Source organism: Calonectris borealis, unplaced genomic scaffold (genome assembly GCF_964195595.1).
Source record: "Calonectris borealis unplaced genomic scaffold, bCalBor7.hap1.2 HAP1_SCAFFOLD_96, whole genome shotgun sequence".
NCBI lineage: Eukaryota > Metazoa > Chordata > Aves > Procellariiformes > Procellariidae > Calonectris > Calonectris borealis.
Window position 1 is genome coordinate 34,220 of NW_027441487.1, and position 70,910 is coordinate 105,129.

The window sequence follows — 70,910 nt, forward strand, 5'->3', positions numbered from 1 at the left end:
ACACGTTTCCGCTGTCAAAGATTGTAACGCTTTCGAGTATCTTCACCATCCTCATCTTCTTTGCCAAGACTTTCTTCCGATGACACTATTAACTGCCGTACCTCAACATAACATTAAACTGTTCAAGTACTCATGGAAATCATACAAAATCCCAAACGCCCTACACAGATGACTTGCGGAAACTGGACTCCACAATCTATGAGATTGTAAAGTAGGTATGTTTATTCAGCGCTGGGCGGCACGGGGGGTAGTCCCACCAAAATCGTGCGCGCCTCAATGCGGCACTCACCATAAATATATACAGTAAAATATTACATATTCATAAAGTTTTGTAATACGCCTATACATATGCATGACCTGTCCCCGCTTTGTATTAAAATGAGTTCCAAGAAGTCATTTCCATAGGCCCCTCCCATCTGCGCTTGCGCATTGCCTCCTAGTGGTGGTCGTCGGGGGTCGTGGGGATGAAGGCTGATAGTTCCTCTTCGTCACCGCTAGTAACCTTTTGTTCTTGCGCAGGCTCAGTTGTCTTCTTACTTTTGTCCATACTGCAGGGTCAGTTTTAGCTGGCTTCTTGAGACAAGTTTTTAGTCTTTATCAGGAGCTGTCCTTGTGAGGCGCCTCAGTTAATTTACACCATAGCTAAGTCGGCCTTATCAGGCTGAGCCGGCCTTGTGAGGAACAAAGTATCAAGCCCCTACCTACTGATTCAATCTTCTAACTACTATTAATCATTCAACTACTAAAATTCCTTAATCCCTTGTCTCAGTCCCCCCTTTTCTAAAAAGTTAGTAAATTCTTTTACTCTATACTAAACCCTATACTAATTTTCTTTATATTATCCCATTCTTCTCCAGGTCCTTTATAAGATTTCTGCCTGTTTCAATTTGTTGTCGGTGCTGATAGTCATACCTCAAGTGCCTTATTTGTTTTATCATTCGCCAATTTAAAACATACAGTATTGCAGATAAAGCAATACTAATAAAAACTAGAATTAGGAGAACAACAATAGGGTGACATAAGGTATTAAGAATACCTGTAGCAGTGGGCGACCATCCAAACCCCTGCTTCGAATCCCAACCACATATTTCTCAACCTTCCTGAGTTGTTTCCCCAAAGCAACCATGTAGGAGGTCATGATTTCATCCCCGACTTGTGTGGACATCCCTTTCTGTACTCTATAGGGTCATCCGTACAAGATTTCAAAAGGGGTCAGTCCTTCCTTTGCTCTTGGCCTAGTTCGTATGCGCAAAAGAGCCAAAGGAAGAGACTGAGGCCAGGCCAAGTTAGTTTCCTATCCCAATTTCACAATCTGCTGTTTAATTAAGTGGTTCATTTTTTTCTACTTGGCCACTCGACTGAGGGCGATATGGGGTATGAAGCTGCCAATCTATGCCTAAATGGCAGCTAATTTGTTGTACTACTTTGGAGATGAAATGTGGTCCTCTGTCAGAAGATATGGTTGCTGGAACCCCAAAACATGGTATTATTTCTTGTATTAATGTTCTAGTTACCTCCCGAGCCTTGGCTGTCCTGGTAGGGAATGCCTCTGGCCAACTTGAAAAGGTGTCAGTTAATACCAATAAATATCGATACCCCCCTTTTCTTGGGAGTTCTGAAAAATCGATCTGCCATTGTTGCCCAGGCCCGTTGCCTTTTCCAATTTGGCCCATTTCTGGTTTGGGGGTATTCTTGGGATTTGTCTGGAGGCAGAGATCACACTGCTGTGTCACTTGCCTTACAGTAGTGTATAGATTCCTAGCTACGATTTCTTTGATTAGTTGTTTATATAGGGCCTCCGCTTTCTGTGCCGAGGTATTTAGGGGCAAAGGCCTTAATTCTATTATCTCCTGACGAGTGGTAATAGCGTATCCCGCGTATCTTTTACCACTCAGGACATAGCTGCTTCCATCTGTGAACCAGTTTTCTCCGTCTTCTATGGGGCTGTCTTTCAAATCTGGTCGGCTTGCGTATGTTGCTTCAATGGTTTCTAAGCAGTCATGATGCACTGGTTCCCCTGTGTTTCCCTCTAGGAAGGAAGCTGGGTTGGCAATGTTAGTGACTGTTATTTCTACATCATCCTGTTCTACCAATATAGCCTGATATCTTAGAAATCTTTGTTAAGAAAGCCAATGTCCACCCTTCGCTTCCAGTACTGCAGATACTGTATGGGACACCAGCACAGTCATTTTCTGACCCAGAGTGAATTTTCGGGCTTCTTGTATGTTTAGTATTACAGCTGCGACTGCCCGCAAGCATCCAGGCCAGCCCTTCGCAGTTGTATCCAACTGTTTGGAAAAGTAGGTAACTGCTCGTCGATCGGGACCCAAATTCTGTGCTAGTATCCCCAGAGCAACCCCTTGTTTTTTGTGGGAAAAGAGGAGAAATGGCTTACTCGCATCTGGGAGCCCCAAGGCTGGAGCTGACATCAAGGTTTTCTTTAGTTTCTCAAAGGCTCGTACGGCCTCGTTGTTCCATTCAAGGTGTCCCTGGCTGGTAGTTATTAGGGCATATAATGGTTTAACAAGCAGTCCATAATTATAAATCCACAGCCGACGCCACCCAGTCATTCCCAAGAAAGTCCGTAACTCTTTCACTGTTCGAGGTCTCGGGGTTTGGCAGATTGCCTCTTTACGGGCTTGTCCCAAAGTTCTTTCCCCAGCACTGATTTCATAGCCTAAATAAATCACTTTGCGCTGTATTACTTGGGCTTTCTTCTTAGACACCCGCTACCCTTGGAGCCCCAAGAAATTTAATAGACTCACCGTCCAGGTGACACAATCGTTCTCTGTTTCGGTGGCAATCAGGATATCGTCCACGTATTGTAGCAGTTTTCCCTTTTCAGACGGGATTTCCCATGATTCCAAGTCCTTTGCAAGCTGATTGCCAAAAATGGTAGGGCTATTTTTGAATCCTTGTGGCAACACCGTCCAGGTGAGTTGAGTCTTGCGACCGGTTTTGGGGTTTTCCCATTCGAATGCAAACAATCTTTGGCTGGATTCATGGAGAGGGAGGCAAAAGAAGGCATCTTTCAAGTCTATAACAGTAAACCAGGCTAATTCAGGTGTTAGTGTAGTCAACAGAGTATATGGATTTGCCACCACAGGGTAGAGATCCTCAGTTACCTTGTTTACGGCCCGTAGATCCTGGACTACACGATACGACTCGTCAGGTTTACGAACTGGTAATATGGGTGTGTTAAAATTAGACTCACATTCTTTTAATAGTCCGAATTGTAAAAATTTTTCAATTATCGGCCGAATCCCTTCTCTATCTTCTCTCTTTAGGGGATATTGTTTAATCCTTACTGGTTGTTGGTTTCCCTTTTTAAGTTTAACTTCAATAGGTAATGCATTCTTTGCTCTTCCTGGTACATCGGTAGCCCATACCCCAGGGTATACCTGATTTAAGACTTCCTCCCTAATTTCTCCTGTTATGGAAGGACTGGTTAAGAATAAACTTAGGATTTGAATGTATTCTTGATCTTTTACTTTCAGAGAAATTTCTCCTTTTTCGAATATAATTTTTGCACCTAATTGTTCTAGCAAGTCTCTTCCCCATAGGGCCTTTGGAGAGTCGGGCATATATAGAAATCTGTGAATTCCCCATTGTTTTCCCAGTTTATATTTCAAAGGTTTACAGAAATACGCCTTTTCACTTTGGCCAGTTGCCCCCTTTACCATGATGTAATCGTTCTCCAGGGGCATCAAGCCTTGATTCAGTTTATTGGACATTCCCTTTTCCAATGACCAAATTCCTTGCACAGTGCACATTGATCCTTGCCTAACCGAGATGGTTCTCGTCTAGGCCTCCTTTCTTCCTCTTCCCTGACAGCTGCTATTATTCTCCTTCGTACCTGTTTGTATGCTTCTTCCCTGTTACTAAATACTCTCCATGCTTCATCTAGCAACACCTCCAAATTTCTACTTTCTGTAGTACGTAGCTTCTGGAGCTTGCGCCTAATGTCCCCTGTGGACTGACCCAAAAACAGAGAGACTAGTTGTTGTATTCCTACCTTGGATCCAGGATCCAGCGGTGTGTTACGGCGCATTGCATCCCTCAGTCGATCCAGGAATTCAGATGGGGACTCGGAGAGACCTTGCTTAATTGCATATAGAGCTGACCAGTTTATCGTTTTGGGTATAGCCTTTTCCATTCCTCTCGAAATCCACTCCTGATACCCCTGTAGTTTTACCATTTCTGCAGATCTGTTCGCATCCCATTTTGGATCTTGTAGAGGGAAATATTCCTTAACATCCCCTCCTGTAGTCCTATAGTATTCATCAGCCAAACTCCCTGCTGTTTTTAAAATCAATTGCTTTTCTGTTTCAGTCATATAGTCTAATAATAATTGTATGTCCTTCCAATCAGGGTTATGTTGTTTCCCAATAAACTGAAAGTGTTTAGCTACACCGATCGGATCGCTCCTATAATCTTTTGCAACCCTTTTCCATTCCCCTAAATCAGTAGTGGAAAAAGGTACCTTGATTAGCATCGTCCCGCCATCAGGCGCCACCGCCTCTCGAAGAGGTGCCTGTAAGGCTATTGGGGCAGTTTTCTTTCTGGTGCGGGAAGATACAGGGCTGTCCGGGAGGGTGGAAGTTTCGTCCGAGTCCGCATCCTGTTCCTGTGGTCGAGGGGGAGGCTTAAACAGGTCAGTTAGATCTGGTTCCGGCACCTGGTGAATTTGTTTGCTTTCAAACACCTCTGTCCAATACTGCATGCCGAGCAACACCGCTTCAGTTTACCTTTAAATTCTTTATTTTCTCGCTCAAGTGCGAGTACCATAGGGTCCTGTGGTGGTGCCATTCCACAGTCCCTTTGCCACTCCGGATGGTTTCGGAGGGTGAAAAACATATCTGCATATGAAACTTCATCCCACTTCCCTTCTCTCCTTAGAAATAGCATCAATTGTAGGAGAGTATTGTAGTCTATTGATCCATTAAGTGACCATTTAGCCTCACTTTCCAATTTATACAATGGCCACCATTGATTACAATATTTAATAAGAATTTTTCTATTTTCCGTCCCTCCGATCCCAACGATATCTCTCCAATGAGCAAGCACACAGCCCAAGGGGCTTTTCTTCAAGACTCCCTTTTGAGTGTTACCCATTTCGTATCTTCCCTTTATTGATCTTTTCTTTTAACCTTTAATAAGATGCCGGGACTGGTTTTCCTTCCCGCACTGTCTTAGTGACTTTATCGGAGGTTTTCTTATCATAGAACCCTCTAGATATACAATACTGCTTTTTCACAAAATTCTACAATGTTTTCGTACACAAAAGACAAAGGCTCGATCCTATCATTCACTTCGTTCGTCTCCGGCTGCTCTCCTTGCGGAGATTACGGAACCGCGGATCAGAACTCCACACTCGCTTCGCAGCTGTGCTGCGTCTCACTCATACAACACAGACACTCAGTCACACAATAAATTGTTGCAACAGATAATATATGGCCATGCCACGTACAACTCCTCAGACTAGTTGTACTCCCACCCAGCAGCTGCAACCGTAAATTGCAAGGAGGTCCGCTTACCCTTCTCCTGCTTCTTATATACCAGTCATTAGCAGGTCCGTCCTGGCTCCCAACACTGGGATACAGCAGAAACCTCGGATCCACTCGATCTACTCCCAAGATCGCTAGCGGCCGCTCTATCGGTCAGCGAATCCCCCCTATTACCGTGCAGGGTACCCTCCTACCATACGGGGACTATGCTGCACGCCAGACGTCTCTGCGCGATTTACCAGCAGCCCCAGCCATGCGTACGACTTACAGGCCCCTCTCCTAAAACATACCTTTCCTTTCCGCGGTCTCAGGAGGTTCTTGTCTACTCCCACGGTGAGCGGCTGGCAGCGGAGTCCCCTCCGAGGAAATGCTCGGGGCGCGCCCAGGGGCGTCCGCTCCCCAGCCGATCCTGCGGTGAAGCAGAGAGTCTCCTGCCTGGCTCGCCAAAGCTGACTTGCGGAAACCGGACTCCACAATCTATGAGATTGTAAAGTAGGTATGTTTATTCAGCGCTGGGCGGCACGGGGGGTAGTCCCACCAAAATCGTGCGCGCCTCAATGCGGCACTCACCATAAATATATACAGTAAAATATTACATATTCATAAAGTTTTGTAATACGCCTATACATATGCATGACCTGTCCCCGCTTTGTATTAAAATGAGTTCCAAGAAGTCATTTCCATAGGCCCCTCCCATCTGCGCTTGCGCATTGCCTCCTAGTGGTGGTCGTCAGGGGTCGTGGGGATGAAGGCTGATAGTTCCTCTTCGTCACCGCTAGTAACCTTTTGTTCTTGCGCAGGCTCAGTTGTCTTCTTACTTTTGTCCATACTGCAGGGTCAGTTTTAGCTGGCTTCTTGAGACAAGTTTTTAGTCTTTATCAGGAGCTGTCCTTGTGAGGCGCCTCAGTTAATTTACACCATAGCTAAGTCGGCCTTATCAGGCTGAGCCGGCCTTGTGAGGAACAAAGTATCAAGCCCCTACCTACTGATTCAATCTTCTAACTACTATTAATCATTCAACTACTAAAATTCCTTAATCCCTTGTCTCACAGATGCCTATCGGTTTTGCTATTACCATCACGTTAACGGCACAGTAGGTCCTGCCAAACCTACAACCTGCAAAACCTGAAGACAATCAGCACACAGGCACATACGTATCCATCTTGTTCTGTCCTTGCCAAAACTGCGGGTGACCTGTCATCAGCCTCTGTGACCGACAGCAGGCAGGACTCTCTCATCTGGCTTAGTGCAGACACAGCTCCTAGGAAAATGACTATTTCAGCAAGTCATGTCTTGTTATGTTGGGAAAGTGTAATGAGTTGGGCAAGAGTATGCAGCTGGCTTCTGCAGGTGCTTGTGATGTCATATGTGCTTGAGTAGTTCTAGGGCAGAAGCAAGCTCCTGGTTTCTGCATCGGCTTGCAATGTCATAGGTGGCTGAGTACCTACTCGTATGGGGGAGGAGGCGGCACTTGGCTTGTTCATGTGCTTGTGATGTCACATCACATGTGGTAGATGATATGGCAGAAGCATGCACCTGGCTTGTACAGGTGCTTTTGAGGTCATAAGTGCCTGAGAAGGTTTTAGCAGAGGAGCAGGCCCAAGTAGGTGACAGGTCAGGAGCAATCCCCTGATTTGCGCAGCTGCTTTGGGATGTCACTGGTGGCTGAGTAAGTGTCAGACCAGGAGCAGGTCCCTGGCTTGTGCAGGTGCTTGTGATGTCATAGGTGGATGAGTAGTTGATTGGGCAGGAACATGCACCTGGCTTGTTCAGGTGTTTGCGATGTCACTGGTGGCTGAGGAGGTTTCAGACGAAGAGCAGGCCTCTGCCTTGCACAGGTGCTTGTGGTATCACATGTACCTGCGTAGGTGATAGGGCTGGAGCAGGAATGTTCCTTGTGCAGTTCATGATGATGTCAGAGGTGCCGGAGTAGTTGACAGAGTAGGAGCAGGAACCTGGCTTGTACAGCTGCTTCTGATGTCACTGGTGGCTAAGTAGCTGATTGGGAATGAATGGACACCTGGCCAGTGCAGGTGCTTATGATGTCAATGGTGTCTCTGCAGCTATTAGGGCAGAAGGATGCAGCTGGCTTCTGCAGCTTTCTGTGATGTCATAGATTGCTGAGTAAGTGATAAGGCAGGAGCATGCCCTTGGCTTGTGCAGGTGCTTGTGATGTCATGTTACCAAGTAGCTGATAGGGCAGGAGAAAGTCCCTGGCTTCTGCAGCTGCTTATGTTGTCACGGATGGCTGAGAGGAGTATGCAGCTGGCTTGTGCACCTGCTTGTGATGTCACTGGGGGTTCTGTAGCAGTTACGACAGGTGCATGCAGCTGGCTTATGCAGCTGCTTATGATGTCATATGTGCCTGAGCAGGTAATAGGACTGGAGTATGCACCTGGCTTCTGCAGCTGCTCGTGATGTATCTGATGGTTGGTTGATTAGGTGATAGGACAGAAGCATGCCCCTGGTTTATTCAGGTTCCTGGAAGGTCACTGTTGACCGAGTAGCCAACAGGTGCGGAGCAGGACCTTGGCATGTGTAGGTGCTTGCGATGTCATAGGTGGCCAAGTAGGCGTTAGGCCAGGGGCAGGCCCCTGGCTTGTTCAGGTGCTTGTGAGGTCATAGGCACCAGAGTAGGTGATAAGATATGAACAGGCTCCTGGCTTGAGCAGGTGCTTGTGATGTCATAGGTGGATGAGTAGGTGATAGGGTAGAAGGATGCACCTGTCTTGCTCATGTACTTGTGATCTCACATGTGCCTGAGTAGGTGATAGGGCAGAAGCAGGCCCGTGGGTTGTGCAGGTGCTTGTGAGGTCACATGATCCCAAGGAGGGGATAGGGCAGAAGGAGTCCCCTGGCTTGTGAGGCTCCTTGTGATGTCACTGGCAGCTCTGTACTGTCAGGGCAGGAGCATGCAGCTGGCCTGTGCAGGTGTTTGTGATGTCACATATACATGAGTAGTTGATAGGGCAGTGTGGTGGTGCATTTCCCCGCCCCCCCGCCCCTTCCCGGGCCGCTCCACGATCTCAGAAACTCCCGTTAAACCTCGGCCTTGGTGTAATGAGTCAGGCGGTGAAGCGTCCCTTGACCGAAGGAACTCTTGCGTAGCTGAGGTTGGGGAATGTACCGATCGTACCAGAAACTTCTGCTGCCTGGCCCAAGCGGAGGATGACAGCGGGGGTAATTGTCATCCCCTGATACCCTTATCTGAGTTGTAGCTCAAGTGGAACGATACTACTGTTACTGAAACCTTGAGAGTTTTGACGGATGGCTGAAGTCAATCATCTTGCAACCCTATACACAAGTGAGACCCTTTGAGCTCTCCTGGACCGCAGTGGGCTGCGCCCACAGTCTCCCTCCGAGATGAACGCTCATCAGAGTTTGTAAACTCTCGAGTTTGCGATATTCGGAGGACTGTCGCTGGCTGGCACGGGACCTGGGCTGCAACACTCCTCGAGGCTCAACCCTGTGCCCATTGAGAAATGCCAAGACATTTTACATGAGTATTTCACTGAATTCGAGGGGGATTTCTAACAGGTATATCTTGTATATTTATCTATCTTTGCATCCGTGTGCGTGTGTGTTTGTACCCGCTAGCAAATATAGTCTGCTAAAATCTTATGATTTATCTTAAGATCGTGAATGAACCTCAGACTGCAGCTAAACACATGTAGTCCCTTAGACATAAACCATTGTCCGAGTCTGAGACTAAGATTGATCCAGCTGGGTCTTCTCTGAAGCTCGTGACTCAACGGGAGGGTCTCCCTTAATCTTTCTGTCCTTGGCCTCTCTATAAATCGTCCCAACTCAATTGTAACACGATACCCAGCTTTCGGCTGGGATAGAGGTAATTTTCTGGCTAATAGCCGGTGTAGTGCTGTGTTTTGGATTTAGTATGAGAATAATGTTGATAACACGCTGATGTTTTAGTTGTTGCTAAGTAGTGTTTACACTAGCCAAGGACTTCTCAGCTTCCCATGCTCGTTTCCTTTGTGCGCTTCATCTGTGGAGTAAGGGACAGAGTGAACCTTGCCATCGAACTCTGCTAAGTCACGCTGTTATCAATTTCTATTAAGATCACTTTCTGCTGATAGCTTCGACAGTGATTCCTTGAGCGGCCTCTAAACCGCTCATTCGTGACAGGCAGGAGCAGGCCCCTGGCTTCTGCAGGTGCACGTGAGGTCACTGGTGACCCATTAGGTGGTAGGGCAGAAGCAGGGCCCTGGCTTGCGAAGGTGCTTTTGAGGTAACTGTTGTCCGAGCATGCGATTGGGAATGACAGGACTCCTGGCTCGTGCAGGTGCTTGCGATGTCACCGGTGGTGAGGATGTTTCAGACCAGGCGCAGGCCCCTGGCTTGTGCAGGGGCTTGTGACGTCTCTGGTGCAATGGTAGTTTAGAGGGCAGCAGCAGGCTGCTGGCTTTTGATGGTGCTTGTGAGGTCATAGGTGGCTGAGTGTGTGAAAGGGCAGGAGCAGGCCCCTTGCTTGTGCGGGCACTTGTGAGGTAACTCGCGGCTGAGTAGCTGTTTGGGTATGAAAGGACACCGGGCTGTGCATCTGCTTCTCACGTTCCCTTTGCCTGGGCAGCTGACTGGCTATGACGAGTTACCTGGCTCGTGCAGGCGTTTGTGAGGTCATGAGTGGCTGAGTAAGTGATAGGGCTAGAGATGCTGCATGATCCTAGTAGGTGATAGGACAGGAAGAGGACCCTGGTTTGTGTAGGTGCTTGTGATGTCACTGGTGGCTCTGTGGCTGATTGGGTATGAGAAGTCACCTGGCTTATGCGGCTACTTGGGATGTCACTGGTGGCTACCTGTTAGGGCAGGCACAGGCCCCTGCAGGGTTCAAGTGCTGGTGATTTCACTGGCGGCTCTGTAACTGTTAGGGCAGGAGCATGCACTGTTGCGAAGCAGTGGAATGCACCTCACTCAAAAGAGAGGGGCAGCGATATGTTTTACTGAGGTAAAATAATAATTTGACAGAGTTCAGGAAGTTCGATGGAATTTAAGAAAGTTTATCAGTGCTCTGACAAGGTTCAGCAAGCTTGATGGCAAGGTTCACCTTACTAATTACTGCATGGAAGAAACATGCAACGGAAAATCGAGTTAGAATGATTTACGTAGAGACTGGAGATGCAAAGAGTAAAGAGGACCTGCACAAGCCAGGTTCTCACGCCTGCCCTATCAGCTACTGAGCCACCCGTGACATCATAAGCATGTGCAAGACCAGGATTCACTCAATGTCCTATCAGCATTCCCGCCACCAGTGACATAAAGACCTGAACAAGCCAGGTTCCTGCGCCTGTCCTATGAGCTTCTAAGCCACCAGTGACATAAACACCTGCACAAGGCCGTTTCCTGCCCCTGCTCTATCAGGAACTGTGCCACAGCTGACATAAACACCTACACAAGCTTAGTTCCTGCACATGCCCAATCAGGAACCGTGCCACAAATGACCTCGGAAGCACCTGCATGAGCCAGGTTCCAGCACCTGCCCTATCAGGTACTAAGCCAGGCGTGACATAAACAGCTGCACAAGCCACGTTGCCGCACTTGCCATATGAGATGCACAGTTCACCAGTGACATCAAACAGCAGCATAAGCCTGGTTCCCGCGCCTGCAATATCAGCTAATGTGCCAGGCGTGACATCACAAGCCCCTGCACAAGCCAGCTTCCGTTCAATGCCCTATGAGCATTCCTGCCACCAGTGACATCACAGGCACCTGCCCAGTCACGAACTGTGTCGTAACTGACATCACAAGCCCCTGCACAAGCCAGCTTCCGTTCAATGCCCTCTGAGCATTCCTGCCACCAGTGACATCACAGGCACCTGCCCAGTCACGAACTGTGTCGTAACTGACATCACAAGCCCCTGCACAAGCCAGCTTCCGTTCAATGCCCTATGAGCATTCCTGCCACCAGTGACATCACAGGCACCTGCCCAGTCACGAACTGTGTCGTAACTGACATCACAAGCCCCTGCACAAGCCAGCTTCCGTTCAATGCCCTCTGAGCATTCCTGCCACCAGTGACATCACAGGCACCTGCCCAGTCACGAACTGTGTCGTAACTGACATCACAAGCCCCTGCACAAGCCAGCTTCCGTTCAATGCCCTATGAGCATTCCTGCCACCAGTGACATCACAGGCACCTGCACAGGCCAGGTTCCTGCACCTGCCCAGTCAGGAACTGTGTCGTAACTGACATCACAAGCCCCTGCACATGGGCACCAGCAGCCCATCTCGTCCCTCCTCCCAGAGCCACCTCTGGCCAGGAGGAGCTCAGAGAGACCTTCGAGAGACACTGACCGCTCTGCTGGCCCACCCACCTGCCCACAGGCCCCTCCAGGAAGAGCTTTAATCCCTGTTCAGCTGTTGGGATTGCCTTGGAAAAACAATACTCAGTTGGTACCAACAGGCTGAAAAGCCAAAGCCAGAATTAAAAACACGTGTTGAACTTGCATATGTAATTCATGGGGTAGTTTTTCTCTCTACGTGTAGAGTCCATTGGTGGAAACTGGTAACTGGCGGGACTGGTAAGAGCGCAAGTGTTGCGCATCCAGGGAGCCCCTGGCACTCGGGCTGGCACCTTTTGGGCCATGAAGCCCTCTGAGGACCCAGGCAGCAGCGCCTGCGGAAAACGCAGACAGCTGCCTGCAGCTGCCTGCCTGCAGAGGGGCCGCCTTTCACCGGAACGAAACTGAGGGACAAGGAGCCCCCAGGGCCCGGCGGCCGCTCGCCCCATCCCCGCCAGCCCCACAGCCACAGTGCCACCGCAGACCAAAGCCAGGTACGGGGTTGTGCTTGGGAGGGGACCACGGCGCAGCCTCCCCGGCCCCTGCCCCAACGGGACACCGCCTAGTCAGGAGAAACGCCCGAGCCGGGACTGGAGGGAAACGAGAGGTGCCGGGGCAGGAGGGACTGGGGGGCAGGCAAAGGCTGGGGCAAACCGGGACCCCAGCTGGGCAGGGCAAAAATATCTGCTCCAAGCGGGGCGGGGGCAGGGGCAGAATGACATGCCCCATGGGGGGCCAGGGGCACAAAGAGATGCCCTGACCAGGACAGGGACAAACCAAATGCCCAGACAGGGCGGGGCAAAACTAGCCACCCCAATTTGGGCAGGGGCATAAAAGGCCACCTGAGCAAGGCCACAGTAAAGCCAGGTACCCTGTGTGGGGAAGGGGCAAAACGAGCCTCCGCAAGCAAAAGAGGGGAAAAACTCAGCCGTCCCGAGAGGGACATGAGGAAAGCAAGGCACCCGAGCAAGGCTGTGCCCAAACTGGATGCCTCAAGCAAAACATGAAAAGAGAAAAGCCTCCCCGAGTGGAGCAGGGGCAAAACTAACTGCCCTGAGCTGAGCAGGAGTACAACTAACTGCCCTGAACAGGACTGGGGAAGAGCAGATGCCGCGAGTGGGGCAAGGGCCAAACCGAGCAGTTCAAGCGTGGCAGGAGTTACAACCAGCTGCCTCGTTGGGGCAGGAGCAATACTCACTGCCCTCCGGGCGAGTCAAGGGGCTAAACCAGATGCTAAAAAGGCACCCCCAAACGCTTTTCAGAGCTCCAGGGTGAGAGAGCGGCTGGGTGGGGGCCTGGCAGCCAGCCAAGGTCCACCCAGCACGGTTGCTGAAGGTGCTTCTTTGGTAGCTCTAGTTCAGAGTCAGCCTGTGGTTGAATCTTGGGGGGCAGATAAAATTTATTGGAAATGAAGCTGTAAGCGATCAGGTGCTTTGCTACATGAGTCTCACGGACACAGTTCCTGTACCTGGGAAGAGTGGAAAAGAAACCCTCGGCAACCCGAATGTTCCAGCCAAAGCTGTGAACAGGCACGCTTACAGCCCGGGGCAGGTTTTTATTCATCCGGCTGGTGCGGCTCAGGGAAGAGGCGGGGGCTCTGCCAGCGGACGTACGGCCCTTCGCCGGCAGCGTGTGGGGAAGCCCAGCGGCTGCCGGCTGCCGGAGCTGCCCGGGCTGCGGCAGCTGCGTGGTCATGTGGCTCAAGGGGACACGTCCCCGTGCGGCCCCATGTCACAAAGGGGCAGTCATGCGGCACCCGCCCGGCGCTTGTGAGCTCACCTGGCCAGGGCTTGGTATCCTGAGGAGCGGGTCAGCGAAAGCTAGTTGGGCTGAGCTGGCCTTCGGGATAACTCGGCTCCTTCCTTTGCTACTTGCGTGCCTACTTTTTCCAACCATTTATCGTTTACTGCCCGCTTCTCTGCAACTCCCATCCTCTTTCAAAGGTGATTATGATTTGACTTTCAGGACAGATCATAGAGTAGGTAGATACGGGATAAAAGTGTCGGCTGGTCTATACGTTCCGAGCTCTAGGCTTAGCTATTACACCTTTATAGGCTGGCCAGGGCTATGGGCAGAGTTTCTACTTGCTAATTCTTAGTTCTTTGCCATATCCTAGGACAGGGAAGTAGGGGGGTGGCAGTGCAGTCTGAGGCGTTGGGCTCAGCCTAGAATGACAAGAAGCCCACCCTGACTGATGCGGTAGGAAGGGAGACAGAAAAGGAGCACGGCAAAGGCAGCCGTTAAAGCAGCGGCTGAAAGCCAGTCACTCCTGCATACAAGGTGGGCAAGCGTGGGCTGGAGAGCCAGAGGGCTCTGCTGCTAACGCTAGCCACAGGTAAGCGGCAGCTCCTCCTCAGAGAAGGTGACATGCAACGCAGTCTTTCAAAAGGGCCTTGGTAATTGCTGTCAACTGGAGTCCTGTGACAGGGTCAGTAGGGCCATCAGCCTGCAGCTCTGCAGCAGTTACAGGTACCACTGGAACACTTTGGATAGCGGATGCTGTTGTGTAGGTTGTGCTTGGGGGGGTTTTAATCGTTTTATTGAGCTACAATTATTTCTTTGCCATCAGGTGACGGGATTGGCGCTGATCGTCTCTTTCTGGAGCGCGTCCTGACATCCTTTGTCATCCCAAACTTTCCCCTCTGTTCCTGAGAGGAGCGATGGCTGCAATGGGGAATGACTCCCGTGAGTAACGGCTTCACCAGCAGGCTTGGACTTTGTGAATCCCTAAAGGCAACGGACGTGGCTGGTGCTCCATCCCTGAACGTGGATGTGCTGACAACCTAGAGTGAATTCTGGGGTGTTTCCTGAGAGCAGCCAGACTTACCCAGGCATTTTCAATTCGACACAGGAAAATGCATTTTGTCACTCCTCTGCCACTATGTGCAAGACTTTGAAAGATGACATTGCTCATAGAAAGATCTGACATCAGTAGGGTTACTTTCTGTGCTAGGGACTTGCTTGTTTTCATTAAGTTACAATCGGGAAAAGGGAAGACTTGCCCTGATAATCCAATTCAAGACTCTGGAGGGAAAGGAAGGTAGCCCGAGGCACAGAAATCAGAGTGTGGGTTTGTTGGACTTTAGCAAAGTAAGCAGGGGAACAGACTATTTTCCAAAACTGTTTCTTGCGATGGCAGTGTCAGGCTTCCCCCGATGTTTCTGTGTTGGAGGTTAGAGCTGGTTGTCCTGGGTGCTCCTGTACAGAACTCGACTTTTCAAATAGGCTTTCAGGCAACAATATCATCTCATCTCTTTTCAAATGTCATTTCCCTGCAGTCATTGCCGAGGGAATGGCTCCGCCACAAAGGATCCTCTGTCCCCCGGAGAAGATTTGCATGGAGTGGCAGCAAAGACAGAGAGCTGGAGCAGGACTCCATAACCTGGGCAATACCTGCTTCCTCAACTCCGTCCTGCAGTGCCTGACGTACACTCCCCCTCTGGCCAACTACCTGCTCTCTCGTGCGCACGGCCAGTCGTGTGAGTACTTTTATGAACTTCTCCTTGTAAATTTGTCGGGCACTTCCCAAGGATTCCCAGAATCTCGAATTTGATTTAGGAGAAAAGCATCCCGTCTTTGTCAGCCCCCCGAGTTGGTGTTCTTTGAACTCTCAAGCTAGAAGCCTCTTGTCCTACCTAGGTGTGTTCATCTTCAGAAAGGCACCGCTTTCTAGCCCCGGGTCTCGGGCCCTTTTCCTGCACGTTAAACTCTCTTTGCTTATTGCACAGAAAACTTCTGTCAGTTAAGCATCCCTCTGAAGACAGTTTTCTATGCACTAAAATGTCCCGGGCTTGTTGGCACATTGGCACCTTGGCAGAAGAGTGGAGACTGTTCTTATAACTTCAAGATCTCCGTTAGGTTTGCCATTGCTATGGTACTTTGCTAACCTGAGAAGCTTGCTTCCCTCCCTCCCTCTTCAGGTCGTCAGCAAGGCTTCTGCATGATGTGCATAATGGAAGCGCACGTTAACGAGGTCCTGCATTCTTCAGCCAGTGCCATCCAACCTAAGGCTGTCATCCGGGTCCTCAGAAGTAAGTCATTTCAGGTGCTTTTACACGTTTCTTCCCTTCTTGTCAGAGGGAACTATTAACAACTTCTGTCTTAGGAATAGGAGAACATTTCCAGCCTGGCATGCAGGAAGATGCCCACGAGTTCTTAAGCTACACTATCAATGCCATGCAGAGAGCTCGTCCGAGTGGAAGCAGCGAGTAAGCACGAGCAAATTACCTTTGCAATGTTCCTGAGCCCTCTGGACTCCTTGATGTTCTCCCATCAAGGAAACCCTATGCCCAGAGTTTTCACACAAAGCAAAACTCTTGGAGGAGATAACTCTCTGCCTTACGATTTGTTTCCAGCTTGGGCATCTCTTCTCAAGAAACTACCATCGTCCATCAAATATTTGGGGGCTTTCTGAGATCCAGAGGTACTTTTTAAAAATATTACCGTCCTTAGAATCATCTCTGGCTCCTTCTCTCTTTGCGGTAAACAAACTTCTAGTTTCTAGTATGCAGCAGTATGTCCAGTGCCTCTAAAGTCGTATGTGTTGGTTGTTGAAACGGGCAGAGTTAGTCTCCTTCCCAACCTGAGAAGCATTTCTCTTTGCCTTCCAGTAACGTGCTTGAGCTGCAAAGCCGTTTCCGACACCTACGAAGCATTCCTTGATATTCCTTTGGATATCAAGGTAAGATGGTTTGAAATTGTGGTGCACAATGTTTCAAGACCCCTGCAGGGGGCCTAGTTTATCTCCAGTAAGCTCCGTTGATTTAAAACTGTGGGCTGTTACCACGCAAGAGCTTGGTGCTGGATGGGGAGGGAACCGGGCTTCTGTGCTCCTTCGGTGGAAGTCCTGTAAACGGCCGCCCCGTGCTGGGTGTCAGCTGGCAGAGAGTAAGGATGGCATCTACAGCCCTGGTGACACTGCCATACCACCCTGCTTTGGACTACCTCAATTCGCCTCTGATTGCTGCTCGGATGGCTTTGATTGCTTTTGCCATTTTTGACCATGCGTACCACAGGCAACTCTGGTACCGCCCAGGGCTAGCTCTTTCTTGGGATAAGGCTGGCACCACACGGGTAGCTATTTCTTGGGATTTTGGGTTTCCAGGAGCTTAGCGCTCTCCTTTCTTTCTCATCCAGGCAGCCTCATCTGTCACTGAAGCTCTGGAAGACTTTTTCAAACCTGAGCAGTTGGATGGTGAAAATGGCTATAAATGTAGCAAGTAAGATTATTACTAATGACATCTTCATAGTAGATACTGGGTTACGGTATTGCATGTCCGGGAGCCCTAGTTACATTTTGACTTAATTGAGAAACACAGTCATGAGACAGCCTGGGTTTTTTCTTTTTTTTTCTTTCCCATACAACTAATCCACCCGAGTCATCCGGAACTTGGAAAATAATGCACTTGTTTCTAACACGGGTAATTTTTTTCCCTTCTGCCTGAGTATTTGGAAAGCTTTGATGAGAATTTTCTTCCTGGCATTGTCTGCCCTGGAGGTGGTCAACCTTCCTAGCTATGAAGTTGCCCGCTGACCTACCCCCATGGCCAGAAGGGAGAAGACACGTCCCATACGCAGTGGTGAGCTGAAGCGAGGAAGAGCTCTGGACAGTGATTTGGCAACAGCAGCTGCCTCGAGAAAGCAATCAACAGTTCCATTTCCAAGGCTTTTTGGATGCTTGCGTCTCTGTCCAGGAGACCTCAGTCCTCGGAGCAATAGCAGCCCCTGCCGGCTCTCTGAACAGTGTCGTTCCTAGTTCTTGTAAAGACTGTAGACTGCTGCTCTCCAAAGTGAGCCACCCTAGACCGAAGCTACCTTCCGTGAGAGCGTACGGACTTAAGGGGTCTGAAATGCAAACCTGCGCATACGATAGTTGGGCAAAACAAGCCTTTACGCAACCATACGTGGATGGGGGGTGAAGCGGGGAGAAGATTGGTGGCAACAGTTGGGTCTGTGCTTGTTTTCAAGGTGTGAACAGCTGGCCACTGCGTCCAAGAGGCTTGCGATACATCGCTCCTCCAATGTCCTGACAGTGTGCTTGAAGAGATTCGATCCTTTCTCTGGCAGAAAGATTAGCAAGGTATGCATACAAGTGCACTGCAACTTTGTCTGCTTGGAAGGAGACCTTTCCCGAAGGAGAACCCTTTTTTGGAAGTTGTTAATGTCTGCACACGATGGCTATCGAGTGCAGCTGCCTAAGAAAAATCAATGCAATAGCTCTGGTAGCTGTGCCTTGCTCTTTCCCTTGTGGCAAGAGGAGAGTTCCAATGCGAAGATAAGCACACCGCTGTGCTCGTAAAGAGCTGGTTTGGCCGAGAACAGTTTGCTGCCACTTCAATGACGAAATGGCAACGCCTTTTTTTGATGAACCGAGAAGATCTATTTCTATACCTCTAGCCTGTGTTTGGTGGCAAGGTTTCCTCAGGCTGCTTCCTAAAGACTCTCAGGATAACTTTTAGTCTTCTCGGTCTCTCTTTAGCTTGTGCAGTATCCGGAATATTTGGACCTTGGTGCATACATGTCTCAAGTTTCTGGAGAACCACTCCTCTACTCCTTGTATGCTGTCCTGGTACATGAAGGTTCCAGCTGTCAGGCAGGACACTATTACTGCTTCGTGAAGGTAAAAGTCAACTCTGCGATTTGCGTTGGCGCATGGTGTCCTTCAGTGGTGTTCTCTCTGTGTTTTTGTTTTAAAAATCCTGCAGTTCATCTAAAGATAGCGTTGCCTTTCTTTGCAGGCCGGCGATGGACGGTGGTACAAGATGAATGATGACTCTGTAGGTCTTTGTGACATCAAGACGGTTCTCCGCCAGCGTCCGTATTTACTCTTCTACGCCAGGTAATAACAAGTGTGGAAGGGTGTTCCGAATACACTCCCTCTCCTGTTACTGATCGTGGTGGTGTTGTTCTCCTGTGGTGGGTTTTGCTTTCTGTCCTAGGAGAGAATGACTGTTTGTCTAGTTAAGTTCTGTCTGTTCTGCAGTTTGCCCGCTCCTTTCTTCTCCCTCCTTGTCCGGCACTAAACTCTTGCGCTGGTGTAAGTTGCTGGCTGGCTGCTCTCTGAGACTGGCTAGCTGCGAAAAGAGGCGAAATGGAGGTCCGAGAGGGTATAAAGATGAGTTACTGCTCTGAAAGGGACAGACGTGGCTGGAAGACCGTGATCTCATTTCCAGCTTCTAGCGCTGGTTCAGGCTTCTGCGTGTCACACCAAGTGCTGCCAGACAATGAAAGGATGAGACTGAAGGCACGAGGAGGCTGCGAGAACAACCCTAGACTAAGATCACTGTTGTTTCTCCAGGCACCATGATCTGAGCCCTGGAGCAGGTGCTGAATGCCAAGAGACAAAGAGCACTTGTGGGGCAAAGCTGGACCAAGTGCAGAAGAGTCCATTTTCTGGCGTCACCGTGGGACTGAGGAATCAAGAAGGTGGAGAAAATATGCAGAGGACCCAAAGGAAGAGACAAGCACGGGACTCTGCAGGAACTCCCCCTCAGCGCTGCGGCAGGAAGAGAGCGCGCTCTGACTCTGAGCAGGGGGGGCAGCTGAACAGAAGCCAACCAGACTGTCGCCTCCCAGCCCAAGGCGCACTCGCCACGCAGAAACGCAGAAGCGCGCTCACCGTCAGCCGGCGCCTGGCAGTGGGAACCTGTGCAGCTCTTCCCACAGGGAGAGAAACAGCCCCCGTGAATGGCAGAAGCTCCAGAGGGGAAAGCGTGCACGGCTTGAGCGGCCACAGAGCAGACACGCAGCCTGGCTCGGTAGGTGAGCAGCAGCCGGGGAAATACTCGCTTGGACAACGTGCGCTCCCACCAGTGCCGGTTCACCCAGAGCCTGCAGGCTCTGGCCAGGCACCTGGAAAACAAACGTGCAGAAAGAGGAAACACGCCTGTGCAGAGGGGGATGAAAGTGCACCCAAAAGAAAGCGGTGAAAGGCAGAAGCGAGCATTCTGGTGATGCAGAATTGAAAAAGAAATGCAAGAAAGTGAAGAAGAAAAAGAAATCCAAAGAGAACTCCGGAGAGGAGGACTAAAAAGTAAGCATTTGCAGCATCACCAGCAAATGTTGCCTCACTCTTTGCCACGTGTTTCAGGTGCATGGCTTATGGACAGAAGCGTTCAGTACTTGTGACGGAGCTTGCCATCACAACCTGCAATTTACCATCAAAGGCCGCAGACAAACATTATCATAAGAATGCTAATCATCAAACTTGACGTTTGGGATCGAAACAATAAAATTGCATCATAACCAAACCCAGTCCTAAGTGGTGCTTCTGATTTCTGTAGAGAGTTTGACCATGTGAGAAAGAACAGAGGGGTTTGGGGTTTTTTTGAAATTTTTTAACTCGAGACTTCCTTCATGAAAGCACCAGTGTGATCCAGAAGGGTGGAAGCTTTCTACACCTACTGAGCATATTAAATTAGCACGCAGAGATCTCAGGGAAAAAAAATGACCGGGAACAGAGCATCTTCAGCGCTGCTCGATTAGAGGCTCGGGTCGCCTTTGTGTGATTCAGGTTGTCTTCTCCAGCTACTCAGCCACCAGTAACATGACAAGCACCTGAAAAAGCAACGGGCTAGTTCCTGCCACGAATGACATCACAGGCACCTAAGCAGGCCATGCGTCTTTTCCTATCTAGCTGCTACTCAGTCACAAGTGATATCACCTGCATCTGCACAAGTGATTTAAAAACTCCTACCCTATCCATTGCTCAGCAGCAAGTGACACCACAAGTACCTGCAGCAGAAGCCAGGTACCTGCTCCTTCCCCGTCAGCTGCTCAGCCACCAGTGTCTTCACAAGGACCTGCACCCTCACTTTCCACATGCCATCTTTGTCACCTCCATCTCTACCTTGTCTCCTGTCTCTCCGGGCTCTTCTCTCTGCCAGGCACTTTCCTCAGTCACTCCATGACCTCCCAAGGCCTTTTCCTGTTATTGTGCTTCTGTGGCAGATGTTACCTTGAAAGCACTGTCCCAGCCACGTGACCTGCACCTATTTCTCTTCTCCCTCTGCTTCGTGCTCTGGCTGTTTGATGCATTTTTTGACCTCGGAGGCCCTTGTACCCTGGCTCCCTCCTGCTCTTAAACCCTGCTCCTGCAAGAGAAGGGGCAATCAGTCAGTGTCTCCTCCACGGCATCTCACCTGCATCTCTCTGACATGCACATCTGGCGCGAACTGTCACCATCAGCCCCAGCTGTGCGTGAAGTCTTCTCCTGGCACAGGCGCAGCTCTGGGTGTGCTTGGTGTGGAACACGGCTCCTGAAGGAGAAGAGCAAAACTCAAAGTTGCTCCTGGGCAACGTCCTGCTGGGAGAGCTGATTTGAAGGCAGGTGTGCCGCAGGTCCTGAGGCTGGTCCAGGGGTGCTCCCTGTCCCCCAGCTCAGCCACAGCTCGCACATCTGGCTCCTTCCAGCAGGATTCTGGAAAGCCTGTTCCCAGCTGTGAGCGCCAGGCCAAGGGCACGGGGCAGAAACAGCCCCCACCCCCGAGGGCCCCAGCCCCCAACTGGCCTCTGCCCCCAAACTACTGAAACTTCCAAACAGGCTCTCCCTCTAACTGAATTACCTTCAGTTTTCAGAAAAGAAACTGTATGCTTCCAGATTAGGTAGCGTGAGGAAGATTTTTAGAGGGCGATTTGGGCTCCAACTCCAGAACAAAAGGATTTCCATTACACAATCTCAGCCACCTCCTTCATGATCCTCTTGTCAGTGACCCACAAAAACTGTGTTGTAGAAAACACAGTGGCTATTAAAAAGCATCCTCTCCTCCCCCCAAATCTTTGTTTCCCTTATACCCTCAGACTACCGCAGTAATTATCATACTGTAATTCTGTAATGACCAGCAACCTGAAAACCCTCCAAAGCATGGATGAGAAGCATCACTAACTACGCACCCACCTCTTAGTCCTCTTGCAGCAAGGAGCCAGTGCTCTGTGACCGAGCACTTCTGCATGGACACCTCTCTCTGACAGGAGACTGCCGGGCTGAAAACAAAACCAAGATCTTAAGTTGTCTTGGCTCCAAGGAAAGCAAAGAATTTTTGATACCGATACAAACAAGTTCAAGAGAAAGCAGGATAGTGGAAAAGGCGGAAAATGTGATGTGTCTCACCCACCTTTAATTTCAGAGGAGGTTTCAAGGGTGGTTTTTTTCCCTCGCTGCACAGCACAGGTGAGGAAGCCCACACCTGCCTTTTAAGGAGAACTGAAAAGAGTAAGACTATCAAGTCCGTGCAATTACTCTTCTTTGCAGGATACATGACTCCTTTTTTTACATCTCAGTGGAGAGCTTTAATTTACTACCACTAAGTTCTGATATGGAAACAGCAAAACGTTCTCTGTAAATTTTTGAAAAGAATAGTAGACTGTTCATATAAACTGTAAATGACTTGTTTCCACTGTCAAAGGTTATAACGCTTTTGAGTATCTTTGCCATCTTCATCTTCTTTGCCAAGACTTTCTTCTGATAACGCTATAACTACTGTACCTCAACATAACATTAAACTCTTCAAATATCCTTGCAGATTCTATGAAATCCAAAATGCCCTACATGGATGCCTACAGGTTTTGCTATTACCATCACGTTTAAGACAGCATCAATCCTACCAAACCTACAACCTGCAAAACCTGGAGACCAATTTACGCAAGACATGACGGAATTTACAAGCGGCACAGAGGAACATATGTATCTATCTTGTTCTGTCCTTGCCAGAACTGCTGGGTGACCTGTCATCAGCCTCAGTGACTAACAGCAGGCAGGACTCTCTCATCTGGCTTAGCTCAGATGCAGCTCCTAGGAAAATGGCTATTTCAGAAGTCAGGTCTTGTGATTTTGGGAAAGCGTTTCAAGGAAATGTTTTAAATACTCTAGAATGGTAAGGCTAAGCATGGTAATCTCACTCCAAGTCCTCGCTCTGCCACAGATTACATGAGCAATAACGGGCAAGTCACTGGTTTGAACTTCCCCACTGAGAAAACAATGTCAAATGCATACAGTTTATGCTAATACCTTTGGTAGTTTTTTTCATGAAAGATAGTAAAAATGCAAAAAACCAGGGTATAATTATCTAGCAGGTGCTCATCGTAATACCCCCTCGCATTAATAGCTGGACACCAGGTAAGGAGTGTATGTGCTCTGTTCACCTACCTACTCACTAAAACTAAGTAAATTTTAGTCCTTGGAAAGCACTACCTTTCTTTTTTCTTTTTTCTTTTTTTTCTTTTCATGAAAAGGGTGGTGCTGCTTTCTGAATTCAAGATGAGGTACATGGAGTACACAGACAACTCACTACGTATCTGAACTCCCAAGTCAAGCTCACAAGCAGGACGGATCATGGCACTGATCGGCTGCATACAGGCCACCTGAAAAAAACCACACACACACACAAAAGAGAAAAATTCTAGGCATGGACTGGAAGTCACTGGTTCAGGACTTCTAAGGAGGCCAGAAGATAACACAAAGCCGCAGCAGAAAAAAAGCAGTAAAGCCAAAGGCATTTCAGCCACACCAACCTCATCCCACTTCAAGCTCTCCAGCTCCTGAGTAAGATTTCAAGTGCCATGTCCACACAAACCTGAGGAACTACGTACCTTCAGCGCCACCGAGGTTCCGCTCCCCAGGCCAGCCAAGAGGGATTGAATCGCTCCACCCCATCTGTTTCTGCTCTTCCAGCAAAAGTCTCCAGCACCTGCTCACAGCTGCACTGAGAGAGGATCAGCAGCTACCCACAAGCCAGGGCAGGAGGGCGCACGTGCAGACCAATTACAAAATGAAGAGAAGAGCCAGAGGCAGAAGAGAGACTCCACAGAGAGGCCAGTCGAAAGCTCAAGAGCAGCAAAAGGCAGGATTTCTGTCACCACGTCCACGCCTTCGGGTTGAGGCAGAGGGTACACAGAACCTTCACTGCATCGATCATCAGACAAGGGACTTTGATATCAACAGCTCTCGCCAGGAGCAGCACCCCCTCTTTTGTACCCAGCGGTGTTTGATTCCAAACTGAAAAGAAAGGAAAGCTGGAATTCATGTCCGAGACTACGCCAGCTCTAAAGAAGAGTGAGATGGGAATGCCTCGTGATTGACAATGCTCTGAGGAATAACCATGAGAAAACACTTGTTCCAAAACCTTGTCCAAACCCCTGTGTTACCCTTGTTTCGGACAGGGCACAGAGGAGTGACAAGGAAGGGAGCGATGCATCTCAAACCACACACTGCCAGCAAGAGACAGCCCTTCAGGGAAACTTAAGAAGCCTCAAAGGAACATGTGGACTTGGGAGGAAACAGAGACTCTCCGTTTACCCAAGGAGAGCGGGGAAGAGCACACAGAGGGACAAGGAAGCGCCCCAGCTCATTCACGGGAAAGGGAAAACAGGTGTCCACTGCACAGGAGTGTCAAATAATAAAAATTTTAGAAACCCACAGATACCGAGAAAGACAAATGGGAAGAAATACTGAAGGGCATCAAGCCCTCATACGTAAGTTAAGAGGCATAATCAGAGAGGAGCAGAGAAAGCCACAAAAGAGGGCAGAGCAGCCAAAGTCCCACAGGCCTGTACAAATACATGGAAAGTATTTTGTAAGTCCCAGGAAAGTATGTGATGGTGATGGTACCAGGAAAGGTACAGTAGGAGAAAAAGTCAGGCTGGCACTTCACTCTGAAGCATGAAGCACTTGATCCTCTGTGCCAGAACCGCGCAGGCACTGGCCAGGTAAGCTGCTGCCTACTTGTTGCCCTGCCAATACAATATATAATTGAGGAAAGTAAAATGCAGATACAGAGGTTTTTCTCCAAGTATTTGATGCTGACGCCTTCTCGCCTCCAGCCTTCCTGCACCTCAGGAGCTCAGAAAACGACAAGAAGGGAAAGCAATGAACACTGGCGCTGCACGACTCATGGAGTGGCTTTTCCACTCAGAACAGTGGTTGCTCTTCATCATTATGAGGACTAATTGTCTGGGTTTGGGGGAGTGCCTTGGAAGCAATGCAGGGGCCCAGTTTAACAGTGTGTCATCTAGAGAGAGGGAGACAGTCTGTGGCCCAAATGCCTCGCACAACAGCCACAGTGTGAGAGACAGGGAAGCATTATCCTTGCTGTATTGCTGAGACACCAACTTCAGTAATGATGAGACACCAAAGATAAGCAACTTCCCCCAGGTCTCACTAAGCATGCACTCACGTTTTCCAATTTCCTTTCACTGAACAATACAAAAATTCTCTCTACAACAATAAATTACCCGTGCCCGGGACCATCCCTGGAATGGAGGCCAACTGGCACAATTACCCTTGTCCATTTGGTTGCATTTTGTTGTGCAAAATTTGGATGCAGAATAGCTTCATCCAAAATGCCCACTGGGAAATCCCTGGGACCACTCCCACTCGTGAGCGGTGCCAAGGAATTTGTTGAGCTTTTCAGCTGACATGGGCCAAACCTGTACCTGTAAACCTCCAAACGATTTAGCACTACAGATGATCAAGGTCCAGTTCACAGGAACACTCACCGATGCTGTTTCATTCAATACCACAGACGCTGCCAAAAGTTCTCCCTCAGAGAGCATCTCACGCTAACACACACCGGGTAGGTTTTTTCAGTACTCTCTTAGTATTGAAGAGAGAGTATTCTTTCGTTTAGAGCTGCATTTAGTGGTGAAAAGTGCCAGCCTGACAGCTCTGAAGCATGAAGCACTTGATCCTCTGTGCCAGAACCGCGCAGGCACTGGCCAGGCAAGTAAACAGAAGCAGAGGAAAGCAATGTGAATAAACCAAGCTCATCCGCTATCTCAAGGAGAGAAGAGTGGCTCATTATCTTAAGAATACGGCCTAAGGAGCATCCGGCTTCAAATCCAATGTTCAACTGGAAGTAATTTTTTCCCTTACTGTGATGAACAGGTAGAAGGTGTGTAGGGGGGTTTTGTTTGTTTTTTGGTTTTAAACTTCTTACTTTTAAATAAAAAAGGGAACAAAAGGTATTAAGCACCTACAAAGAGACAAGGTACTATCAGAAGTGCAGGATCAAGTAACAAGAAGTGACTGAAGAAATGAAGACAGAAAATGGGAAGGGTCAGCAAGTACCTAAGCACAATTCACAATTGTGAAGCGATCCTGTCAGCATAGCACTTTTTGCCATCAAAATACTCGATCAGCAACCGTTCAGTCCTTCAAACAAGAGGACATCAGAGCAATTGAAAAGGAAAAGGGAACACATATCTTGAAAGACAATGTCTGAAGAGGCAGTTAATTTGGAGGAAGGAGAGATTGGAAGAGATCTCCAGGCCCATCATAAACTTAACAAACTCCATATTAAGCAATAAGGGGTTGGCTGGTTGCTTTCTACTTTATTTCCATTAGAAGTCTGCTGCAGAACCCAAATCTTCTAAGCATTAAGAGTTTTCTTCCAGTTTTCAGCCTCAATGTACTCAGGGCCAGGTGGCACACATTTTTTCTGGTGCCCACACCTTTAAGCTTAGCAACTGTTCTCCCTAAATGGTATTTCCCTCTTCTGCATTTACAGGAGTCACCCCACTCTTCTTCCACTTGCTTTTCTAGCCTAAGCAAATCATGAACTGATGTCATCACGCACGTCCATCTCCCATGTCCCAGCAATCCCTGCAGCTCTCCTCTCCAGTTATTCCGGGGGGAGTTCATCTTTCTTGTACGTGAAGGACCAGCAGAGCAGCCACGTCAGATGAGCTGTGCTCTGTTCAGTGGCATTCACTCTTCCCTACGGTTCCTGAAAATACTTTGCCTGACACACTGCAGTGCAGCACTTTCTTATCCCACATCACACTGTTGGCTCCCAGCTGCTCTCCTGTGCTTCCCTGTAGCTACCTGTAGGTCTTTTCCCCCCTCCTCAGTTTTGGCCAGCTGAAGAACATCCAACTTAGGACTCTCAAATTCTTTCCCCTCTTCTAAATATCTTCTTGGTGGTCTCAGCTTTCTGCCCTTCAGAGAGGTAGCTTATCATAACAGGACAAAGATAGCACTGTTTTTTCCCCAAGTAAGCAAATACTTGAACTGTTTATTTAAATACAAAAATTAAGAGGAAGGAAAAAAATGACAGCTAAGTGGAAAGTGAAAGTTTAATTTGGTGCTTAAGCAACTTGAGTACTTATGCTGCAGCTGAAGCAGAGGGCTAGCACTTAGACATCTGATCATGATAAAACCAAAAATCCGTTCACTAAGGTTTCAAACTACAAAACAACTTCATCTAAGGGAAGACAAAATGTATATATACAAACACTGCCATGTGTTTATAGTGCCTTCTCAGCACAACGTTTCTCTTATGGCATCAAGAACTTACTGGTACGAAAAATTACGAATTTTAAGTGCTATTTTAAAGCAAGTTACAGTAAAATCAACAGTAGTGGGAAAAGAGTCAAGAATTAGAACTTGCAGAATGGGAGATGATTCGTGACCTTCTCAACAGCTTACAACCATCTCACCACCTGGGAATGACATACTTTGTTAGTATTGGTCTGGTTCGAAACTCAGCAGGCTGGCTTGTTCATCACTGCAATTTTTCAATCAGAGGAAAGAACGAACTGAGGAAGAACTAAGCAGAATGAAGGCCAGCAGGTACCAGTTTCAACTAACCTTCACCTGGGTGCAGAATGAAGCTTCTTTCTAAAAACAAAAATTGCATCTCTATCAGGATATTGGCGATTCTAGGAAGTGTCTTTTTTCCACCCTTTGCCTCACTAAAAAGCTTTTTGGCCCAGATGCTTTTCTCCTCATGCAGAAATGTGAAAGTATTGGGAACCTTGCACATTCGTATAGGAAAGCTGTGGCCCACTTAGCTCTGTAGCTGGAGGGCAGGTGCTGCAATGGTCACGTTCACCTGCAAACAGCAGTTGTCTTTGCCTTACGCCCTAACATCTCACAGGTGAACCGTGCCATGAGAAAAACATGCTCAGTTACAACTTCCTGGCTGGATGAGCAAGGCCACCACCAGTGGGTCTGCAGGTCAGAAGCCCAATGCTGGTGCCACACCTCAGGTTCTTGACACAATGGGAGGTCAACATGAGAAACTTAAAAGTGGCGTGCTTACTGCTGGAATGCCAAAAATAAAGGCGAGAGATGGCCTGTGTGGGACTTAAGAAAAAGAAAGGAAGATCTTACTCTCTCTCTATTACATTTTCCAAAACGAAATGTGCTATGTAAAAGGCAATCAAGACAGGATTAATAACTACCAACAAGTAAAACAGATTTCCTGGATTTCTTCTGGAATCATATAATCCCTCTCCTAAGGAAACGATCTGCCTTGAAGATGCAAGACAGTCAGTGGCATTTCTACGGTTGCTCAGCTACATTTTAGTTCATCTGTTAGCACACAGCCTGGCTTTTAAAAGAGGTTGTACTGGACGGAAGAGTCAGAGTTGAACTGAACTATCACGTGAAGTCGAGGGGAGAAGAATACAACAAAACATATTTACCACAACCTGGTATATAGTTGACAAAACAGCACGACAGACTTGCCATGCCATGCCATCTAAAAGATGCTGCTAACGTCTCTGTCAGAAGCTGTTGTTATGTTATGGGCTATTGTTATACTCATGAAACAGCCAGCCTTCATTGGCATGAGGACTGGAGTGAGACCCCTGTGAATTACTATGCTCACTGCCTCAGTCTGCAGAAAATAAACAAATAAATAGGATTTAAAAAAAAAAATCACATGTAGCACAAATGATGGCCTTCAGAAATGAATGGCTCTGTAGATAAAACAGTGGGTTAGATTAGTTTCTCATTAATTCCTAAGTTCTCTGTCCTCTGCTTTGACAGGTGTTGATTCAAGATCTCCCTGTACTCAGAAGCTCTACAGCTGGATACCCCAGCAGGAGCAGTGGGGGACAGCAGCCAGATAGACCAAGACCTCCCACTTACTCTTCCTGTTAAGTCAAGAAACCTTAAGGAGCATAAGAGTTATTCCTCTGATAGCAGAACGGGATGAAGGGGCTTGAGATTTTTAGAACTTCATTTTGATAACATTTCACTGTTCCTTCATAGCCAGAAGGAATTTAATTACAGGAATTTTCGTACCACTCAACTGGTAAAAAGTTGTACAAGCCTTTTTATCCCGTTTTATCCTTTCACGCTTGTTCCATAAAACCATTTTCCACTCTCCAGCTCGCAATCTCTCTAAGCAGAAAAGTCCTATCTGCTGCACACCTGTCATAAACCAGGTAAGGTATGACAAAGTTTCAAGTATATCAGTATTTATAAAATTAGAAACTTTAAAACGCAAAAAAGAAAAAAGACTGGTGGGGGAAAAATTATTTTCTACCTTGACTGTTAGGTACTTAGGCTGCCAGTATTTAACATTCATGTCTCTGTATTTCAAGGTCAGGATTGCAACAGTTCTGCTATTTGTGGATATCAGTGAGAGATTATCACCAGTTCAGGTGCTCCACCTACACTTATTCACAGATGTGATTTTTTTTCTTTCTTTTTTAATGTTTAAAAGGTTGAATCCACCCTTCCAAGGTATAATGGGCAAAAGAGCACATTCTAAGTGAAATTAAGTTGTGCTTCGCTTGATTTAAATACAGAAAGTTAGCTCCACTGGTACATTCATGCACAAGAACGTTAACACCTCCAGCTTCATAAACACCCATAAACTATATTTTTATAATTATAAACAGCAAATTACTAAACATAGTACAACACTCTATGAAAGGGAAAAAGAATGCATGCACTCAGCATTTTCCTTTTGGACTAGAAAATGAAAATCTCTAACAACGGATAAGCCTGAATTAAAAATCAATCCACTCTGGACCCCAAATGGGGTATGGGTTATGATATGCCACATATCTGGACTTGACTCTTGAAAGCACTACGGAACTTCAGGTTCTTATGCAGAGGCTTAACTAGAGTCTTAATTGGCAACTTAATTTGGGACATGAAAGGTATCAGCACTACAGTACCATGTGCAGTCAAGAAAACTGGTCTTGCAGTTCAATTCCAACGCCGCATTCTCAAACAAACGAGGCTGCTACATCTGAGGAACAAGGATGGAAATCTCACCTGCCATCCCGAAGTTACGCTGTGGCATTTCTTCACTTTTTGTCGCTTTCCTCGGGCTTGGTCAATCTTTTGCAGAGTCTGAAGCAAAGGCCCATAGCTTTTTCCTGTTTGTAGCAGTGGATATCTGGGTTTTCACAGGTTGGTTTGTTGTGGGGCACCACTCGTACCCTGGCTTTGCCTTCATAAATGCATCCTTCTACTAGAAAAGAAAAGGAAAATTACCAGTCATGCCAGTCATGCCATTATACTATCCACAGGGCAATAGAATGCACTGCTTGTAAGAGGATTTAATACAGTAAATAATCCTTAAATATCTTGATTTTTTAACAGTTCAATCACGAGCTTAGACTCTGACTGGCAGCACAATCTAACAAGAAGAAATACTAAGAGAAGTAGAGCTGTATTTTAAAAAGTGGGGTTTCTCTTTCCTCTCCTGAAGGTTTATCACCCAGAGCAGGCTGAAGTTCTGATCCTGCAAACTGTTCCCCGGTGCTTGTATGCTCGCTCTGGGAAACAAAGACAGCTATTCAAATTCTTTTGCAGGTATACAACCTTTGTTTACTTTCTAGTTTGAATGAAATCAAAACATACATTTAGCAACAAATGCAGCATGAATTTCAGAATTATGACTTTGCCTTGCACTCATTTTTCTCTAGTAGATCTGTATTGTAGAATATTTGAGTATATTCTTTCCCAAACCAGGCACTGAAAATAAAACACCATAAAAGGAGGATCATCTCATTTTCAGTAACTTCTGATACATCATCCCAGTGTTCCTTCCAAAGTGTACCATGCTGCATGGCTGCATAAAATAAGCTGGGACCATTTGAAACTTTCTTTGGCCTGGAGCACACAGCACGCATCTCAGCTGTTTGCTGTATTCTTGGTCTGAGGCAGCAAAACGAACGAAGCCAGGCTACACACAGCGGGGTAGGGGGAAAAGGTCTGGATCCTACACAGTTTGGGGGGTAGGGGGAAGGATTAGAGCCTACTTTATTCTCAGAATGCGACAGTGATGTTTTCCAAATACCTTGCTGACCAGACCAAAGCAACATTTTTGAATGTTAGCAGCAATAAAAAGAGTACATTTCAGTATTTTAAACGTGTTGCCATGCAAGGTGGAGAATGGACGACTCAGAGGAACATGCCACACATTCCAGCTGCAGATGTTTGCCTAACAACTGACAGGGACGTACAGCACTGGCTGCCGGGGGAGGCTAACCAGTAAGGACCAGTGCTGACCGCAGGGAGGAGGAACCCCACACCTTCCCATGCACTCGGCTGCTCTCAATGGCAGCAAATGACCAGAAGAGCTGTTTTATCCTGAAGGACATGGCAGGGCAGCTGCAGGAAGCTTCTTCCGTGATTGCACATCTTCCCACCACCCAGCTGTCATCAGTCCCAGTTACGGCACAGAGAAACACCCCTGCTTCATGCACGTGCCTGCACAGAAACACACGCAGAGGGAAAAAATCCCTTGGGTATCAAATACAGAATAGCACGGAAAACCTTGTCCTCTGACAGAGTCTTTGCAGTGTTTTCCCAGGTCAATAAACAGCGTGCCTTGTGGCAGGATCACCATCGCATGTGTATCGCCCGCTTTCATTTCCATCTTAAGCTATCAGCTGGCACTTGCGACCGCCAGACTGTAGCAAGGATAAAAACAATTCCGTTTACAAGCAGCACAGCACCGTGTGAACCCGCTGTGTGAAGTCCTGTATTTATCGAAATGGCTATAAATAATAAAAATCTGCAGGGACCGCTGACCCACATACGTGCTGTATTTTCTGAAGAGGGGCTAGGTATTAAACCTACAAACTAAGGACCGCGACACCTCGCACCGTGCCCCTTTTCTCTTTCCCTCCGTTTGGTGTGGGAGCTCATTTCACCAGTGAAGGTACACCACAAAAATAGCCTCACAGAGCGGAAGGGAGGGGAGGGGATGAGGGAAGAGGTGGAAAGGAAATACACAGAGAAGCAGCTTTGCCTTCCCTTGTTAAAGCCACAGCCCTCTCACGAATCATGTTTCCAGCCTGCAGAGTGAAAAGCACAGAATCGCCAGCAATGAAGTATGTAAGCTCTTCATGTCAGCATCGCTGCTTGGAGTAATTGAATTGTTCTGCGGAGTAATTTGACAAGCCGACAGGCTGCCCATCAAAGGAGAACCAGGATGCATGCCATTCGTGAGATGAGGCAGCAGTAAGCTTTTAATCGGTGTCCAACCAGAGCAATTCAAGTGAGGTGGTGTATTAATGGATTTTGTCCTCTGCAAAGCCAAGGAGCGAACATTAACTGCACTCCCCAGAGGGGAGGGAGCAGACTGAGGGCAGGCAACTCATCGGCGCCTTTCAGAGTTTCAACACTCAAGATAAATGAAAAAAAAACATGTAAAAAGTTAAACAGTGGCCAAGAAGCAGTTTTATAAAATGCACACAGGGACCTGATCCAAATCTCAGACAGACTTTCAATATTGATTTTCGTACTATTAGACCAAGGCCTACAATGCAGTGATAGCTTCCGCTTGCCAGATCAGGAGAAGATAATTTAAATGAGCTACACAGTAATGAGAAAACGCTAAAGACAATAGCAGAGCTTACTGTTCTCCTCCATTCGACCAACTGTGCAGTGAACCAACTTAACACAGCCAGCCTAAGGATGTCTCTGAAGTCGCTTAAAAAAACCCAAAAAGGTAAGTCCGTATCCTGGAATGTAAAGACATCGCCTTGGTTCCCACACAGAGCAGCAGAGATGGCCCAGCAGTTTCATGTCCCGACATCCCAGGTAAGAGAAAAAAAGCGCAGGATATGTTTGTGGGGTCGGTTTGATGTATCCTTTCCGTTTTGTGAAAGCCTGGGGAAGGATGCCTTATGAGGTAGCACAGGTGCCACCTTAGACAGGAGGATAAAAAAAGTGCCGCACTTCAGTGCAACTCCCTGAGTTGCTTTCATCACCAAATAAAAAAAGATTTGCTTTCTCCAGTGTGGTGGGAACAGGAGCTCACAAGTGGATTCAGGGTAGCAGATAGCACGTGCTTAACTGTAAATGTATGCTTAAATCCCACCAACTGGCTATTAAAGGTCACATGAATCCCAGAGAGCTAAAAAAGAAAAAAAAACAACCAACCAACCCAGAAAAGACTACACTCTGTTTTTCACTCCTGAAGGACACCGGATTCGCACGACAGGTTACGGTCCATACCTCACCCAGTGAACTTGCCAGACTCCAGCAGGCAGCCAGAACATTTGTCCCCTCCTACTCCGAGGCGGCTGCCAAAGCATTGGCAGAGCAAGGACCGCAAGCTCCCAGTCGGGCTGACTGTACCTGTGAAACCACTGGCCGAGCACTGGCAGGGAGAAGCGTTCGGCTCTGCCACTGAACTGGATTCATCAGGCTGCTCCCTGCAGGAAACCATCTCCACTGCCTGCATCTTGCCGATGCAAGGATGTATTCAAAAATGAAGTGCCTTCTAGCAAGGGAAACAAGGCTTGAACAATGATAATCGGGCTGGCGATTTTCCAAGGCAGCTGAATATTCCCAGTCCCTGAACAGGGCAGTAAGCCCTGTAAGAGTTAACAGAAAAACACACCACTCCTATTATTGTAGTAACTAAAAATGCTGGGGCAGCTCAGGGGGGCTCTGGGAGTCGGGGTGCCCGGGGCCTGTGCTCGGGGGGTCTGTCTCCATCTCCTTCCCCTCCTCAGCTCTCGGGTCACCCCCAGGGCTGCCCCGGCCGGCCCGGCTCCATCTGACAGGGAGCCCATCGCACCGGGCGGTTTGGAGCTCTCCCCCACCACTCCCGGGTGGCCCCAGCCCTCACCTGAGCCAAGTCGCTGAGCTGTCTTTCATCTTTTCCGTTAAACACAAACATAGCAACGCTGATTATTTCATCCAATCCTTTGCCCTGCTATCCTGGCATATATTTAGAAAAGTATTTCTTAATATCTGGGGCTGACGGGTCTACAAAGAAAGATACCATTAGAGTCCCATTTCCCTTGTTTTCACGGCTGACCCCTCCAAACATGCTCACTTGTTTAACCGATCGGTGTAATATTCAGAAGGATGTTGAGCATTTCCTTGCTGACATCATTGGACCGTAGCTGCAGTACTTTGTGCAAGACCTGCACGGGGTTGGCCACACTGGCACGAACTGGGGCTGACGGCAGCCCTTACTCCCCCACACCCCCTGGGAACAGCCACTGCAAGGCTCCCCAAGCCCCTCCAGACCCTGGGGGGCTGCCTCTCCCCACACAGCCTAGTGGGGACCTTGCATGCTCTCTCCTTGCAGAATGCTGCCTGCTTCAGCCTGGGATGCTGCTCCTTCTTCCTCATCCCCAACACCATCTTCACCGTCAGGCTCACCAAGCACTTCCACCCCATCCACAACCGGCTCACGTCAGCGGTGGGCATGGGCGGGGGGGGCTGATCATGGCAGGGGAGACATGGGCTCCTCCTTGACCCCCCGATGTTTTCTCCTTCTCCCTCCACAGCTCTGTGGGGTCAGAGGAGACCTGTCCCTTCCACATCTCCTGCATCACGGTACTCAAGCTCCAGGCCAGGGGTCTGACGGGTGCGGCGGCACGCCCTGTGCCCCAGGAGCTCCTGTCAAGCTCGTGCCCAAGCCTTGCAGGGCTCCGGATCCCTCCGACATCTCTTCCTTGGCCTCCTTTGGGGTCTGAGCATCCGTTGGGGACACTCCCGGAGCCCGGCTGAGCAGGGGTGCAGGGGAAGGCTCCCTGCAGCTCTCGCTAACCGCCAGCATACCCCTTGCACTGACAGACCCCATAGGGAAGGACACCCACCCGCTGCCCCACGACGCTTCCCATGCCCGGGACAGAGCCCCAGCATGGCCCCACCAGCGCTCCCCAGGAAGGGGCACATTAACGTCACAGAGCTTCACTTCACCGACAGCAAGACCAAGACTGACCTCTGGCCCAGACCAGAGACGGGGGAGGACAAAAACAACCCAAAAGTGTCCCAGGCCCCTCTCCACCATCATGGAAGACGGGGCAGCACACACATGTCAGCATCGCAGGGCCAGCGGTGCTGGCCCCATCCCTTCCCCTTGGACCCAAAAATCACCTCCCAAAGAAAAACATCGGTGACATGGGAAACCATGGCGGGGATGCAAAATCAGCATTGAGGACAGGACATCATCAGCAGGATGGGAAACCATTGAGATGGGAAGTTGCTGTGGTATGAAAAATCAAAGCATCGCAAGGCTAGCTGAAGCAGGTGCTGTCATAATGATCGCCATGGGGAGGGACCCCCCCAGAACACTTTGCCCCAAACAAACCCCACACTGACCGACCGCCATAGCAGGTACAGCAGCAGGCTCCCACTCCTCCTGGTGCTCCTGCCCGCTGGGTAACCCCCCAACTGGCTCTGCCTGCCAATATCTCACCCCATCACCTCTCCTCGCTTCCCCCAACAGAGAGGTTCCCTCTCTGGCTCCCGATGGCGTTGGAGGTGCCCGGCGTGAGCTCCACCCCCCTGGCCATGCCACCACTGGTCACTGCCAGCATGCTGTCTTCTGTCCCTGGGCTGCCAGTGTCCTGTAAGCCTGCCCAGGTCCACCCCGTTACCGACCAGCTGCCCCAGGCCAGCTTCTGCCATGGGGTGGCAGGGCCCCTGGGGGCCCCGGGGCAGCTGGTGCAGCTCCCCTGTGGGGTGCAGCTCCCCACCGTGCTGCAGCTCCCCCGCCAGGTGCAGCTTCCCCCGGTGGTGGAGCTCTCCCGTGGGGTGCAACTCCCCTCTGTGGTGCAGCTTCCCCGCGGGGTGCAGCTCCCCTCTGGGGTGCAGCTCCCTAGCGTGCCTGCTCCCTACGGCTGGGGACAGCAGGTGGTGATGGGGACTCTGGTGCCCCACCAGCCGATGGAGCTGGGGCCGTGGGCCATGCTCCAGGGGGAGCCCCTGTACTCCACGGGCTCCTGCCCGCTTCAAGTCCCTGCCCACCCCGGCCCCCCGCCACACCGCCGCCCCGCGGCTCAGCATTGGGTGCGGGGACCTCCTGTGCTCCACACCCTGCCCGGCTGCGCCCAGAAGCCGTCGGAGGCCTTTAAGAAGGACACAGCAGCCATTGAGGACAGTGTCCCTGCTGCCAGCCCCCACCAGCCAGCCCTGGCTCCACCCACCAGCAGAACCATGACAAAGCCCAAAGGTGAGTTTTGGGGGCTGGCAGAGCCCGCAGGTGGGCGGCCAAGCTGAGGAAAGCTTGCATCGCCCCGGGGTCGCGTTGGCTTTGTTTGTTTGCTTTTTCAGCAGCGGTGACCACCCCAGCAGCCCTGGGGAAGCCCGCAGATCTGCCCGAGCAGGGGCCAGTCACCTTTGCCGAGGCCCTTCCTGAGCAGGCAGAGGACACCACCGTGAAGCATATGGTCCACTGGCTCAACACCACGGACGGCGAGGACACCATTCCTGATGGCCCCGACAGCCCCAGCTTGACCGCCTTCCTCCACAAGCTCCCTGACCTCTCCGAGTATGTGGTGGAGGGCGGCTGCCCCAAGGAGCCAGCAGTGGTGGTGGGGCTGGGGGACAGCGAGGACACCGCCCCCGATGTCCCCGACTTGACTGCCTTCCTCAATGAGCTCCCCAACCTCTCCGAGTACGTGGCCACGGGCGGCTGCCCCAAGAAGCCAGCAGTGGCGGCAGGTCTGGGGGACAGCAAGGACACCGTCCCTGATGTCCTTGATTTCCCAACAGCCTTGCCAGCACCACTTTCCTCAATGAGCTCCACGACTTCTCGGAGCATGTGGCGGACAGTGACTGTCCCCAGGACCAAGCAGTGGTGGCACAGCTAGGGGACAGCGAGGACACCATCTTGACCGCCAATGGCCCCCACTTGACCGCCGAGGTCCTCGATGAGCTCCCTGATCTCTCCAAGTATGTGGTGGAGGGCAGCTGCCCCAAGAAGCCAGAGGTGGTGGCGGGGATGGGGGATGGCGAGGATGCCGTCCCCGATGTCCCCGATGTCCCCAACTTGACCTTAACAAGCTTGACCCTTAACAAGCTCCCCTACCTCTTGGAGTACAGGGCAGAGGGCAGCTGCAATGAGGAGCAAGTGGCAGTAGCAATGCTGGTGGACAGTGAAAACACCTTCCCCGATGACCCCAACTGCCTTGCCAGCACTGCCTCCTTCAATGAAGTCCCTGACTTCTTGGAGTACGGGGCAGAGGGCAACTGCCCCAAGGACTTCCTGGCAGCGGCAATGCTGGGGGACGCCGACACCTTCTGGGGGGTGGCGGCCTCCCCCTTGCAGGCCCCCAAGGGGAAGCAGGGTGGGGTGGCAGCAGACCTCCCCGCCTGGCTGACAGTGAGTCCCTTGGAGACTTCTGAGGAGACCTCTCTGGAGAGTTCTCCAGAGGACAGTCCTGTGGAGAGTCCCTGGAAGGATCCCCTGAAGGGTCCTCTGGAGAGCCCCCTGTGGATCCCACTGCTGAGTCCCCTGCCCAGCCCCCCGGCTGCCCCCCGGTGCCACCCACCCCACATGGCCCAACCGGTGGAGGAGGCACTGCGGAGGCAGCCCCGGGTGGGTTCAACCCGCTCGCCACTGTCGCCGGGCGTCGTCTCCTGCCGGGTGGTGCCCAGATCGGGCAAGGCGGGCGGCCAGCAGGTCAAGCGCCCCGCGCCAGCTGGCACCCCCAAGACACAAGAGACCTTCCCGTGGGACAACATGCCACCCAAGAAGAGGAAGGAGATGGTGGTGCGCCAGTTGGTAAAACATTCAAAAACCCCGCGGGAGGGGAAGCCGGATGGGGACGGTGCAGCGGCAGGCAGCAGCAGGCAGCAAGCGGGCAGCAGCAAGCGGAGGGCATCCGACAGCAACAACGTGCCCACCAAGCGAGCCAGAACCCTGAGGGACGCCGCGGGACAAAGTGCTCCACGCCCCCCTGACCGCTGTTGATAGACTGATAGAGAAGGTGTGGAGCACGGATCCCTGCGACATGCGACCTGCACCCGCCCATACCAGTCCCAGCCCTCTCCCATATCTCTGTTTCTTTCTTAATTCATTAAAGGTTTGATGTCGTTTCACAGCGCCTCTGCCTATGGTCATTCCTGCAGTGGGAGGTGGGGGGGTTAATGCAGCCCCTGCCGCATGCGTAGATCTGACACTCCACCTCTTCACCCCAGTATATGAGGAACCCCCCATGATTCCAGATGGAGATGTTTAATCAGAACCTTAATTCCCAAACTCGGGGTAAATGAACTAGAAAGAGCTCTTAAAAATCTATCTGCTACCATGGAACCCACAGACAATTGCACAGTAGATGCCACTTTAGCCTTGCAACAGGAAAATTCTTCTTTAGCTGTGATACTAGGACAAAATCATCTAGTACCTGATATGCTTACCCTGCAACAAGAGCATTGATTCATACCAAAGGTAACAAATGTCACGACGTCCGGGCCATTTCCAAACACTTACAAACATTACATCAAATCGCAGTATCTCCTGGTGGAGTTTCACTTTCTGACCTCTTTAGTTGGATACCACCCTTAGATTTGCAACAAATAGTAACAAAAACTATTATTATTGTAATATTCTTTATCCCATTACTAAGTTATTTGGATTGTGATTAAGCGTTGAGTTGCCACATATCATAGAACCAAACGATCGAACTCACCAATAGCGATTAATCTCGCATTTGTCCCCCGCTTGGGAAAGTCCTCCTCCTCCTCCACCACCTCTCCGTTCACCGCCCAGCCATTTCGCACCAGTAGAGGCAAGAGAGGCTCGCACTCTCACTCTGCAGGGCTGTTACCCCAACCACTGGATCACGCCGTTACCCACGCCATAAGGGGTGGAGTGTGGCGAGACGCTCCTGGCCTCAGGTATGGCAGGGGACAGTGGAAAGCGCTAACAGAGCGTGCTTGCGCTGCTCACACAGCTGCACGGAGCCCCTCGCACACAGAAACCTGTGACCAACCGCGTACAACTACTTGCGGATCACCAACCCTTCTGAGACACGTCCAGCTTTGCATGTAAAGGACATGCCTACATCAACTTGTCAGTCATACAACTGAACAGAGAAGGTGCAATCCCAAAAATAAGGTGCCCCAACACCAACTCGGGGTAGCTCTCAGCTGGTCCAGGGGTGCTGCCTGGAGAAGGAGATGTCCTTATGTCATGAAGGAGAACACGACAGGTCCACAATTTCCCCAACTGTTGCTCATCAGTGGGTAAGATTAATCGTTAACAGTGTTGTACCTCGCCTACACGGCAAGTGAGATTTCCCCTTCTCTCTTTCGCTCATGCTTAGATTGCTTGCGCTCTACTCAGGCTCAATGATATTGATTGTCAACTTATATTATTATAATACGTTTGAACAGACTTGGTCCGTAGACCGTTGGTGTTTTATCGTCCGATACCCAAAGAACCCTTGTCGTGTGACAGGCATCCACCTCTGATGGAAGTTTTAAGCAATAGCCCGCGTTTGCCAAAGAAAGCTGGCGAGAGAAGCACCAGGACGCACGCAAAGAGAAAGCCCGACAGAAGTGTCCTCTGCCCATCTAAAAAGCGAAGGGAAAAAAGGACTCAAAAAACAGAGCGGCCTTTTCCATCACCCCGATTTAAAGCAGAGCAAGCAGCTTTTATTTTAACAGCGTTGAAGAAATCCCTAATAAGGCCTCCTTCAGAACACTGCTTCGGGGTTCAGGAGGCTCAGGTAGACCAGATTAAATGCTCAGAGCTACCAACACAGAACAGAGAAATGAAGAAACTATTATATAAAGTAATATTTGTACAAGGAAGAAAAAAATTCACCTTTTTCATGATTATAGCAACTGTGATGTTTACTTCAGAAAAAGATGGGAATGAGGGAAAATAACCTGCCTAGGTTGAAGGTAGAGCATGACCAGTTCATGAATGACCAGGGATTATTCCGTCTAGAGAGGGCAGGAAAGACATCCCAGGACTAGGGTGATTTTTGCTTCTGATGAAACAGTATCAACGGCCTGGCAGCGTGAAGGCTACAGAAGACTACTGAGAAGACTGCAGTCCCAGGCTTTTTGTGGGACCATTACCCTGCAATGGCCTTTGCCTTGGCAAAGTGATGGCAAATCAAACATTGCCACTTGAGCCCTCGAACTACGTCGTCACGATCCCAAGACTGTATCTATCTATAGTCTATCTGTAAGACTCGGATAGATTTAGCTGAGAAAATAATGAGGCCAAATGAAATGTATCTCCAGGAGATAAAACTGTCGGCAGGAGCTGGCTCATCCTGGGACTCGGTACCACTCAGGCACACGACCTGCAGTCCAGAGGTACCCCTGAAGAGACCTCGACGGCCTGCATTAACACACCGGTACGCACTTGAGATGTAAACACTGCCAAGTCATCTCTTATTTGCATCCACACAAAGAGGAGCCAATGTAGCAAATTGAGCCTTACTTCTGCTGAAACTCTCCTTACAGACAGCTCATCTTCTGTGTTCCTAAACTGTCGTAAAGACCTGTTCTAGCGCAAAGGCTCGAACCCTGCCTACGGCGAAGAAGCCATTTAGACAAGCCCCGCTTTTCTTTCCTCACTGTTGTCTTGCTTCCCAGAAATCAATCAATACCCAAAGCTCCGTATGAAGACCGCATAAAAAAGCCAACTGCAAGTGCCTTTACTTGCCACTATTTTTGTCAGGCAGCATTCTAGGAAGAAACTAGCTTGTCCGGCTTGTTTTGCTACAGCTTCATTACCTTTAAAGATGACACTTCTTACCTCTGCTACTCCAATACAGCCTCACAGCCCAGCAAAATCATACTGCAGGTAGGAAACCTTCACCATACAAAGACAGGCACGCTACAGGCACAGTTACTCTCAAAGAACAGGCTCTTTCAACCACTCTTCCTCTTGCTTACCAAAGTTCAGATAGTGTTAGAAAACAACAGCAAAAATGCAGCACGCTCTCACGTTTTACGGAGCCCATTATCTCAGCCGTTCAACCTTAAGTCCAACTCCAGTCTGAACCCCAGAATAAGAAATGCTGTCTTAAAAATCTCCAGAAAAAAGAAGGGCTTTGAAGTGACAAGACCAGAAAATGTTCATGAAAGCCCCATCATGCAAGTACACATCTCTGATCACAGGCCAACTGCACCGTTACCTGAGGAAGCGATGTTCTCTGTGAACTGGCAGCCACCGACATCTGGAAACTAGCTCAGCGTCTCTTGTTTATTAGTGCCAAGCACGCAGGTTGGAATTGGAGCTGGGGAAGAAAACCACAGGCAGTCAGTCTGGTTTCATTCAAGTCCATTAGGAGAAGTCCAGTTCACATTTACAGGAATCACAGCAGGCCCCACCCGTCCCTGCAGTCCCCAACACACTCCCTAGGAGCAATAAGCGCAGAACAAGAAACCTTCCTTCAAAATAAGGCCCACAGCCTGCTCTTTCAACAAGATGCACAGAGCACCAGCTGAGAACCACCTCTGCTTTAACTACGCCTAGCTCCACCGTCTACATAAGGAGATCGGCTCCCAAATGATCCCTAGCCCTAAAGACACAGATCTTCCTTAGGGCAATGCTAGGTTGTCCTGGTTTTGGCTGGGAAAGAGCTAACCTCTTCCTCGTAGCTGGTATAGTGCTGTGTTTTGGATTTAGGATGAGAAGAATGTTCATAACACACCGATGTTTTAGTTGTTGCTGAGCAGTGCTTACACTAGGTCAAGGACTTTTCAGCTTCTCATACTGCCCTCCCAGTGAGGAGGCTGGAAGTGCGCAAGAAGTTGGGAGGGGACACAGCCAGCACAGCTCACCCAAACTGGCCAAAGGGATATTCCATACCATATGATGTCATGCTGAACAAAAAAATGGGGAGGTTGGCCGGGGGGGTGGGGCTGCTCCTCGGGAGCTGGCTGGGCATCGCTCAGTGGGTGGTGAGCAATTGCATTGTGCGTCACTTGTTTTGTATATTCTTTTATCATTATTATTATGATTTTCCCTTCCTTTTCTATCCTATTAAATTGTCTTTATCTCAACCCACGAGTTTTACCTTTTTTTCTGCTTCTCTCCCCCATCCCACTGCAGGGAGTGAGCAACCGGCTGTGTGGCGTTTAGCTGCCTGCCAGGTTAAACCACAACACGGGTAAATACCAGAGCACAGGGACGCCTGGTCATTCAGGTTAAGCTGATGGGGAGGAGGACTAGAAAGAGAAAAATAAGATGAGGGAAAAGACTGAGGAGCTGAGAGAGAAAGAAAGGTGCAGGGAAAAGTCCAGAGAGATAGACAAATCAAGCAAAACAGGGACAAGGAGTCTTACAGAGAGATGGAAGAAGAAAAAGTAGGGTTGGGGAGCAGCACAGAGGGACAGAGAAAGTGGGGGGAGAAGAAGAAGAAGGAAGGAGGGACAGAGAAAGGCAGGGACAGGGAACGGGACATACAGACAGAGAGAGAAAAAGAAGGACAGTGAACAGGACGGAAAAGACTAAGAAACAAAGAGAGGGTCAGATCCGGACAAAGAGACCAAGGGGAAAAATAGCAGCAATGGCCTGGAGGGTAGAGATGGAAGGAGAGGAAAGAAAGGCCGAGAAGCAGGACAGAGGAAGAGAGAAGAGAAAAAAGAGAGAGCCAGCTGGATGGGGGTACAGCAAGGCAGTGCGACAGAGAAATAAAGACAGGAAAGATGAGAGAGGAAGCAGGGCAGAGGCACAGCGGGAGGAAAAAAGGGTCCAGGAGCAGGACAGAGGTGGAGAAAGAAGCAGCAGGGAGAGAGGGATAGAGAAAAACGACAAACAGGATGAAGGATGGGGGCAAAGGGAGAAAGACAAGGAGAGGGGCAGGACGCGGATTGTCAGAGAAAGGCAGAAACAGGGAGGCAGGACAAAGTGAAAGACAGGGAAAAACAAGAGACAGGGAGCAGGACAGAGATGGAGGGGAAAAAAGCCTGGGTTGGGCAGCAGGACAGAGAGGTGGAGAAGGAAAAGACAGCGCTGGGCCGCAGGACAGAAAAGGTGGGGACAAGAAAAAAAAGGACAGAGGAAGCGTGAGAGGAAAGTAAAAGGGAGAGGGATCTGGGCAGAGATGGAGAAAGAAGCAGCAGGGATAGAGGAAGAGAGGCAGAAAGAGGGAGCAGGACAGAGAAAGAAAAATAAGGACAGGGAGCAGGAAGGAGATGGAGAAATAATCTCGGGTGGGCAGCAGGACAGAGAGGGAGTGAAAAAGGAATAGGGTCAGGGAGCAGGACAGAGGGACATAGCAAGAAACGGTGGGACAGGGAGCAGGACAGAGCGACACACAAGAATAACGACAGAGCGAGAAAGGCCGGGATTTTGAGCCTCACAGAGGGATGAAGAAAGAAAGAGAGGGATCAGGAGCCCTGTGGAGAGCTGGAGGAAGACTAAAAAAGAAAGGGGGTCAGGGAGCAGCAGTGAGGGACAGCGAGAGTAAGAGATGGACAGGAAGAAGGACAGCGACAGTGGGACACAGAATGAAAAAAAAAAAAACCAGAGACAGTGAGCAGGACCGGGGGGGGGGAGAGAGAGAGAGAAAGTGAGAGAGAGAAAGAGGAGGGAGTGGGACATACAAGCAGAGAGAGAAGAAGCAGGACAGGGAAGAGGCCAGAGAGATTGTGAAAAACAGAGAGGGATGCAGATCGGGACAAAGAGGCAGCGAACGAAAAAACAGCAATGGGCTGCAGGACTGAGGGAGAGGAAGAAAAAAAGAGGGGCAGGGAGCAGGGCAGAGGGAGAGCAAGAAAAAACAAAGGGGCGGGTAGAATGGCAAAGAAAGAGAGGGGCTTGGAAAGAGAGGCAGGAACAGGGAGCAGGATACAAGAATAGACAGAAGAAGAGAGGTACAGGGAAGCAAAAATGTTACACTAGTGAGGGAAAGGCGGGGGGGGGGCACAGGCACAGGGAGGGACCCGGACGCAGAAGAGGGGTGACACGGCCCCAGGGGCCCAGGACTCACCGCAGTTCCCGCTCTCGGTGCTTCCAGACGAACGTTACAGCTCAGACATTTCTGTCTTTGCTTCTCTCAGCTCTTACAATATGAAGCTTCCTAGACACACAGTCTCACACACACTACATGGCTGTACCGTACTTTTGGCTATCCACACAGACCCCACGGTGCATGCTGGAGATCTGGTCGGCTGAGGAATACTCAGAGGGACCCTTCCTCACTTGGAGAGGCCATCTGCCTCTTGTCTGCAGCCAGGGGCAGCTTCCAGCCAGATCCCCTTCGTGTCCTTCTTCAGCCGCTTTACCTTTTTCCGATCTCTTCAACTTCAGCCTGAGCCAGATGCAGCCAACGACATCCCTGGGGGAGGAACGGACAACCGAGCCCTCAGCGCAGCCTCTGGGAGAGGGAAAGAATCGTGATTACCGCAGCCGGCCCCAGGCTGCAGCCCCTCCTGCTGCAGGAGCTCCTGCAGGCACCGCTCCTTCCCCGCGCTGGCGCTGACAGCACCCACGTTAACGGAGGATCGAGTGTGCCCGAGGCCCAGCTCGCTGCTGCCAGGACAGGCCGTGGGGCGGCCTGGGGCTGCAGGCCAGGCCTCAGGGGAGGTGCTGGGGCCGGGGCAGCTGTAGGGGGTGAGCCGGGCCAGGGCGGCTCAGGGGGGTTCTGGGAGTCGGGGTGCCCAGTGCCTGTGCCCAGGGGGTTCTGTCTCCATCTCCTTCCCCTCCCCAGCTCTCGGATCACTCCCGGGGCTGCCCCGGCCAGGCCTGGCTCCAGCTGACCGGGAGCCCATCGCACCGGGCGGTTTGGAGCTCTCCCCCACCACCCCCGCGCGGCCCCAGCCCTCACCTCAGCCGAGACGCAGCTGGAGCAGAGGCTGCGCCTCCCGAGACCAACATGGCTGCCGGGACCCTGAGTGTGGGGAAATGACAGCTCCCGGCATGCCCTGGGAACCAACATGGCCACCTGGCAGCCCCATGCCCCAGCACTACAGCTCCCGGCATGCCCTGGGAACCAACATGGCCACCCGGCAGCCCCATGCCCCAGCACTACAGCTCCCGGCATGCCCTGGGAACCAACATGGCCCCCTGGCAGCCCCGTGCCCCAGCACTACAGCTCCCGGCACGCCCTGGGAACCAACATGGCCACCTGGCAGCCCCGTGCCCCAGCACTACAGCTCCTGGCATGCCCTGGGAACCAACATGGCCGCCTGGCAGCCCCGTGCCCCAGCACTACAGCTCCCGGCATGCCCTGGGAACCAACATGGCCCCCTGGCAGCCCCATACCCCAGCACTACAGCTCCCAGCATGCCCCGGGGCACGCATTCCTGCTGTCTGACCCTGCGGGGACACCGTCCCCCAGCCCGGCCCTGCCCCCTCACCGGCTCCATGGCCGCCTCCCTGGGGCTGCTCTGCATCCCGGAGCCCAGGTGGAGCCGGGAGGAGAGGAGGGGAGAGGGACAGAGCGGCAGAGAGGGGTGGGGCAGGGCGGTGGGGTGGCCGGAGAGGGAGGGGACACAGACAGAGCGACGGGGAGAACGGGGGGGAGCTGGGCGGGGAGTGGAGGAAGGAAAAGTACTGGTGAGGAGCCGGCAGAGGGGCAGAGCGGGAACGAGGTGGAGGGCAGGGGACGGCGGGGTGCGGGAAGAAAAACAGTGATCGGCAGCGGGGAGAGGGGCAGAGGGAGAAGAAGAAGGGCAGGGAGGAGGACAGAGGGACGGACTGGCACAGGCAGGGGAGGGAGCGGGACGGGGGGGCAGAGAGACAGAAAAGGCAGCAGGAGAGCAGAGTGACAGCGAAATGGGACAGGGAGCAGGACAGAGGACAGAGGGGAAGGGCTGAGAGGGACCAGGGCGGGGAGGGAGAAAGGGAGAGGCAGGGACAGAGAGCGGGGCACCGAGCAGGGGAAGGACGGGAAACAATGCAGAGAAACAGAGGGATGTGGATCAGGGCAAGAAGGCAGAGAAGGACAGAACAGCGATGGCCTCCGGGATGGAGACAGAGGAAGAGCAAAAGGGGATGGGGAGCAGGACGGAGGCCCAGGGAGAAGCACAGCCAGCTGAGCAGCGGATACGGGCAGGAAAGAGGGGGCAGGCTTCAGGACAGAGAGGAAAGATAAGGCCGGGAAGCAGGACACGGTGATAGAGAAGAGGGAAGGACAGGGAGCGGGAGAGAGGGGTGTGGAGAAAGAAAAAAATAGCAGCAGGCTATAGGACAAACAGGGAGGAATTAGAAAATACAGAGAAAGAAAAAACATAGTGATGGGCTAAAGCCACAGAGGCAGGAATTAAAAAATGGGGTCAGGGAGCCGGACAGAGAGTGCTGGGGAGACACCAAAAATAGCAGTAATGGGCAACTGCCCCGTTTCTTGAGCACTCCCCAGGAACTGCATTACCGGGAGCCTCAAGAAATGTGCTGCCTGCAAAAGCCCTGCCCTGGGCCCAATCCTGCACCCTAATATTGGTGATGACCACCTTTCAGAGTGGCCAGGACTGGGGAAAAAAAGCCCAGCTGTGGGGGAGGAAATCACCCAGCTCTTTGTTTGTTTGTTTGCTTGGTGGTTTTGCTTTTTAAAAAAATACCATTTAAGCTCTACATACAAGGAAAAAGGAACTAGGCGTACCAGGTTGGGCACATTTAAAGCCCGAACCCATTCAACAGGCGCACAAAGTATCGCTGGCTCCCGCTGCGCACACTCCACCACCTGCCTGCAGGTACAGGCATCCGCCCTGTTTCTTGAGCACTCCCCAGGAGCAGCACCAGCAGGCAGCTCAAAAAACGTGTTGCCTGCAAAATCTTGAGCATAGCTTAATTCTGGGCAATTTTTCCTCTTTTTAGGCCTGCTGTTTAAAGACTTACCTGTCGAGAGATGGCTCAGGACCACACCAGGGCTGGCACCACTGCTTTCTGGATCCCGTGGCAGCGATGGGCAAGGGGACAGGTTGTTGGATCCCAGGGGCAGGTACGTGTGCGGGGTGTCAGGGTCACCCCTGCCTGTTTTTTTCCCAGCGAAGCCCCAGCTGGTGCTGGCCCCGTGCTGCAGCCCCGGGGCCGAGGGTCAAGGAGCCGGACATTTCTCTGGGCGCTGCGCCCTGCCGAGCCCCGCCGCCGGCTGCCCTGGTCTTCCCCCCGTTGCCTCCAGCTCTGCTTTCTGCCAGCGCCGGGGACAGTGCAGAATGCCTTGCCTGCTCCCCGCTGCTGTCCTGGCCCGCGTCTGCGGTTCGTACGTGGTGTCCACATCACACAGCTGATTTGGGGGTGGCAGGTCTCTCTTGAAGCATCCTGGGAATGGGGGCAAAGCAAATGCAATCCCTCCCTTCTGATCTTTGTCCCCAGGGAGACGCAGTGGAGACGGACCGTGCGCTGGAGAGGGTCCTGCAGGGAGGTGACAGCCGATTGCAGAGCGGCGCTGAGACCCGCCTGACAGCAAAGGCGCCGCAGAGCAGCCCAGGTGAGCTGGTTCTCTTGGAGACCACCAGAGCAGCCTTCCTCCACCCCTGGTTTTGGTGAGAGGTGGATCAGCGCAGAGATGTTCCTCAGGCATCCAGGCCTGAGGAGGGTTTCCCAGTGTCCCCATGAGAGATCCTGCTCCTGGGAAGTGCCTCCCCATAGAGCAAAGGCCATATCCAGCCACCCGGCTCTGGGTATGGCTGCCCCGAGGGGTCTTGCAGGGAGGACGGGGTCATCTGCCTGGTGGCTCTGACACAGAAATGTTAAGCTGAAGCCCTGTGGTCATGGCTGGCTTGGTTCAAAGTCTCCGAGTGCCCCAGCCTTTCTCCCAGGAGTGTCTAACCTGGGCACTTTTTCAGGGTGTGACGGATGATGTGAAGATGATGATGTCCTGGTGGCTCTGTCCCACTCCCACTTCAAAGTTGTGATGTCTGAGATCTGGGGCCACCTGAAGGCCCTGGCAGAGATCTCCAGGGAGTTTGTGTTCAATGTTTTGATGTCTTAGGGCTACAGTGTGCTAGGATTATGGATGCTAGGGTTATTGGATGCCAGAGGGTAAGCGAGTTAGGATTAGAGCGTGTTACTGTTATGGACAGGGTCTGGGTTTGTTGGCCCGAGGTTCCTGGGGTTAGGTTGGTTTTGCCTTATCTTGTCTTCTGGGTGGTCTTTTTTTCGGAGAGTCCTTTTTAAGCTTGTTTGCCTTTTTAGGGTTTGGATAGGGGCCTTTGGTTTTTGTATGACGTGTCTTCTGCTTGTTTTTTTGCTGGTCTGGTGGTTTGTGTGCATTTTGTGTCTTGTAACCACCATTTGTGGTCTAATATGTCTGACCGGGCCAGGCAGTGTCACTTCTGTTGTGGTCCAGCTCATTTCCACTGAGTCAGTAATTAGGTGGTTAGGTGTGGAGGACTTGCCGTTCGTGGAGAATGACTGCCAGACGAATAACGGGCACTTCTGGGGTGTGGGAGGACTTCTGGCCCATAGGTAATGACTGCTGGAGGACTAAGTGTACTTCTGAATTTGTGTGGACTCCCAAATTCATGGTCATTTCTTCTGCCTTGAGGAAGAGCCATGAGAAGACACCAACCGCACGGAGGGACATGGCTTTTTGGTCTTTGCTTTTGAGTAAGAAACCTGCAAAGAGGCTGCTATCGTTAAGTTTAGTGATGTTTTGTAAAGTCCTGGACTGAGTATCATGTGACTTGAACATCACTGAAAAAATGGTAGAGGTTTGTCAGCCTGTTCTGGTTGCTTCGTTTTTGAACGTCTGCTCATACAGTCCTTAGCTCCTATCTCAAGGCACGACATGTGCTTCGGGCAAGGTTCATCATCCATGACAGTGGATGAGAATCTGTATTTCAAATAGACTTCTTGATCATTTTGAATTTTGGGGGGCCAAATTCTTCTCCGGTCTGATTCGTTCATCCTTGGTTTTGCCTCTTTGTGTGGCTAGCGAAGAGCTCGTAGGAGGAGCAGAAGGGTCAACACTGCCGTTTCCACATTGGTTGCTTGTGCTGGACTTATCAGGATTATGTCCAGCTGCGGTTTCTTTGCAGGAATCTCTTTTTGAGCCACTTGTCCATTTTGTGAGGGGTAGTGGTCTCAAGGGGAGACCTTTTGTTCCTCATTAGCGCCTCAGGGGTTTACCTGTCATTTTTCGTTTGTTTGTTTTCTTTTTATTTGCTGTGCATAATTTAAAAAGCTTATTGTAGCTCTTTGGATTTCTGTCATTAAAGGAAGTCTCTAGAAGTTCTGCCCAGGAGTGAGGTGTCCAGAAAGGACTCTCCTCTCAGCCTTCAGTCTAGAGAAGTGTCTGGTAGTGGTGTATGTTGAATAGTAATGTAACTCAAATGCATCTTCAATATACAAGCTTTGCCCTTGCTCCTGATATGCCTGGGGGATGATTCTAGCAGCGCATAAAGAGCATGTTCTGCTGTGCTTTACCCGTTTGAAATAATCCCTCACCAGAAATGTCTTCCTTAGTGCCTGCACAGAGCAAGAACTTCCAGTAGCAAGAGCATGCTGACCTTTGGGTGGCTTCAAAGTGACAGATAAATGTAAATAGGTTAAAAAAACAGTCCTGTGGTAGCAGTGTGTGCGTCAAAGTCCACCTGATTCTCCACGTTACTCAGCCTGTCACAACTTTATGTGGGTAAAGGTGGATGAAGTCAGTATAAGCAGGTATTGTAACTGGCCAGGCAGTTTATCTAAAGAAATGAAAAATTACCTTTGCTTGGAGTGGCATGCCTTTAGGTGTAGGGGTGCATTGCCGTTTCCTTCCTTGGTGTGAGCACAGAGAACTGAGAGGTGTTTCCATCTCTGGGAGGGAACCCATCCAACAGCCGTCGTCAGCCTCAGGGCTTGTGGTCCTTGATGGAGGCGTAAGTGCTTGGGACAGTTTTACTTGTGTGGTGTTTCTTGTTCGGCTTCCAGGTTTTCCCCTTAACGCTTGCTCTTTGCTTTATTTGCCTTTATAGTGTTTTGTGAATGTTCTCCATTCATAGCCCTGAGCACTGAACTACGTGTTCCTTTCTCTGAAACCCCATCAATAGCTTTGGAGTTTTGCTTGGGAGCAGAGAAAATGGGGACCCTTTAGAGTAGAGAAGAGAATTTAGTATGAGAAGCACTTCAATGATAAGCATCTTGTAAGGTTAAAAGTACCGGCTTTAACTTTTTTTGGTTGCTTCTGAATTGTTTAGCAATATCTACTTAAAAGATTGATTGCTTCAACAAAAGAAGAGATCACTTTGATTTCTGTGTCTGACTAAAAGAACTAACCTGAACGTACCGAAAACTGATGTGAAGAGCCATTGTTTGTCATTATGGGGTACCACATCTGACTTGTAGAGCTTTCCCTGTGCGTAGGGTGGTGTTTTGTACGTGGCATTGTCCAGTCCTCTTTTTGAACTGAACAAGTTACTCTTTCACATCTTTTTGCATAGTGTTTCACTTGACGTGCAACTTTCTGCTCTTTACATGTCAGCTAACGGCTTCCAAAAAGACAGGAGATGGCTCAGCGAGGAGATGGGGCGTTCCTGCATCCGTTTCTGGCCTCTGGTCTGTGCTGCTGGGTCCACGTCCCCCTCAGTTGCTGGATGCAAGGCAAAACGTTTATCCTCATTAAAATTACTTGTCTAATTTCAGAAACTGTCCACACAGACTTCAAAATTAAACTTTTCATAATCTGTTTGTGCACTAGTAGAGAAGCAGTGGGTTTTTTTTCAGGTCTGTGCCTGTGAAAGAGCTTTTAGGAGCTTGTGATCTGTCCCTCGACCCTCAAATGGTGCAATGAGGAGTTTGAGAAAGCCATGCATGTTTTTTGATGTTCACCAAAGCAGTTCTTATGTAGCTTCTAGCCAGAGGTTGAATATTTGCAGTCAGATTTTCCATCAGTCTTTGTACAGTGCCTAGTAACCTTTTTTTTTCCTGCATGATCTTTGTGCACGGGAGTTGTCTCTTACATGGTCATGGTCATCTCTGTAAGTAATGCTGCACACGTTTGTACAGACGCTGGACAGGCGAGAAGCTGTAATGCCATTATGGAAGGGTAGCTTGACGCTGGGATCATGCTGTAGCTCTCACAGCCAAGGAGATTTGTGTTTGTTATTGGTGTTTTAGAGGAATTTGCCAGGTTTGGTATCTAGTGTGAAACCGCAGGGATCCTCTAGTGTTTCAGTGGTTAAATGATGGTCCCTATCAAGGTGACTGCTGGAGTCTGGGAGTTTCAGTCCATGCTCACTAAATTGCCTGCAGGCAATTAGCGACCTGGGGGGGAGTAATGCAGTTCAGGCTGTGTTGGATGTGGGCCAGGGTTTAGAGCGGCTGCAGAACCTGGACGTTCAAGTCTTAGCTGTAGACCCTGAGTAAGAACAGAGGAGGGGGAAAAGGGTCTTCAGAGGCCGTAGTCATGATCAGTTTTCGTCCCAGGGGCTCTGGTGCTTTGTGGGCAGAAAACTCTCCCTGAAGCTCCTTCTCCTGAAAGGGCTGTTATGCTCTGTACCTCTTGCTTCCTTTTAGATCTTTCTTACAAAACCAATTAGTTTTTTGTTTGGGGTGTTTTTTCCCCTCTCTAGGATGTGACATGCCTCTGTTTTGGAGAAGAGCAGATCTGCTCAGAAATTTTCATACCAGCCTTGAAACTCGTTTATTAGTGTGAGGATGATAGTGAATGAAGGGGGAGGAGGGGAGAAGAGGCAAAGAAATGGAGGGAGCGAGGAAAGGCTCAGAGGATTTGCAACACCTCGTGCTGTATTAATCCATTCAGGAAGAGATTCTCCCCACTGCTCCCAGAGCATTAATGTGCCGCTCCTCCAGTGTCAGAAGAGGTGACATGCCAGTGACACAGCTGTCACTCCTTGTCCCTGACTTTGTAATTGCCTTGAAAGCCAGGGCTACGGCCTTTCTCTTAAGAATATATGTTAGAGGTACGAGTGCACAGGGGCAGCAATGTGAACAGTGGGCAGTGAGAATAGGCAACGTCTCAGTCCATGGACAGGGAACTTGTTATTCCCGTCTTTGATGGTGGGATGTCGTGGGCTTTATCATCACAAGAAGGATGTTCTTGAGAGGACGAGAAACAGGGAACTGCTCGCCTGTCTTCCTAAGATGCGGCATTAGCGAGCTACCGTTGGGTTCCCAGTCTCTGGGAAAATCTGCTTTCATACTAATTAGCTGGTACGTATTAAAATGAATTTGTCCTATCTTCATTTGCCGATGGAAAATCCAAGTGGGCTGATCCCCGCGTGGAGCTGCTCCAGGCAATGTTGTGGAAGCCTGGTGACTTCATCACCAAGGTTTTTCCTTATTTAGCTTTTTGGTTCAGACTTCCTACCTTGTTTCCTGAAATTTAAGACCCATCCCAAGCTGTGTTGCCATAGCTGTGGTCTGAAGAATACCCGGTGTTCTTGCAAGTGGTTGCCGAAATTGTTGAAGCGATGTCAAGCTTCCTCGTTCAGGGCTGTTCTGGCTGGAGTAAAAGGGGAAAAAATGACAATTCCTGTCCTGGAGTTTTCCTGGAGGAAATTTTCCAAACCCCAAACCCCAGGTTGAAAATCTTCACAGTGGAAATTCATTTGCAAATAATCTGGTGCTCCTGAAATCAAAGCACTTTGTATAACTTGCTGCCTTCTCACGCTTTCCCCTCCTGACCCCTGGCTGTGCTTTCCTCCCCGTTACCACCTGCGTGAGGGTCCCCGCAGCAATGTCCGAGGGAAACGGTGGGCGGGTTTGTGTGTTACAGGCCCTCCAGCCAGCCTGTCCCGCAGTGGTGGGTATGAGCCAAAACTATAATTTTCAGAAGGCAATGTAAGTGCTTGGGAAAAAAAAAAATCCATTTTTTCATGAAACTTGGTGTGAAATTTTCCAAGCTGTTTCAGGAAAGGAAATCATTTGAGCTGGAGCTACTGTGTCAAGTATTTCTCACTGGTGAAAATCTATTGATTTTCTCTCAACTTTAAAATTTTCCCACCAAAAATTTAAGCTTTGCAGACACTAAAATCTCTGTCAGGAAGGTCTTACCGGTTGGTACTCTGCTGCTGTGCGGTGCATATACACTCTCAGCAGAAATTAGTTTATTCTATCATTCTGCGTCTGCTAGTTGAGGATTATAATCTCTTGTCAAGAGTAATTGAGCATGTGTTTGTAAGATAAGCATAAGCGACAGTATTGGCATAAGTGACAGTATCACATTTGTGACAGCAAATAACCCTGTCCTGGCCCTCTCCATTGCTTGGAGATGGGCGTATTTGCAGGGAGATGTAATTTGAAATGGTAGAGACCCCGCTTCAGAACAGGAATGGACACCTGTTGCATGGTGGAAATGGTGGCAAGCTTTGTTTACTTCTTCATTTCTAAGCCCTGCCGTTGAGTTCCTCCTTAGGGATGGCAATTTCAGTCGTGGCAATAAATGCAGGACAAGGTTCTTGTTCTGGAGGTGCAGCAAGGTCAGTAAGGGGCCCAGCCGAGGAGTCTGTCCAGCCATCTGGGCTGTCTTCCCCCAGCTGGCGGCAGGGTCGTGGCCGTTGACAGATGTGGAGTTGTTGTCATTGAAAATAAACACCTATTCTGCTCAGATTGTGAGGAGCAGCCAGCCTGCCTCTGTTACAATCCCAGGTGTGTGGTGTATGATTGCACGGACCCTCACATATACATGCACAGAATCGTTTATTGTTACAATACAGGAGTAGATATCCTTTACCATAGCGGGGAGGTCCCGCTGTCTGCCCCAGTCATCACCCGATTCGTATCCCTTATAAACTACGAAAAACAGTCTCTCTTCCTTTTGGCAAGGATCCACACATCTGCTCTCAGATCCGCTTATTCTCAGGGTTAACCAGTCACGCGATTCTCTTGATGTTTACAGTTCCCTTACAGAGGAGACAACTAAGGCAGGCGTTCAGGTCTTATCTCAGGCGTACATGCGCGTCTGCTAGTTCTCAGCACGCAGGCCGAAGTCCTATCTTATCTGGGCCGAAACTCCCAACTCCACAGTTCTTCTCCGCACAGGTGGAGCAGGTCTTTGCAGCAGAGCAGCAGTGCTGTAGATACAGCTCCACCTCCTGCCCGGTCTGTCTGGCCGTGGTCAGGTCTGGGACAGGAGCCTCAGTTCACATTTGGGGAGTTCGGGCAGCTGGGTGCAGGCTTTCTGTCCTCGCTTCGGGCGAGACATGACATGCGGGAGGTTTCAGCAGCTCTGTTTTAATGTCTTGGTGGCTGCGCCCCCGCGAGCCAGCCCCGGTCGGGAGCAAATGTGTGCGGTCCATGCATCTGGAGTCTGCTCCCCTTGCCTGTCCTCTTGCAGCGTGGAAGAAGGTTACTTTAATAAAGTGAGAACTGAAATTCTGCGTTATCTTTAATCAATAAAAGAGAATTCTGTAATTACAGGATTTTGGGATATTTCAGATCCTCAAGATAAAAACATGGATCACCGCACTGGAGGATTTTTGCCACTGTACTGTGGATCATGCAACCTTAAGATAGCTCTTTTATGTTTTAATTTTTCCGAGTTATTTCCAAGTCTCATGGAGCTGTGGTGCAATCCTGTAACGGGTGGCTGGGTGCCATTCATGTGCTCTCTGTGCTGTTGGGCTGCAGGTCCCTCCCCGGGGCTCCTGCCCTGCCTGCCCCGTTGTGGGACGTTGCACCAGAGGCAGGTCTGTGGCTGCCGGCCCTGCAGTGGTCCTGCAGCGGGGCCGCGTCCTGCCCTCGGCTGCAGCCCTGGTCCTGTGGAGAACTGGACCCCCTGAGCGGCGGGGATGGCCATCACGTGCATCCTGCAAGTCAACAGTGTGGCCAGGGGACCAGAAACATCTGCTCCCGCAGTTTGGGCACCGCTGTGGTGGTGGGGATGCACCGAGTCAGGCTGGGGAGGGGGACCTGCCTCCCTGGAGCACCTGGCCTGCTGTGCTGCTTTTCTTGTCATTCAGCCCTGCTGAGCAGGAAGACCTAAGAGCTGGGGAGTTGATTTTTGCCTTTTTGCATCTCTGGTGGAGGAGAGGATGGGCATAACTGCGTGATGGTTCAGTTTGTACTTCTGCCTCCTGTGGAAGGGAGCGAAGGCATTGCATAGGAAAAGCAGCACAGGCTGCAGGGTACACACCATGGTGGGATTGTCTCTTTTCTCCAGAGCTTGCCAGTATGTGGCATTAGACAGAGCTTTAGTGTGGGACAGCTGAGGAGAGAGGGAAAAGGAACTTGATCCAACACTGGGATTGCTCTGACCTGCCCCAGGGCTCGGAGATGTTGATGTTGGAGGAACGTGCACCGGACACCACATGCAGGATGCAGAAACTCAGCATTTCTGACCGCTGTTCAGACTGAAAGCATAGGAAGGAAAATCTGGGTGATCACTGCCTACCTCTTTTTTCTTTATTCCCCTTGTCCTCGTCTGTCTGAAGCATTTTTTGTCACTGATTTGTTTTTCCCCCTTTCTCCTTGCCTTCTCTCGCAGGCTTTGAAGCAGCATCGTGGCAGATGAAGGAAGACTGGTGGCATCTTTTTTCCTGCACGTGTTTTCTTCTGCTTGCGACCACCGTTTTGTGCTGGCTGTTTCCCTGGCAGACGGTGTCGTACACGGGGTGCCTACTTGCTCGGGGCAGACCTTACCCTAACCCTCTCCTGTGGAGGGAACTCAGCCCTTAGTGCCACATGCCTGTTGCATGCAGCTGTTCCTTGTGAAAGGCTGTTCAGTTTCCTAGGATCCTCTACTTTTGCTCCCTGGGTATGGGCTGCAGTGTGTGCCCTTCTGGCTCTGCTCTCCTCGTGTCCGTTTAATGGGCAGTCTTACCGGAGCATGAATCAAAAGCTGGGGGCACTACAAAACTGTTTGGATTTGACCAGGTTTTGGTGGTTTCCAAAGGAGCTGTTGAATTGGTATCCTCTCTGACTTTAAACTTCAGCAGTGTCCTCACTAACTCCTGCTTGGTGCAGGTGGTGCCCAAAGGCCGAGGACCCTTGAGCTGCCCACACTGAGTGCCGCTTGCTCCAGCGCTGGGTGTCTGGGATACCCAGCGGCAGGAGTGCAGGCAGGATGCTGCTGTGACTTCTGGGATAGCATGTAGGCCATGAGTGATCGCTGACTTTTCCTCTGTTTCTCCCACCAGCTGCGACAATTCCCCAGTAGGAGGGTAAAGAAGAAAAGGGAAAAGTCCGATCCAGGTCCGAGCACCTCCTCTGCCTCTACGGGCATCTCTGCCTCGGGACAGACACGTCAGAAAGCACCAGGGGGACGTGTGCTGGCGCTCCGTGAGCAGATGCTGGTAAGCTAACGTCGTATTCCCTCTCTCCGTGCACTAGTATTTTCTACTTTTCTGTGGCAACGCCTCTGTAGCAAGTAGAGGAGCGGAGATGATTTCTGAAGTCTTCCACTGGCCTGCTTCACCTCTTCTGCTTGCATGTACCTCCTCTTTGAGGAGGCTCTGCTTTTATCATTTGGCCTGCTCTTTCTCAGATCAAAATGAGCTGTTCAATAGTGGTTTGTTTCGGACACTTCTGGTCCTCCTGGCTGGTCCTCCTTGATTTGCTTGGGACAGAGTTTAAAGAAAAAAGAGAAGAGTAAACTTGCCTCAAAAGGCTGAAAGCAGGTTTTAGTTCGAGCCGTATCTCTGGTTTCTCTCCCAGTGGATTTTAGCTTTCTAATGGAACTGAAATCCAATGAATATCGGATAAGCTTGATAGCAGTCATATTTGCCACCACACATTTGTAATAGATTGTCCCCTAAATGGTGTTTTGCTTGCTGAGCCCTGCTCCAAGAGTAAGGGTGTTTAAAAACTGCTGTGCTTTTTTTCAGCAGCTGGATACAAACCTAACCAAGAAGAAGCAGCAGCCTCTGCGGGAGAAAGACACTATGGTCAAGAGGGAGATGGTGTCCTGTTATCTGCACACATCCAGTGCCGTGAGTATTTCTGACCCTCGCTGCTGCCCCTGTGCTGGGGTCCTCGGGAGCAGGTGCTACAGGCTCCAGCACAAAAACCCCAGCCTGGCTTCTAAACAAAAAATTTGGAAGTTTTTGAGTTCCAGCTCAGCCCTTCCTTCCTGCTCTTGATTCTGGCAGGCCCTGTATATCTCTTTCAGGGGGCTTGCTGCTTCCCAGCAAAGGCAACTAATGCTATCAGTTCGTGAAGCAGAATAAGGCCAGCCTGCCAGGGACCTGGAATTGGAGAGGGGTCGGAGGTCTTGGCTAGAGGTGGGGGTTTGTCTGGGGCTTTGTCTTTAAATGTGACTGGGACGTTATGGGTCACAGCTTTTGAGTCCTTTCAGTAGCTGCTCATGCTGGATATCATCACAGGTAGGCAGGTGGTTTCACTTTGACTTTTCCAGAAGTGTATACTTTTTTTCTTTTTCTTTTTTTTTTTTTCTCCCCAGAGTGGGATTTAGGGTTCAGTGCATCATTAGCCAAGGATTTTCCACGTTCGGTTTCTGAAATGCAGAGCCGATGTTGAGACACACAGGCATAGCGCAGCAACTTGTCTTCCTATAAAGCAAACAGAAGTCATTCACAAAAGCGTATGACTTCCTTTCTAATTCAAGATACTCATCATACTCGAGGAAGACCCTCCTGTTCAACAGAAACTTATTGCCAGAATACCAGGAGATGGACAAGTGCCAGCTTCTTCTCTTGACAGGGAAATTGCTACACTTCCTTCATTATTTTCAAAGGTAGCTTCTGGTTTAAAAAGAAAAAAGTGGTTGAGTGATTTGGGCATCTATGACATCGCAGGACTTGTAGCTGTGCTAGTTCAAGGTAAAGATTTTAGGGAAATTCCTTGGCTTTAGCCTTCTTACCCGGAGCCATAAACTGGCCCAAATCACAGCTTCTTGGAAGCAGAATATAAGATGGATTTCTTGGAACACACAATGAAGTGCTAGCCCTCTTGTAGGCAGAAGAGCAGCAAATGGGATTTAAATACCTCATGTCGTTAAATGTAAACGGTAGGAAGAGAAGAATGGGTCTTCTAGAGAGAGGGATACTTTGCTTGCAGTATGGGTTTGAAGGTGCTGTGCCGTACAGCGTGACACCAGCACAGCCACGCTGAAGGCAAAAGAGGACGTCCTGTAAAAGAGGGACAGACGTGGCTCTGCTCGCTCTTTCAGGTACCCGTGGGTAAACCCACAGACAGCTCCCGTAAAGAGCCCCTTGGAGCAGCAAGGTTGAGCAGCAGCCCCATCAGGTGAGGTGGGGAAGGGTGTGGGCTGGGACGCTGGACAAAACCAGGGCTGTCAATGAGAAACTGGGAGCTTTGACCTTGGGAACTGCGCTATGGCTGAGTAGAGGTGAGGAAGGGTGGAGGCCGTGCAAAAGTGCGTGGGGTTTTTGTGTGTGCTGATGATTTTGTCTGTTCCTGACAGCTGGGTGCAGAGCTTCGGTCCTGATGGCCTCGCCACTCTGCTGGAGACCTGAAAAGGCTCCAGGAGGAAAAGGTGCTGCAGGGTGAGCAGCTGATCGCGTGGGCATCATTGCTGAGTGTCTGTCATAGTGTCCAGAAAGCCACAAGGCTCGTTGCTGCTCCACGCTCTTCCTGGCTCTCCTGGCGCAGCCCCACAGACATGGAGCTCTGCGTCCATCTGTGTTTCAAGTGTTCTTAACCTTCCTGTGTTCTTCCTCTTCCTACTGAGTTTGAATTTGACGGGTATAATCATACCGAACATACTGCAATAACTGACCAACAGATAGTATTTGCAGTTTGCCCCGTGGCTCCTCAGGACTGGTTACTCCTGGGGTCAGGCCAAGAACTGTAGCGCCTGGAGAACCTGGTTCAGCCCTGGGCTTTTTCACGGTCCAATGGCAACCCCTTTCCTCTCCACGTGATTGTTCTCCCAGTGTGTCCAGCGGGGTGGCCGTCCTGGTCCCAGGGTGTAAGGAGAATGGATGACAGCTACCTCAGTGATGCTCACCACGACACAGTGGTGAGGCTGGGGAAGACTGGTCCCTGGTGACCGCAGACATTTTCAAACGCAGGATTAGTACTGTGTCTGTATGTGGTCTGGTTGTGTGAGGAGGGAACAAAATACCAGCTCAGGGTGGTATGGCCAGGGCGGGAGGGAAGAAGAAAGAGGATCAGGGCAGGTTGCTCACGATGCGATGAGGCAGTGGTTTGCTTGGGGGCTTAAAGATCTCTTCTGAGATGGAGATGGTGGGAGGAGGTGTTTGGGATTGAGCTGAGGGATTCTTGTGAGTAGGGGGGGCGATTGATAGCAGTGTGAATATTGGCTGTATTGGAATTCAGTCTGGTGGTTTCCTGCATAAACAACCTATCGTACCGTCTTTTGAAAGTCCATTAAGGTGGAATCTTGGTGTGATTGTGGGTGCTGAGGGCCTCATCATCGCCTTACCTAAGAGCTCTGGAGGAAAGAGAGGAGGTGTCTTGTTCCATAAGTTTGTCAGCTCGCTGATTTTCTTCCTCGCAGGTCACATAGTACATGATGCAGACAAGAGACCATCCAGTGCCTGAAGGCTTTATGCACAAGCAGGTAAGAGCCTTGTGCAGTGTGTAGAGACAACCTCACACAGCCAGAGCTCCCGCTGCACGGTGTCTGCCCAGTTATCTCAGAGAGGTTGCTGGAATGGGCAGGGAAAGTAGTGCTGGAAGTTTCCTGCTCTTTAGTAAATCCTTGATATCGTCCCGTTGCTTGTTTTGCTTTTTCTCCTACTGTACATTTCCTGGTACCATCACCATCACATACTTTCCTGGGACTTACAAAACACTTTCCGTGTATTTGTACAGGCCTGTGGGACTTTGGCTGCTCTGCCCTCTTTTGTGGCTTTCTCTGCTCCTCTCTGATTATGCCTCTTAACTTACGTATGAGGGCTTGATGCCCTTCAGTATTTCTTCCCATTTGTCTTTCTCTGTATCTGTGTGTTTCTAAAATTTTTATTATTTGACACTCCTGTGCAGTGGACACCTGTTTTCCCTTTCCCGTGAATGAGCTGGGGCGCTTCCTTGTCCCTCTGTGTGCTCTTCCCCGCTCTCCTTGGGTAAACGGAGAGTCTCTGTTTCCTCCCAAGTCCACATGTTCCTTTGAGGCTTCTTAAGTTTCCCTGAAGGGCTGTCTCTTGCTGGCAGCGTGTGGTTTGAGATGCATCGCTCCCTTCCTTGTCACTCCTCTGTGCCCTGTCCGAAACAAGGGTAACACAGGGGTTTGGACAAGGTTTTGGAACAAGTGTTTTCTCATGGTTATTCCTCAGAGCATTGTCAATCACGAGGCATTCCCATCTCACTCTTCTTTAGAGCTGGCTTAGTCTCGGACATGAATTCCAGCTTTCCTTTCTTTTCAGTTTGGAATCAAACACCGCTGGGTACAAAAGAGGGGGTGCTGCTCCTGGCGAGAGCTGTTGATATCAAAGTCCCTTGTCTGATGATCGATGCAGTGAAGGTTCTGTGTACCCTCTGCCTCAACCCGAAGGCGTGGACGTGGTGACAGAAATCCTGCCTTTTGCTGCTCTTGAGCTTTCGACTGGCCTCTCTGTGGAGTCTCTCTTCTGCCTCTGGCTCTTCTCTTCATTTTGTAATTGGTCTGCACGTGCACCCTCCTGCCCTGGCTTGTGGGTAGCTGCTGATCCTCTCTCAGTGCAGCTGTGAGCAGGTGCTGGAGACTTTTGCTGGAAGAGCAGAAACAGATGGGGTGGAGCGATTCAAACCCCTCTTGGCTGGCCTGGGGAGCGGAACCTCGGTGGCGCTGAAGGTACGTAGTTCCTCAGGTTTGTGTGGACATGGCACTTGAAATCTTACTCAGGAGCTGGAGAGCTTGAAGTGGGATGAATTTGGTGTGGCTGAAATGCCTTTGGCTTTACTGCTTTTTTTCTGCTGCGGCTTTGTGTTATCTTCTGGCCTCCTTAGAAGTCCTGAACCAGTGACTTCCAGTCCATGTTCAGAAGTTTTCTCTTTTGTGTGTGTGTGTGGTTTTTTTTCAGGTGGCCTGTTGTCGCGAGTGAGTGGTTTAGAGGCCGCTTAAAGAATCACCGTCAAAGAAATTAGCAGAAAGTGATTTTAATAGAGATTTATAAATGTGCAACCTAATAGAATTCGATGGCAAGGTTCACTCTATTACTTATTACATGGGTGAAACATACAAGGGAAAATCATCTAAGGGTTTATATTTCAGGGACAGTCTAGGTTTCATTCACAACTTAGCAACACTTAGTTATCAACTAATCATTAACAAACTTTAGTATCGCCTAATCATTAACTATTCAATATTTGCAAAATAGGTTAGTAAGTCTACTACAATCACAACTTAATTACAGATTATGCTTACTATTAGTTCACACACACAGAGAAACATATATATATAAAAAAATATACAGAAGGTATACCTGTTAAAAATTCCCCTCGATTTCAGCGAAGAAATATTCACGTCGAATGTCTAGGCATTCCCTCTCAACGGGCAAAGGGTTGAGCTTCGAAAGGGACTCACCCAGGACCCAGTGGTCCTCCGAATATCGCAGGCCTGAAAGATCGCAAGCTCTGAGAGGCTCCCACTCAGAGGGAGATGCTGGGTGCAGCCGCTGCGGTCCAGGAGAGCTCAAAGGGCCTCACTCAGGACCACCGTTTATAGGTTCGCAAGATGGTTGGCTTTAGTCATCCGTAAATTTCCACCCTGGCCACAGTCCCAAGTGGTAATTACTAAAGAATTCTCAAGGTTTCAGTGTTGTTCTGCTGGACACCCGGGCCAGGCAGTAGGAGGATGTTCCCAGCCTCAGCTATGCAGAGTTTCTGATACAGTCAAGGAGCGCTCAACTGCCAGACTCAATACACCAAGGCCGAGGTTTCATGGAAATTTCTGAGATCAACAGGCGGCCCAGATCAACAAGTGGCCCAGGGAAGAAGGGGGTTATGAATGCACCACCACACCTGTATGCAGCGATCAGTGCCATGATCCGTCCTGCTTGTGAGCTTGACTTGGGAGTTCAGATACGTAGTGAGCTGTCTGTGTACTCCATGTACCTCATCTTGAATTCAGAAAGCAGCGCCACCCTTTTCATGAAAAGAAAAAAAAGAAAAAAGAAAAAAGAAAGGTAGTGCTTTCCAAGGACTAAAATTTACTTAGTTTTAGTGAGTAGGTAGGTGAACAGAGCACATACACTCCTTACCTGGTGTCCAGCTATTAATGCGAGGGGGTATTACGATGAGCACCTGCTAGATAATTATACCCTGGTTTTTTGCATTTTTACCATCTTTCATGAAAAAAACTACCAAAGTAGTTATGGTAATAGGTAATAGTAATAACGGGTAATAGTAATAGTAATAACGGGTACTTGCCCGTTATTGCTCATGTAATCTGTGGCAGAGCGAGGACTTGGAGTGAGATTACCATGCTTTGCCTTACCATTCTAGAGTATTTAAAAATTTTCTTGAAACGCTTTCCCAAAATCACAAGACCTGACTTCTGAAATAGCCATTTTCCTAGGAGCTGCATCTGAGCTAAGCCAGATGAGAGAGTCCTGCCTGCTGTTAGTCACTGAGGCTGATGACAGGTCACCCAGCAGTTCTGGCAAGGACAGAACAAGATAGATACGTATGTTCCTCTGTGCCGCTTGTAAATTCCGTCATGTGTCTTGCGTAAATTGGTCTCCAGGTTTTGCAGGTTCTAGGTTTGGTAGGATCGATGGTGTCTTAAACGTGATGGTAATAGCAAAACCTGTAGGCATCCATGTAGGGCATTTTGGATTTCATAGAATCTGCAAGGATATTTGAAGAGTTTAATGTTATGTTGAGGTACAGTAGTTATAGTGTTATGAGAAGAAAGTCTTGGCAAAGAAGATGAAGATGGCAAAGATACTCAAAAGCGTTATAACCTTTGACAGTGGAAACAAGTCATTTACAGTTTATATGAACAGTCTACTATTCTTTTCAAAAATTTACAGAAAACGTTTTGCTGTTTCCATATCAGAACTTGGTGGTAGTAAATTAAAGCTCTCCACTGAGATGTAATAAAAGGAGTCATGTATCCTGCAAAGAAGAGTAATTGCACGGACTTGATAGTCTTACTCTTTTCAGTTCTCCTGAAAAGGCAGGTGTGTGCTTCCTCACCTGTGCTGTACATGAGAAAAAAAAACCACCCTTGAAACCTCCTCTGAAATTAAAGGTGGGTGAGACACATCACATTTTCCGCCTTTTCCACCATCCTGCTTTCTCTTGAACTTGTTTGTATCGGCATCAAAAATTCTTTGCTTTCCCTGGAGCCAAGACAACTTAAGATTTTGGTTTTGTTTTCAGCCCGGCAGTCTCCTGTCAGAGAGAGGTGTCCATGCAGAAGTGCTCGGTCACAGAGCACTGGCTCCTTGCTGCAAGAGGACTAAGAGGTGGGTGCGTAGTTAGTGATGCTTCTCATCCATGCTTTGGAGGGTTTTCAGGTTGGTGGTCATTACAGAATTACAGTATGATAATTACTGCGGTAGTCTGAGGGTATAAGGGAAACAAAGATTTGGGGGGAGGAGAGGATGCTTTTTAATAGCCACTGTGTTTTCTACAACACAGTTTTTGTGGGTCACTGACAAGAGGATCATGAAGGAGGTGGCTGGGATTGTGTAATGGAAATCCTTTTGTTCTGGAGTTGGAGCCCAAATAGCTCTCTAAAAATCTTCCTCACGCTACCTAATCTGGAAGCATACAGTTTCTTTTCTGAAAACTGAAGGTAATTCAGTTAGAGGGAGAGCCTGTTTGGAAGTTTCAGTAGTTTGGGGGCAGAGGCCAGTTGGGGGCTGGGGCCCTCGGGGGTGGGGGCTGATTCTGCCCGGTGCCCTTGGCCTGGCGCTCACAGCTGGGAACGGGCTTTCCAGAATCCTGCTGGAAGGAGCCAGATGTGGGAGCTGTGGCCGAGCTGGGGGACAGGGAGCACCCCTGGACCAGCCTCAGGACCTGCGGCACACCTGCCTTCAAATCAGCTCTCCCAGCAGGACGTTGCCCAGGAGCAACTTTGAGTTTTGCTCTTCTCCTTCAGGAGCCGTGTTCCACACCAAGCACACCCAGAGCTGCGCCTGTGCCAGGAGAAGACTTCACGCACAGCTGGGGCTGATGGTGACAGTTCGCGCCAGATGTGCATGTCAGAGAGATGCAGGTGAGATGCCGTGGAGGAGACACTGACTGATTGCCCCTTCTCTTGCAGGAGCAGGGTTTAAGAGCAGGAGGGAGCCAGGGTACAAGGGCCTCCGAGGTCAAAAAATGCATCAAACAGCCAGAGCACGAAGCAGAGGGAGAAGAGAAATAGGTGCAGGTCACGTGGCTGGGACAGTGCTTTCAAGGTAACATCTGCCACAGAAGCACAATAACAGGAAAAGGCCTTGGGAGGTCATGGAGTGACTGAGGAAAGTGCCTGGCAGAGAGAAGAGCCCGGAGAGACAGGAGACAAGGTAGAGATGGAGGTGACAAAGATGGCATGTGGAAAGTGAGGGTGCAGGTCCTTGTGAAGACACTGGTGGCTGAGCAGCTGACGGGGAAGGAGCAGGAACCTGGCTTCTGCTGCAGGTACTTGTGGTGTCACTTGCTGCTGAGCAATGGATAGGGTAGGAGTTTTTAAATCACTTGTGCAGATGCGGGTGATATCACTTGTGACTGAGTAGCAGCTGGATAGGAAAAGACGCATGGCCTGCTTAGGTGCCTGTGATGTCATTCGTGGCAGGAACTAGCCCGTTGCTTTTTCAGGTGCTTGTCATGTTACTGGTGGCTGAGTAGCTGATAGGGCAGGACTTTCTGTGTGATTTGTGAAGGTGGTTTTTGATGTCATATGTGCCTGAGAAGATGACAGGGCAGGCACAGAGGACTGTTTCATGCAGGTGCAATACGCATAGCTAAATAAAGAGAATAAATTCCCTTGGTAATCCATGCTAAAGTGTCCTTGCCTCTCTCCTAGGCTGGCGAAGAACTGACTTTTACATAGGTCACCAGAGCATGATTGCTGCCAAGAAAGATCCCTGCGCTTGGCTGCTCCCCTGGACCCTGTTCCTCCTCACGTCCCCATTGCCTCTCTCGCTGGATTCGGTTTCTGGAGGGCACAGTAATCCCAAGCGCTGGCATTTGGAGATGAAAGAGGATGCCGATGCAGAAGCACCTTCGCTCATTTTGCAGTGAGTTTCACGGCAGGCTTGGGAGCTGGGTGTCTTATACTTTCTGTGAGGAGAAATGCCTACACGTTTCTGCCTCCGTTTTGCCTCAGAAACTGATTTCACACCCAGGATGCCTTGCGACAGGCTCAGAAAGGGGCCAGAAGGCCTATGAACTGCAGCTCTTGTGGGACACTGCAGGAGCATCTTCAAGGTGAAGTGTTGTCTTTTTTACTCAAACTCCACTGCCTGAGTTTGCCAGGAAACCAGCTTCTTCACCGAAACAAGGAGTAAAAAGAGTGGAAACCCATCTTCTTAACAAGATGACCCTGTTGATGAGGACCATCAGTGGCAGTGCTTGTAATGCCTTGGTTTCCTTGTCTCTCTTGCACCAGATGTCGCACTTGGGAGAAGACAACCTGAATCACACAAAGGCGACCCGAGCCTCTAATCGAGCAGCGCTGAAGATGCTCTGTTCCCGGTCATTTTTTTTCCCTGAGATCTCTGCGTGCTAATTTAATATGCTCAGTAGGTGTAGAAAGCTTCCACCCTTCTGGATCACACGGGTGCTTTCATAAAGGAAGTCTTGAGTTAAAAAATTTCAAAAAAACCCCAAACCCCTCTGTTCTTTCTCACATGGTCAAACTCTCTACAGAAATCAGAAGCACCACTTAGGACTGGGTTTGGTTATGATGCAATTTTATTGTTTCGATCCTAAACGTCAAGTTTGATGATTAGCATTCTTATGATAATGTTTGTCTGCGGCCTTTGATGGTAAATTGCAGGTTGTGATGGCAAGCTCCGTCACAAGTACTGAACGCTTCTGTCCATAAGCCATGCACCTGAAACACGTGGCAAAGAGTGAGGCAACATTTGCTGGTGATGCTGCAAATGCTTACTTTTTAGTCCTCCTCTCCGGAGTTCTCTCTGGATTTCTTTTTCTTCTTCACTTTCTTGCATTTCTTTTTCAATTCTGCATCACCAGAATGCTCGCTTCTGCCTTTCACCGCTTTCTTTTGGGTGCACTTTCATCCCCCTCTGCACAGGCGTGTTTCCTCTTTCTGCACGTTTGTTTTCCAGGTGCCTGGCCAGAGCCTGCAGGCTCTGGGTGAACCGGCACTGGTGGGAGCGCACGCTGTCCAAGCGAGTATTTCCCCGGCTGCTGCTCACCTACCGAGCCAGGCTGCGTGTCTGCTCTGTGGCCGCTCAAGCCGTGCACGCTTTCCCCTCTGGAGCTTCTGCCATTCACGGGGGCTGTTTCTCTCCCTGTGGGAAGAGCTGCACAGGTTCCCACTGCCAGGCGCCGGCTGACGGTGAGCGCGCTTCTGCGTTTCTGCGTGGCGAGTGCGCCTCGGGCTGGGAGGCGACAGTCTGGTTGGCTTCTGTTCAGCTGCCCCCCCTGCTCAGAGTCAGAGCGCGCTCTCTTCCTGCCGCAGCGCTGAGGGGGAGTTCCTGCAGAGTCCCGTGCTTGTCTCTTCCTTTGGGTCCTCTGCATATTTTCTCCACCTTCTTGATTCCTCAGTCCCACGGTGACGCCAGAAAATGGACTCTTCTGCACTTGATCCAGCTTTGCCCCACAAGTGCTCTTTGTCTCTTGGCATTCAGCACCTGCTCCAGGGCTCAGATCATGGTGCCTGGAGAAACAACAGTGATCTTAGTCTAGGGTTGTTCTCGCAGCCTCCTCGTGCCTTCAGTCTCATCCTTTCATTGTCTGGCAGCACTTGGTGTGACACGCAGAAGCCTGAACCAGCACTAGAAGCTGGAAATGAGATCACGGTCTTCCAGCCACGTCTGTCCCTTTCAGAGCAGTAACTCATCTTTATACCCTCTCGGACCTCCATTTCGCCTCTTTTCGCAGCTAGCCAGTCTCAGAGAGCAGACAGCCAGCAACTTACACCAGCGCAAGAGTTTAGTGCCAGACAAGGAGGGAGAAGAAAGGAGCGGGCAAACTGCAGAACAGACAGAACTTAACTAGACAAACAGTCATTCTCTCCTAGGACAGAAAGCAAAACCCACCACAGGAGAACACCACCACCACGATCAGTAACAGGAGAGGGAGTGTATTCGGAACACCCTTCCACACTTGTTATTACCTGGCGTAGAAGAGTAAATACGGACGCTGGCGGAGAACCGTCTTGATGTCACAAAGACCTACAGAGTCATCATTCATCTTGTACCACCGTCCATCGCCGGCCTGCAAAGAAAGGCAACGCTATCTTTAGATGAACTGCAGGATTTTTAAAACAAAAACACAGAGAGAACACCACTGAAGGACACCATGCGCCAACGCAAATCGCAGAGTTGACTTTTACCTTCACGAAGCAGTAATAGTGTCCTGCCTGACAGCTGGAACCTTCATGCACCAGGACAGCATACAAGGAGTAGAGGAGTGGTTCTCCAGCCGCTTGAGACATGTATGCACCAAGGTCCAAATATTCCGGATACTGCACAAGCTAAAGAGAGACCGAGAAGACTAAAAGTTATCCTGAGAGTCTTTAGGAAGCAGCCTGAGGAAACCTTGCCACCAAACACAGGCTAGAGGTATAGAAATAGATCTTCTCGGTTCATCAAAAACAGGCGTTGCCATTTCGTCATTGAAGTGACAGAAAACTGTTCTCGGCCAAACCAGCTCTTTACGAGCACAGCGGAGTGCTTATCTTCGCATTGGAACTCTCCTCTTGCCACAAGGGAAAGAGCAAGGCACAGCTACCAGAGCTATTGCATTGATTTTTCTTAGGCAGCTGCACTTGATAGCCATCGTGTGCAGACGTTAACAACTTCCAAAAAAGGGTTCTCCTTCGGGAAAGGTCTCCTTCCAAGCAGACAAAGTTGCAGTGCACTTGTATACATACCTTGCTAATCTTTCTGCCAGAGAAAGGATCGAATCTCTTCAAGCACACTGTCAGGACATTGGAGGAGCGATGTATCGCAAGCCTCTTGGACGCAGTGGCCAGCTGTTCACACCTTGAAAACAAGCACAGACCCAACTGTTGCAACCAATCTTCTCCCCGCTTCACCCCCCATCCACGTATGGTTGCGTAAAGGCTTGTTTTGCCCAACTATCGTATGCGCAGGTTTGCATTTCAGACCCCTTAAGTCCGTACGCTCTCACGGAAGGTAGCTTCGGTCTAGGGTGGCTCACTTTGGAGAGCAGCAGTCTACAGTCTTTACAAGAACTAGGAACGACACTGTTCAGAGAGCCGGCAGAGGCTGCTATTGCTCCGAGGACTGAGGTCTCCTGGACAGAGACGCAAGCATCCAAAAAGCCTTGGAAATGAAACTGTTGATTGCTTTCTCGAGGCAGCTGCTGTTGCCAAATCACTGTCCAGAGCTCTTCCTCGCTTCAGCTCACCGCTGCGTATGGGACGTGTCTTCTCCCTTCTGGCCATGGGGGTAGGTCAGTGGGCAACTTCATAGCTAGGAAGGTTGACCACCTCCAGGGCAGACAATGCCAGGAAGAAAATTCTCATCAAAGCTTTCCAAATATCCAGGCAGAAGGGAAAAAAATTACCCGTGTTAGAAACAAGTGCATTATTTTCCAAGTTCCGGATGACTCGGGTGGATTAGTTGTATGGGAAAGAAAAAAAAAGAAAAAACCCAGGCTGTCTCATGACTGTGTTTCTCAATTAAGTCAAAATGTAACTAGGGCTCCCGGACATGCAATACCGTAACCCAGTATCTACTATGAAGATGTCTTTAGTAATAATCTTACTTGCTACATTTATAGCCATTTTCACCATCCAACTGCTCAGGTTTGAAAAAGTCTTCCAGAGCTTCAGTGACAGATGAGGCTGCCTGGATGAGAAAGAAAGGAGAGCGCTAAGCTCCTGGAAACCCAAAATCCCAAGAAATAGCTACCTGTGTGGTGCCAGCATTATCCCAAGAAAGAGCTACCCCTGGGCGGTACCAGAGTTGCCTGTGGTACGCATGGTCAAAAATAGCAAAAGCAATCAAAGCCATCCGAGCAGCAATCAGAGGCGAATTGAGGTAGTCCAAAGCAGGGTGGTATGGCAGTGTCATCAGGGCTGTAGATGCCATCCTTACTCTCTGCCCAGCTGACACCCAGCACGGGGCGGCCGTTTACAGGACTTCCACCGAAGGAGCACAGCAGCCCGGTTCCCTCCCCATCCAGCACCAAGCTCTTGCGTGGTAACAGCCCACAGTTTTAAATCAACGGAGCTTACTGGAGATAAACTAGGCCCCCTGCAGGGGTCTTGAAACATTGTGCACCACAATTTCAAACCATCTTACCTTGATATCCAAAGGAATATCAAGGAATGCTTCGTAGGTGTCGGAAACGGCTTTGCAGCTCAAGCACGTTACTGGAAGGCAAAGAGAAATGCTTCTCAGGTTGGGAAGGAGACTAACTCTGCCCGTTTCAACAACCAACACATACTACTTTAGAGGCACTGGACATACTGCTGCATGCTAGAAAGTAGAAGTTTGTTTACCACAAAGAGAGAAGGAGCCAGAGATGATTCTAAGGACGGTAATATTTTTAAAAAGTACCTCTGGATCTCAGAAAGCCCCCAAATATTTGATGGACGATGGTAGTTTCTTGAGAAGAGATGCCCAAGCTGGAAACAAATCGTAAGGCAGAGAGTTATCTCCTCCAAGAGTTTTGCTTTGTGTGAAAACTCTGGGCATAGGGTTTCCTTGATGGGAGAACATCAAGGAGTCCAGAGGGCTCAGGAACATTGCAAAGGTAATTTGCTTGTGCTTACTCGCTGCTTCCACTCGGACGAGCTCTCTGCATGGCATTGATAGTGTAGCTTAAGAACTCGTGGGCATCTTCCTGCATGCCAGGCTGGAAATGTTCTCCTATTCCTAAGACAGAAGTTGTTAATAGTTCTCTCTGACAAGAAGGGAAGAAACGTGTAAAAGCACCTGAAATGACTTACTTCTGAGGACCCGGATGACAGCCTTAGGTTGGATGGCACTGGCTGAAGAATGCAGGACCTCGTTAACGTGCGCTTCCATTATGCACATCATGCAGAAGCCTTGCTGACGACCTGAAGAGGGAGGGAGGGAAGCAAGCTTCTCAGGTTAGCAAAGTACCATAGCAACGGCAAACCTAATGGAGATCTTGAAGTTACAAGAACAGTCTCCACTCTTCTGCCAAGGTGCCAATGTGCCAACAAGCCCGGGACATTTTAGTGCATAGGAAACTGTCTTCAGAGGGATGCTTAACTGACAGAAGTTTTCTGTGCAATAAGCAAAGAGAGTTTAACGTGCAGGAAAAGGGCCCGAGACCCGGGGCTAGAAAGCGGTGCCTTTCTGAAGATGAACACACCGGGGTAGGACAAGAGGCTTCTAGCTTGAGAGTTCAAAGAACACCAGCTCGGGGTGCTGACAAAGACGGGATGCTTTTCTCCTAAATCAAATTCCAGATTCTGGGAATCCTTGGGAAGTGCCCGACAAATTTACAAGGAGAAGTTCATAAAAGTACTCACACGACTGGCCGTGCGCACGAGAGAGCAGGTAGTTGGCCAGAGGGGGAGTGTACGTCAGGCACTGCAGGACGGAGTTGAGGAAGCAGGTATTGCCCAGGTTATGGAGTCCTGCTCCAGCTCTCTGTCTTTGCTGCCACTCCATGCAAATCTTCTCCGGGGGACAGAGGATCCTTTGTGGCGGAGCCATTCCCTCGGCAATGACTGCAGGGAAATGACATTTGAAAAGAGATGAGATGATATTGTTGCCTGAAAGCCTATTTGAAAAGTCGAGTTCTGTACAGGAGCACCCAGGACAACCAGCTCTAACCTCCAACACAGAAACATCGGGGGAAGCCTGACACTGCCATCGCAAGAAACAGTTTTGGAAAATAGTCTGTTCCCCTGCTTACTTTGCTGAAAGTCCAACAAACCCACACTCTGATTTCTGTGCCTCGGGCTACCTTCCTTTCCCTCCAGAGTCTTGAATTGGATTATCAGGGCAAGTCTTCCCTTTTCCCGATTGTAACTTGATGAAAACAAGCAAGTCCCTAGCACAGAAAGTAACCCCACTGATGTCAGATCTTTCTACGAGCAATGTCATCTTTCAAAGTCTTGCACATAGTGGCAGAGGAGTGACAAAATGCGTTTTCCTGTGTCGAATTGAAAACGCCTGGGTAAGTCTGGCTGCTCTCAGGAAACACCCCAGAATTCACTCTAGGTTGTCAGCACATCCACGTTCAGGGATGGAGCACCAGCCACGTCCGTTGCCTTTAGGGATTCACAAAGTCCAAGCCTGCTGGTGAAG

The 70,910-nt window shown here is 49.8% G+C and overlaps 2 long non-coding RNA genes across 3 annotated transcripts; one reads left to right on the forward strand and one right to left on the reverse strand.

The window, feature by feature from the left end:
* Positions 1 to 21,691: 21,691 nt before the first annotated feature.
* On the reverse strand, positions 21,692 to 43,927 carry LOC142076719 (uncharacterized). Of its 2 annotated transcripts, none has more exons than XR_012671285.1 (6): positions 43,835 to 43,927; positions 29,814 to 30,012; positions 23,390 to 23,497; positions 22,992 to 23,161; positions 21,916 to 22,004; positions 21,692 to 21,784 (listed from the first exon to the last, which is right to left on the reverse strand). It is a non-coding gene; the product is annotated as an uncharacterized LOC142076719 (long non-coding RNA). The 2 variants fall into 2 exon arrangements; XR_012671286.1 differs by lacking the exon at positions 43,835 to 43,927 and adding an exon at positions 40,901 to 40,976.
* An 18,921-nt stretch (positions 43,928 to 62,848) lies between these two features.
* Positions 62,849 to 64,640, forward strand: LOC142076721 (uncharacterized). Its single transcript, XR_012671288.1, has 3 exons — positions 62,849 to 62,936; positions 63,575 to 63,691; positions 64,484 to 64,640. It is a non-coding gene; the product is annotated as an uncharacterized LOC142076721 (long non-coding RNA).
* The last annotated feature ends 6,270 nt before the right edge of the window (positions 64,641 to 70,910 follow it).